The 72089-nt window shown below is 36.5% G+C and overlaps 3 protein-coding genes, 1 non-coding gene and 3 pseudogenes across 4 annotated transcripts; all 7 read left to right on the top strand.

The window, feature by feature from the left end:
* Positions 1-10456: 10456 nt before the first annotated feature.
* Positions 10457-11190, top strand: LOC126079491 (olfactory receptor 8J2-like; annotated as a pseudogene).
* Positions 11191-20660: 9470 nt separating this feature from the next.
* Positions 20661-21650, top strand: LOC126080452 (olfactory receptor 5T2-like). The gene has a single exon (XM_049891669.1). It carries the CDS (start codon positions 20667-20669, stop codon positions 21648-21650), a length of 984 nt encoding a protein of 327 aa, XP_049747626.1. The 5' UTR covers positions 20661-20666.
* Positions 21651-37810: 16160 nt separating this feature from the next.
* On the top strand, positions 37811-38833 carry LOC126079574 (olfactory receptor 5T2-like). Its single transcript, XM_049890667.1, has one exon. It carries the CDS (start codon positions 37904-37906, stop codon positions 38831-38833), a length of 930 nt encoding a protein of 309 aa, XP_049746624.1. The 5' UTR covers positions 37811-37903.
* A 6986-nt stretch (positions 38834-45819) lies between these two features.
* Positions 45820-46767, top strand: LOC126079042 (olfactory receptor 8J2-like). The gene has a single exon (XM_049889938.1). It carries the CDS (start codon positions 45820-45822, stop codon positions 46765-46767), a length of 948 nt encoding a protein of 315 aa, XP_049745895.1.
* A 9324-nt stretch (positions 46768-56091) lies between these two features.
* LOC126081194 (olfactory receptor 8J2-like) lies at positions 56092-57021 on the top strand (annotated as a pseudogene).
* Positions 57022-57242: 221 nt separating this feature from the next.
* Positions 57243-57349, top strand: LOC126081311 (U6 spliceosomal RNA). Its single transcript, XR_007518357.1, has one exon. It is a non-coding gene; the product is annotated as a U6 spliceosomal RNA (small nuclear RNA).
* Positions 57350-68953: 11604 nt separating this feature from the next.
* On the top strand, positions 68954-69900 carry LOC126080451 (olfactory receptor 8J2-like; annotated as a pseudogene).
* Positions 69901-72089: the final 2189 nt, after the last annotated feature.

Raw genomic sequence — 72089 nt, 5'->3', positions numbered from 1 at the left:
TTCTTTCTTGGTGGTATGAGGTCCCCAAAATTTGCTTGCTCCTCTTTCCTTTTATCTCCTGAGAGATAAACAGTGGTGCAGGCCACACTCCAGGGAAATTCCCTTTACTTGAATCAGGCAGGTGACCTGAGTAAGGGTGGTATTACAATCCTACCCTAATCCTCTCAACATAAAATTACAACCACAAAGTGGAGGTCAACCACATGATACCGGAAACCATGGCCTAACCAAGTTGATATACACATTTTGGGGAAGACATAATTCAATCCATGACATTCCACCCTTTGGCTGCCAAAAATCACATCTTTGAAACATGCAAAACATATTTACTCTTAACTCTAAATCCAAAATTGAAAAATCTTCTTAACCTCTGAAATCTGGAATACAAGTTACCTACTTCCAAGGGTAAAAATGGCAGAACAGTTACAAGCTAGACATTTCCATTACAAACGGGAGAAATTGGAGAGAAAGAAGGCATAACAGGCACCAAGCAAATCAGCAGAAAACATTACATTAGCCCTCGAAGCTTTGAAAAGAATCCTCTGTTCTCTGAGACAATCCACCTGATTGAAGGTTCATGTTATGTTCACTACTGATTCACTGAGAATTTAACTTTGTTTTGAAGGCCTATGATCATGTATCTCAGTATTTTACATACATCCCAAGTCTCTCTGGTTTTAAACACTTTTCTGCCACATCCATAACTAAAAAAGAGGGAGATAGATGTGAACATGATTCAACATTATTTTAATTCAAAAGGAAAATCAAGGAATTGTAAGGTTTCATCATTTCTATTCAGCACGAAATAGAGATATTCTTGTCATCTTGAGGTCTAGAGAAGCTTGACAAAGATCATCCCAGATAGCCGCATTGTCTTAGGCAATGATACAACAACATTAACAACTTTTTTAAAAACTACTCTAACCACAAAAGCAGCTAGCACAATAATGGCCAACTTCTTAATGATTAAAAATAATACATTATAATACATATATTACAAAGATCTAGTATAATTTTTTACTGAATGATAGGTTATTAATGTTTACCCAACCATAGATGTTATTGATTTAAGAGACAAACTCATGAGATTATACACATAAATTAAAACCCTTATGACTTAGATAAGTAAGGTAACTTCGATGCAAACATGCTGTTGTTAGGCACCTTCAAGTTCATTCAGACTCATAGCAACCCTATATACAACAGAAAGAAACACTGCCCTGTCCTGCGCCATCGTCACAGCAATTGTTATGCTTGATTCCGTTGTTGCAACCATTGTGTCAATCCATCTCTTTGAAGGTCTTCCTCTTCTTCGCTGACTCTCTGCTTTATCAAACATGATACCCTTAGCCAGGGACTGGTCCCCCCTGACAACATGTCCAAAATATGTGAGATGGAGTCTAGATACACTTGCTTCTAAGGAGCTTTCAGGTTGTACTTCTTTGAACACAGAGGTGTTCATTCTTTTGTCAGTTCATGGTATATTCAATATTCTTCCCCAACGCCACAACACAAAGGCATCAATTCTTCAGTCTTCCTTGTTCATCATCCAGCATTTGCGTGCATATGAGGCGATTGGAAGCACCACGCATATGACGCTAAAATAGGTTTCCTTAAAATATCACTTCTTGGTCACCAAATAATCAATATGGCTTCAAACAGGCAGTTCCTTCTTTGCTGTAATATTTTGTATTTTAATCACTTTTCTCATTGTTTGCTTCCTCTCTCAGAATTTTTCAACATTTTATCATCATTTTATTGTTCTACCATAGTTGAGTGAGAATCATCTGTATCAAAGTGACATATATAACATCTATATGCACAAGAAGACATTATTGAATTTACTTTTTAAGGATGCATGTCTTTATATACATATATGTAACATTTAACGATTTATATACAAATTGTTCCCTGACATTGGTTACATATTTCACAATATGTCAACATTTTCATTATTTCCATTCTGTTTGTTCTGTTTCCATTGATCTAGGTTCCCTGTGCCTTCTTGCTTTCACATTTTTGCTTTTAAGTAAATGTTGACCTTTGGTCACATAAAAAACCCCAGTGCCATCGAGTTGGTCTCATATAGTTTATAATTTAAGGAAGCACATTACTCACAGGTGACATTGTTTATTTAATAAGCCCATCTATTATTTGGCAGTAAGGTGACTCTTATAGTGGCTTCAGTTCCTAGTTAAAAGGGTTTCTTAAGTGCGATGATTTTGAGAGTTACTCTACTCTCTATTGGTCCAGCAAGATGGACTTTTTTAGAAGTTTGAATTTTGTCCTACATTTTTCTTCCATTCTACAAGGGAACATTTACTGTGTCCTTAGTCAGAACAATTGGTTGCTACCTGGGTGCCATTTAGTTATTCTGTCTCAGGCTAGAAGAGGCCATGTTTTCTGTGTGTTATTTGTCCTGTGGACTAGTTTATTATTTGAATCTTCGGTTTCCATCATTCTCTTTTGCTCCAGAGAGTAGAGAGCAATAGTTATATCTTAGATGGAAACTCTCAATCTTTTAAGGCCCCAGGAATGCATGCCTTTTAAATGACATGTATTAACTTTTTTGAAGAGCTACTTATGTAGGGAAGGGGATTAAAATGGAAATGGGCACGAGGTCTGTTGATGGTCATGGGATATAGTATTAGAGTAGAAGTAAATCTGAAAAGCACTGTGGAAAACCATTCAGACAAGCACACAATGACAGCGTGCTGTGATTCTGATGCTGTGATCCCACACATGAATTAATCTAGAATTCCCTCGCTTTACCACACTAACTTCAAGGGAGGATGAGAAATAGTCTAGCCAAGTGGCCAGGAAGAAAAGAAAAACAGATTTGGTAATCACCCAGCCAGTCTCTGTTACAGGGCATGTTTCAGTTTTGTCTGACTTCAGTGACCATTTTACCAACATTATCCAAAAATTGTCACTATTATAAACACTGAAATATTAAAACTACATTAAAATTAGGTGTTTATATGTGTCTATTACAATCTCCGAAGCCCTGGTGGCACAGCAATTAAGAACTTTTCTGCTAACTAAAAGGTCAGTAGTTGGAATATGACAACTGATCCCTGGAAGCCCTATAGGGCAGTTCAACCCTGTCCTATGGAGTCGCTTTGAATCAGAATTGACTCCAGGGCAGTGAGAGTGGGTTTTACGTAGATATGTATGTATACCTATCAAACCATGTATACATATACATACGTATATGGGAGCCCTGGTGGTGAAATGGTTAAGAGTTCAGGCTGCTACCCAGACATGTTTAAACACACTTCGTTTGGAATAAACCCATGCATGTGTGAACTGGGACCCTCGTAGCAACACTTTTTCACTTACCCTCATATCTGCACCTCACTGGTTTTGCCTCTTTTGAGAACCCAGTCCAAGACAACGGGATCCACACTCTTCTATTTTTAAACCAGCCTATTCCTGATAAAGTTTAGTAAAACTGTCCCTAAAATCATCAACATTTTCACCTTAATGAGCTAAGATTAGCTGGATGGAAACCGGTATATTAGGAATACCAAAATTAAGAAGGAAGGCTTGTATCCTGCAGTAAAGTAGTGAATATCTTAGAGAATGAGATACAACTTGTCATGGTTTCCTTATTGAAGTTAAAATAACATTAAAGATTGGGATTACAGCATGGGAAACAAAATTCTGATGTTTAATTTCACATTTTTGGATGAGTATTTCATTCATTCATTCATTCCATCAGTCAGTGAGTTGGTTAACAAATAACTTTTGGACATCTATTTTGTCCTGTGTATTATTTTAAAACCAAAAAAAAAAAAAAAAAAAAAAACACCCCAGTGCCATCGAGTCGATTCCGACTCATAGCGACCCTACAGGACAGAGTAGAATTGCCCCACAGAGTTTCCAAGGAGCTCCTGGCAGATTTGAACTGCTGACCCATTGGTTAGCTGCAGTAGCACTTAACCACTACGCCACCAGGGTTTCCGTGTATTATTTTAGAAGCTGGTAACAAAAAAAAAAAAAAATTTTTTTTTTTTTTTAACAAAAAGGTAAAATAATCAGATATATTCCTTCCTCTTGTAAAAGTTATAGTCTAGAAAATGTCCCAGGAAAAGTAAAAAATAATTGGTAGTGACATTCAATTGCAGTATTTATTCATTATTTGAAAGAAGATTGTAGGCTGGCATGAAAAAAATACATTTTTTACTCAAATTAGTTGAATATAAGAAATGGAAATGATACCAGATATGATTTACACTTTAATGGTTTTAATAAACAGTTGATATTCAGCCTCTTTGCAAATTTCACATCTTGAATTTGGTGTATATCATCTGATTTTTACAGACAATACAACAGAGCTTGACATTGGAAGGGAGGTTTTGTATTAAGTTCTATCCTCAATAAAAATACTCACATTAAAATTGTCCACTGGGTTGAATTCTGTGTTTTCCAAATGTTGCATTTTCTTCATCCATAACCCAGGAGCACTGGCCAAAGAATCTAAGGGCGTATCTATCTATATATATATATATAGATACATATTTTGTGTATATGTATGTATATGTACATGCGTGTGAGTGTGACAGAATTACTGCATGTGTTTTTTTTTTCAATGTATTAATTTAAACAAGTCCCTAGGCTATCTCCCTAGGCTGAAATTTTGATTGCAGCTTTGCTTAATGAGCATTCAATTTGTCTTTCTTTCCTTGGGGAATCAGACCTTTATCTGGGAATTCTAGTCCTTATGTTCAGGCTGGGGCCTAGAAACAAATATATACTATTGTGGAGGTCTTCAGGAACTTCAGACCTTTGTAAAACTTTCTAGCATGCTTCAGGGAGTAAACTTGGAGAGGATCTCAGTAGATCTCGATGCACAGGTAGGATAAACCAAATGTTTTGCCTATGATTAGATCTAGATGGGAAACCCTGATGGTGTAGTGGCTAAGTGCTGCAGCTGCTAACCAAAAGGTCAGCAGTTCGAATCCACCAGGCCCTCCTGGAAAACTATATGGACAGGTGCACTCTGCCCTATAGGGCCGATATGAGTCAAACTCCACAGCAACAGTTTTTCCTTGTTTTTTTTTTTTAGCTCTAGATGTGATGACCAAGTACCTTGAAAGCTCTATCAATTCAAATCAAACTCAGAACTGCAATGGTTTCTTCTCTGTCTCTTTTCCAAGTGACTACAATCCTTGCCCACTGATTGCTAAGTGGAAGTGACACCCCTGTAATGATTTAAGTAAATGTCTTAATAAATTAGTGACAGTCTTAATGACTACCAATAAATGAGACTGAGCATTGTTAAAGGAGATGTGAAAAAAAAATTTAAAAAATCAGTGTTGATTATCTAAGAGAATGGAGAAGATTTAGCATATTGCTTTTTTTTACATATGATGAATTTGATATTTTTAGGGAAGCAATTATTTACCAGATAATCTTAATCTAGGTAGAGTTACTGCAAAAACTTCAGCTGTAATTGTTACCAGAGAGAATGCCCTCGGTTCTTCTCTTCAGTGTAGGAAACAATTTGAACACAGACAAATACTGTCAAGCAAGCAGAGGTTGATTAGCTAGCAGAGGGTTAATAGCGAAAGTACACTTGACCAGGGAGTGTCAAGCGGGCTACTCAGATAGAGAGAGAGTTGAGTGCCCCGATACAGTCTTTTTCTTAGGGCTTTATACTCTTTTCTCCTACTTACCCCTGTTAATGTTCAACTGCCAAGTCAGGGACACCTGTAGAGACCATTTCCTCTTTCTCTCGAGTATAAGCTCTCCCCCATCCCTGTGAATGTTTAACTGCCAAGTCAGGGACCCCCGTAGGGACTATTTCCTCTTTCTCCAGTGCAAGTTCTCCACCTCCCCCTTATATCATCCATTTCCTTTCTTTCTTTCCCTAGTGAAAGCTTTCCACCTTATATAATGAGTTGTGACAGTGTCATGTACCATTTGGAGTACAAACACAGAAAGACATTACACCTTATCTTTTACCAATGAGACTAATGATAAATTGAGAATTTCACGTTTTCTCTGTACAGATGTCAAAGCTGAAGAATTTCTTGACCATTTTTGAAATCCTAATATTTATACCCCTCCCCCCGTGTCTGTCAGTTTGTCGTACTGTGGGGGCTTCTGTCTTGCTGTGATGCTGGAAGCTATGCCAACGGTATTCAGATACCAGCAGGGTCACCCATGGAGGACAGGTTTCAGCTGAGCTTCCAGACTAAGACAGACCAGGAAGAAGGACCTGGCAGTCTACTTCTGAAAAGCATTAGCCAGTGAAAAACTTATGAATAACAGCGCAACATTGTCTGATATAGTGCTGGAAGATGAGCCCCCCAGGTTGGAAGACACTCAAAAGATGACTGGGGAAGACCTGCCTCCTCAAAGTAGAGTCAACCTTAATGACATGGATGGAGTAAAGCTTTCAGGACCTTCATTTGCTGATGTGGCACAACTCAAAAGGAGAAGAAACAGCTGTAAAAATCCATTAATAATTCGAACCTGGAATGTACAAAGTATGAATCTAGGAAAATTGGAAAGAGTCAAAAATGAAATGCAATGCATAAACATCAACATCCTAGGCATTAGTGAGCTGAAATGGACTGGTATTGGCCATTTGGAATCAGACAATCAGATTGTCTACTATGCTGGGAATGACAACTCGAAGAGGAATGGTGTTTCATTCATTGTCAAAAAGAACATTTCAAGATCTATCCTGAAGTACAGTGCTGTCAGTGATAGGATAATACCCATACACCTACAAGGAAGACCAGTTAATGCGACTATTACTCAAATTTATGCACCAACCACTAGGGCCAAAGATGAAGAAATAGAAGATTTTTATCAGCTGCTACAGTCTGAAATTGATTGAACATGCAATCAAGATGTATTGATAATTACTGGCGATTGGAATGCAAAAGTTGGAAACAAAGAAGGATCAGTAGTTGGAAAATACGGCCTTGGTGATAGAAACAATGCCGGAGATCAAGTGATAGAATTTTGCAAGACCAACGACTTCTTCATTGCAAATACCTTCTTTCACCAACATAAATGGCAGCTACCTTGCTAGATGGAACACACAGACATCAAATTGACTACATCTGTGGAAAGAGACAATGGAAAAGCTCAATACCATCAGTCAGAAGAAGGCCAGGGGCCAACTGTGGAACAGACCATCAATTGCTCATATGCAAGTTTGAGCTGAAAATGAAGAAAATCAGAGGAAGTCCACAAGAGCCAAAATATGACCTTGAGTATATACCACCTGAATTTAGAGACCACCTCAAGAATAGATTTGACGCATTGAACACTACTGACCGAAGACCAGACAAGTTGTGGAATGACATCAAGGAGATCATCCATGAAGAAAGCAAGAGGTCACTGAAAAGACAGGAAAGAAAGAAAAGACCAAGGTGGATGTCAGAGGAGACTCTGAAACTTGCTCTTGAGCGTCGAGCAGCTAAAGCAAAAGGAAGAATTGATGAAGTAAAAGAACTGAACAGAAGATTTCAAAGGGCCTCTCGAGAAGACAAAATAATTTTTTTTTTTTTTTTTTGTGCAAAGAGCTAGAGATGGAAAACCAAAAGGGAAGAACACGCTTGGCATTTCTGAAGCTGAAAGAACTGAAGAGAAAATTCAAGCCTCGAGCTGTAATAGTGAAAGATTCCATGGGGAAAATATTAAATGAGGCAGAAAGCATCAAAAGAAGATGGAAGGAATACACAGAGTCATTTTACCAAAACGAATTAGTCTATATTCAACCATTTCAAGAGGTGGCATATGATCAGGAACCGATGGTACTGAAGGAAGAAGTCCAAGATGCTCTGAAGGCATTGGCAAAAAACAAGGCTCCAGGAATTGATGGAATATTAATTGAGATGTTTCAACAAACAGATGCAGCGCTGGAGGTGCTCACTTATCTATGCCAAGAAATATGGAAGACAGCTTCTTGGCCAACTGACTGGAAGAGATCCATATTTCTGCCTATTCCCAAGAAAGGTGATCCAAACGAATGTGGAAATTATAGAACAATATCTGCTGATGATCAGTTAATTACGTCTGTGACAGTATATCGACAGGAAACTGCCAGAAATTCAGGCCGGTTTCAGAAGAGGATGTGGAACCAGGGATATCATTGCTGATGTCAGGTGGATCATGGCTGAAAGCAGAGAATACCAGAAGGATGTTTACCTGTGTTTTATTGATTATGCAAAGGCATTTGACTGTTTGCATCATAACAAACTATGCATAACACTGGGAAGAAAGGAAATTCCAGAACACTTAATTGTGCTCATGAGGAACCTTTACATAAATCAAGAGGCAGTTGTTCGGAGAGAACAAGGGGCTACTGATTGGTTTAAAGTCAGGAAAGGTGTGTGTCAGGGTTGTATTCTTTCACCATACCTATTTAATCTGTATACTGAAAAATAATACGAGAAGCTGGACTATATGAAGAAGAACGGGGCATCCGGATTGGAGGAAGGCTCATTAGAACCTCCATTATGCAGATGACACAATCTTGCTTGCTGAAAGTGAAGAGGACATGAACCATTTACTAATGAAGATCAAAGACCACAGCCTTCAGTATGGATTACACCTCAACATAAAGAAAACAAAAATTCTCACAACTGGGGCAATGAGCAACATCATGATAAATGGAGAAAAGATTGAAGTCATCAAGGATTTCATCTTACTTGGATCCACAATCAATAGGCTTGGAAGCAGCAGTCAAGAAATCAATATGCATTGAATTGGGCAAATCTGCTGCAAAGGACCTCTTCAAAGTGTTGAAGAGCAAAGATGTCACCGTGAAGACTAAGGTGCGCCTGACCCAAGCCATGGTATTTTCAATCACCTCATAGGTATGTGAAAGCTGGACAATGAATAAGGAAGATCAAAGAAGAGTTGACGCCTTTGAATTGTGGTGTTGTCGAAGAATATTGAGTATACCATGGACTGCCAAAAGAACCAACAAATCTGTCTTAGAAGAAGTATAACCAGAATGCTCCTTAGAAGCAAGGATGGCAAGACTGTGTCTTACATACTTTGGACATGTAGTCAGGAGGGATCAGTCCCTGGAGAAGGACATCATGCTTGGCAGAGTACAGGGTCAGTGGAAAAGAGGAAGGCCCTCAACGAGGTGGATTGACACAGTGGCTGGAACAATGAGCTCAAGCATAACACAAATTGTAAGGATGGCTCAGGACCAGGTAGTGTTTCATTCTGTTGTGCATAGGGTCGCTATGAGGCAGGACAAACTGGATGGCATCTAACAACAATATTTATACCTTACAGTAACCACATTCTTATACTTCTATTATTAGCAGTTAGGTGTATAAAGGATGAAAGTAATTATGTGCCCTTATTTCTTCTATTGTGGATGAAAGCCAGTGTGACCCCAATACCACCCAGCATGTTTTCTCCTTTTTCAAAGTGGGCAACTGAGAGCTTAACATAACTAACCAAGGCCATGATAAACCTGTAAGTTGTTCTTCCTCTGCCTGCCTCCTCACATGCCTCTGTTAATGACTTTGTTTTGACCAAATGTTAATGACTTTGCTCTTTGTTTTAAACTGATGCAAAAAACCTTTCGTTCTGGCAGGACTTACCTGTGGCATACAACCCCCACAGGAAAGTTGGGGCCCAGGTATCAGATATGTATGTCTTTAGCCTAATAAAGAAATGTCTGTCAGGGGACTACAAAGACACTTGTAACCCTTGTAAGATTCTATATAAGCTCTAATGTAAAACTGCTCTTTGCAACTCCATAGAGACAGCCTGTGTTGCTGCTGGGTCCCCAGTGATGTATGCATCTCCTTAATAAACTTTCTCACTCTTTCTGACTTGGAGTATGTTTCATTGGCTCGACTGCTCCAGGGCACTGACCCTAATCAGGTTACACCAGGGAGATTTGATGATATGGTAAAAAGAAAAATCATAAACTTGATTCTGTTCACAATCTAAAACATTGAATATGATGCTAATTGATAACACAATGATAACTTTTTGAAATTAAACATATATATGCATATATATATGTGAAATTCAATATTTAAACTATGTTTAACAATGAATAAATAGATAGTTAAGGCAAACAGTTCAAAGAACCAACCTCAGTCCTCAGTTGTTCTCTGGTGACTTCGTATTTCTGAAATTTGTGAAAAAGCAGGGAGAAAAACAATTAAGATCTGGCACTCCTACGTTTTTGTGAACGAAAGTAAAATTATTTTAAATAAAACTTTGACAAGGAATAATCTTCTAAGAGTAAAATTTATTTTACCATCTACCAACCTCTTTCCATTTATCCCATTTAAAGACAAAAGCAACACAGTAAATGGCCCCAGGAAATCTCACATGGGTGACTGACTTCATTCTCATGGGAGTCTCAGACCGTCCGGAGCTCCAGGTCCCCCTTTTCTTTGGCTTCCTGGTGATCTATGGGCTGACCGTGGCAGGCAACCATCATTGCCCTAAAATGCTGGTCAACTTCTTGTTTAAGATGAAAACTATCTCTTACTACTGTTGTGGAGCTCAATTTGGTAGATTTATAGTTTTTGTTGTGGCAGAGATTTTCATACTGGCCACAATGGCCTATGACCGCTATGTGGCCATTTGTAACCCCCTTCTCTACATGGTGGTGGTATTTCGGCAAAGCAGGCTCCTGCTAGTATCTCTCATATACCTCTACAGTCTGACCATGGCACTGACTGTCTCTTCCTGTGTATTTCCTGTATCATATTGCTCCTCCAAGGTAATCAACCATTTTTACTGTGATAATGTCCCTTTTTTTTTTTTTTTTTTAATGTCCCTTTGTGAGCCTTGTCCTTTTCCGATACTTACATTCCAGAAATAGCAGTGTTTACCTTTTCAGGGATCAATTTGTTTTTCTCCATGATCATTGTTCTAATATCCTACTTTAACATTACGCTTGCCATTTTGAGGATACGGTCCTCAAAGGGGAGACAAAAACCTTTTTCCACCTGTGCTTCTCACATGATGGCGGTTACTGTGTTCTATGGGACTCTCTTTTTCATGCATTTGCAACCCAGGTCCAACCACTCATTAGATACTGATAAAATGGCCTCAGTCTTTTACACCCTAGAGATACCAATGCTGAATCCCCTCATTTACAGCCTAAGGAACAAGGACGTGAAGGATGCACTGAAGACATTCCTGAATAACCCATGCCAATCGCTCAAACTACTGTAAATATATAACTATGACTATCTTCTATTAAAAATCTTATTTTGCTCCTGAAAAATCTGCTGTTAAGTGAAGAGGCATTAAATAGCTAAAAAAAAAAAAAAAAAAAAAAAACTCTTACTTTCAATGGGAAAATTATTGATGAATTTTATCCCAATTAAAAATACCCACTATTCCTACCTAGAAAAATGCTTCGATTATACAATGAAAATAAACTTACATTTGTAGTAAACAACAATTTGAAAGTAAATAAATATACATTATAAATAGAATGGACGTTATTAAAAGATTTGTTTTATATACTCTTTAAATAAGGTATCTAGGTGATCTAAACACTGCGCTAACTTAAACTTTGGTGGCTTGAACCCACTCCGTAGTACCAAGGAAGAAACAGCCTGGTGATATTTTTTCTTTAAGTTTTCAGCCACAAACAGCCTTTTGAAAAGTTCTACTCTGTACATCTTGGGTTGTCAAGCGTTAGAATAAATGTGACCTCAACTAACAACAGCATCATACTCTATAAACTAGGATGGAAAAGTCTGAAGTAGGTGATGGAGAGATATGAAAATCACTCCTTTTAAGATGATGGAAAGTTAGATCGTTCTCCTTGGTATACACACATTTTTTCCAAAGACTAGATATTTTATTACAATTTTACTTTTTCTTTTTTCTTGTACCATATTATCTGTTCATAACCCTTTGCACCATTTTCTCCATCAATCACCATTTTTTCAATCAGTTTTTCTCTTGCACTTGAAATAAATTTATAACCCAGAAAAGTAAACATGCAGGGGGAAATAAACACTAAGCCTAGACTGCTTTGGAAAAGAACATGTGTCACAGCAGACTGAAATAAACATAACAGCATTCTACCTTTTTCCTCCTCTCTCTTAACACATGTACACAAAGCAAAAATGTATGTTCAGCTAATCATGACAAAAAATTAAAAGTTTTCCATAGGATATTCTCATACTAAATACTATTATGTAGAGTTTATTATCTTTGTAATAAACCATAACATTAAACATAACACTTTAGCGTATTTTATTTAGTGTGTTTCTGGGTGAAAATATTATCAGACCAAAAAAGTCATCTCTTAAAAGGTAACAATTCTCAAGAAAATTTTCTCAAAAAAAAAAAAAATTAACACTCATAGGAGCTATATCTATATATGTACAGTGCTAGTAAGATGTGAAGGAGTGAGGCAGAGTGGATAAGATATTAGAAGTAAAGACAGTGTCAGGAAATAAAGTTATGAAATTTTCAGGAAGGTCAGACATAATCCAAAACTAGGAACTGTGAGACTCACATAAGTGAATCAGTTTCAAAAGTTGGACGTAAATCAGTAGAATAGCTGAAGGTGTAACCTGACCCTAAGAATGCCAGTAAGTTTCCATTAGTCCTTAAACTAGCCAAAGTCAGGTTTGGCTCACAGCTGCATGCCCAGAAAGGCCAGATGTGACTATTAATTGAACTCAACAGAGGACTCAGTAACAACTGGAATGAATCAGAAGGAAAATCATCACCTGGACCTTTTTCTGAAGTGAGAGGTCTAAAGAGAACCACATCACCTTCTGTTTCCTGACTGCCTTCTGGTATTTTCCCTCCCCAGTACACCTGTGTGGCAGACATCTTGCTGCCCAAATCACATATAAGCCCTACTTCTGCGTAGCTTAGGGAGTCACATCTGAAGAGTTTCCTCCCAGCTCCTTGCTCTGTGCGTTATAATAAACCTATTTTCTCTTTCTCAAAGACTGGTGTCCAGATCATTGGCAAATCTGAGTGCACTGGACAAGGATTCACCTTGCTGGGTTCATAACAAAGTGACAAAAATCAATATATTTGATGGGTATTTCTGGTCTCAAGAGACAAAATCAGCTATAATCTGATCCCAATAGTCTTTAAGATTTTTATGTTACTTGCTTATGTGTTTGTTTTTACTTTATAATGGGTATGTTTGGCTTTACCAGCTTGGAACTAAAGACTTTTGTTTCCCAGTAGAAAACTATTCTCTTTGGGTCTGGCTAGAATAATAGAATTGGAGCAAAGGGGTGAAATCATATTACAATATTTTCAATGCAACTAAAAATAAATGAATGAATAACTAACTAAATAAACAATCAAAACAGTTGTCCTCAAGTGAATTCTGACTCAATGTGATCCCAGAGGTGTCAAAGTAGATTTTCCTCATAGGGTTTTCAATAGTCCCTCAGAAGTAGAGTACTAAGTTTTTCTTCTAACCGTTAAACTTTCACTTAGCTGTCGAGTGATTAACCATTTGCACCACCCAAGGACTCTTTCCAGTGTAATACACTGGAATATGCTAAACAGTTTTGTTCAATGCTAAATATTTTGTTAAATTAAGGTCAAAATGAGAATGTAGTATCTTCTACCTTTAAATTTGGTTTACATATACATATTTTCTAAAAATAATTATGTTGTCTCTTATATTAATTTCCTATTGCTATAACAAATTTTCACACATTTAATGGCCAGAAGCAAAGCAAATGCGGTATCTCACAGTCATGGCAATTAGGAGTCCAAAATGAGTCTCACCGAGTTAAAAGTAAGGAGTCAGCTAATTGTATTCCTTCTGGATACCCTAAAGGAGAATGTTTTCTGCCATTTTCAGCCTCTAGATTCTGCAAATATTCCTTGGTTACCAGCCCCTTACAGTCATCTATTGTATGACTCTCACCTCTGATTCCACGTCCTTCTTGGATTCTCCTGAATGCCTTTTTGCCTTCTAACTCTTGTGATTACATTGGGCCCTCCTGTGCAATCCTTGAACACATTATATCAGAAAAGCGCCTTTTGCCATGTACAAAATCTATTCAGTTTCTGGGAATTAGGATTTGGACATCTTTTGGTGTTCATGACATGGTCTTCCACATCTCATTTGGAATATTTTGTGAACTTAGACAATGTAAAATCTTGTACCTCTCTTATTTGTTAGAGATCAATACAATAGTCCTATTAAAACATACACACTATATACATATTATACATTATTTAGCTAAGAAATTTGTTCAATACAAGGTATACAGAGACCTCTTTGAATTAAGGATGAATGAAAATATATTTAGCTCAAAGATTGCAGAAAGTGTGTACCCAGATAAACATATACTAACATATCATTTGTTACAATTCTATTTTGAAATTCTGAATCAAGTCAATTAACTAGCTAGGCATCTCTGTCAAGCACACATTTTACATGAAGAAAGATATGAAAAACAACTTGCCTCTGAACTCCTGTCTTCTATGCTCAAAGTTTACCCCATAGGGCATTAATTCCTCCAAACTTCCAGGTAATGCCCTCTCTGTGCCAAGGTGGTGCCATGCTGTCTTGTGCCTGAGCAGCCATAGCAACACCGTGGAGGGGATCAGGGGAGACAGGAGATACCTGGCAGTCATGAAGCAAGTCACTATCTGGGTAAAGGAGTGAAAGTTAGGAAAGGCTATGAAAGGCTTTAAACAGCTGCCACAGGAAGCCCACAGTCTGTACTGCAGGACAGGGTAGAGCTCTCACTCAACTCTATCAAGGCAGGGCTATCCTGGTCAAACAGCATGGTCTGTGTGTAAATCTTGGGTAGAACACACATTGAATTCCTCCAAGAGCCTGAGAATAAGAAAAATCAATAAACTTGCCCATATTCAGAACAATAGTAAGCACATTACACAAACTTACATCCTAAATCTATCTCATTGAAAGTCCATGTTTTGTTCACCAATTTGATTCCTTGAGAAATTAATTTTGTTTTGAAGGATTATGATCATGTATCTCATTATTTTCCATAATCCCCATTCTCACTGGTTTTAAGGACTTTTCTGCTGCATCAATAACTAAAAAAGAGGGAGAAATCAGTGAACATGATTCAGCATTATTTTAATTCATATGCAAAATCAAGGAATTGGAAAGCCTCATAATTTCTGTCTAGAACATAATAGAGGTGCTCTTGTCCATTAATGTCTACATGAGCTTGAGGAACTTCATGTCAGACATCTGCACATTCATAGGCAACAAAAAAACTGCATTATTGTGGAGAGCAGGCTCGATGAAAGCAAACGTAGAAGTAAACAACATGCAAAGAAAGGAGATAAAGAAGATGATGCAACCTAGAGAAGAAAAACAACCTCATTAACAGAAGATACTGAGACCAACTAAGTCATAAATAAGGACTTATCAATAGCAACCAAAAGGGCTCAAAGAGCTCCAACATGTATAACAGAAGAGATACTAAGACTCAGCTTTGCTGGGAGTCATAACCAGAGCCAACTCGGTCTAACGATGCAAACTGGGAAGCAGTGGGCTGCAGCAGCTCACCCAGGCTTACTCCCAAGTCCTAGAGATGTTGCCTATCTCTGTCATATGTTGAGGACTAGGGCCCAGGATGTCAGGAAACAGTGGGCTGCTGCAGGTGGCCCGGGCTTACTGTCGACCTTCCTTCTAGTCTAAAACACATTTCTTGCTGCTCTGCTGTCTCGGTCATACGTTAAGAATCAAGACTCAGGGAGCTAGGAAGCAGTGTGCTGTGGCAGCTCGCCCGGGCTTACTCTTAGTTTAATGCCAACCCAATACACGTTGCTTTGGCCATACGTTGAGAGCTAAGGGATAATAAGCCCTTGTGCTCAAGAGACGTGATAGAGTTCCAGGAGAATTCTCAAGTATCAAGGCCAATTTGACATCCAAGCCATCGATGACGGCGTGGTCACGAGTTGGTCTGTACCAGAGAACAATGACGCTCAAACACCACCTTCATTTGCTATAAGCTGGCTTGCTTTCCCTCTTTTTTCCCCTGGTGAATTGAGATCTATGGTGTCCAGGGTAGCCAAGAACCTGCATGCCTATAATATTAATAACTAATAAAGATATTGCAGAAAGACACTAATCATTTGGAGTAGTCGTGGCAACCCCTCCTCAAGGCAATTAACAATTTCTTAAAAAGTTATTCTAATCATAAAAGCAGTTCGAGCAAAATGCTCAAATTCTTAATGATTAAAAACAACACACTTTCTAATACATATGTATTTCAAAGATCTAATAGAATTTTTTACTGAATAATAATGGTTACTAATGTTTACCCAATCATAGATATTATTCATTTAAGACCTGGACTCATGAGATTTTATATGCAAATTAAAACCCTTATGAATTAGTTAAGTAAGATATTTTGATGTTAAAACTGAGATGTTTAAAATATTACTTCTTGGTAACTAAATAATCAATACAGCTACAATCAGTTCTTTTTGCTGTGGTATTTTCTATTCTAATCATTTTTCTCATCACTTGATTCCCTCTCATGATTATTCAACTTTATATTATGTCCTCTTCTCTATATAGCTAGAGTATTTTCACGTTTCTTATCACTTGAAAGATATGACTTTTAATAAACTCAAAATCTATGCCGTATTTACTTCAAACACACTTTAATTTGAACAATGTAGAAACATTACAAATATGGATACCTATAAGCCCTTGTGCTGTATTCTGGAAATGATATATCACAGTTTCACTTCTCATATTTTACTATACACATTATTTTTCACAATATAAAATGGGCTATATTGCCAGTATGAGGACACTAGGTCTCAGAGAAGCTAAGTGTTAACCCAGTGTCAGAGCTATGATATAGGATTACATCTAATACCTTAAAATTAAGAATATTTTTCCCAAAGGTATCATTTTAAATCACACTCCAAAGAACTGTATTCAGTCAACAAATGTCAAGATTTGGTATATTATTCAAGAACAATTTATTTTTTATCATTGAGTAAATCATTATGTTGCTATTTTGAACCAGAAGATAATTGGGGAATATTCCCCTCTGTTCATCTCCTATGGGTTTCATTAACAGCCAAGCAAGTGCATATAAAAGATCTAAATAAAACATTTTCCCAGTGTATCTAGACCTGTATATGCTATTCTACAGGTAAGAGAATACAACAGACCATTTGCAAAATATTTAGGAGATAGAACCTAGAATATCCAGGTGGATTATACCCTGAAGTCCCCAGTCCTGAAAAATTTATTTCTTCCTTATTGCATTGGTAGTTATTATATATCCATCAAAATCTGATTTATTCAGATTTCTACCCAATAATTTAAAACCCTTACTTCCTAGAAAAGAACAAAGAATATATGAAATATACGCTTAGAGAGGTATATAAGAGACTCCAAATTGAATGTATGCTTTAATTTTCCTGATGGAAGAAAATAGTCCAGTTCAAATAAGAACAATGGGAAGAAAGGTCTAAATTTAATATGTCAATAGAAACCAAGAATATTTGAACTATTCAACAATCTGTAGGCATATATTTGGATATAAACAATGAGGGGAAAATAAATAATTGACATTTATTTTGCTAGCTAATAAATCTAGAAATCGGATCAGATTATTACTTCATTCATAATATTTCTCTGGCACTGATGACTTGAAAGATACCCAAACACTGCAAGAATGGTGTTTGGTTTTATTTATCATGGAGGGGGAAGAGGCAGTTGCAGAATTAAGACACAGGGTATTAGGAGGCAGTAGAAAACCAAAACCAAATCCATTGTCATTGAGTAACTTCAGACTCATAGGGACCCTATAGGACAAAGTAGAATTGCCCCATGGGGTCTCCAAAGAGTGGCTGGTGGATTCAAATTGCTGACCTTTTGATTAGCAGCCAAGATCTTTAACCACTTCCCCACCAGAGTTCCAAGAGGCAGCATAGAAGGATGGAAAGTACATACACTTTGGGATCAGAGAGAGCCGGGACTGAATCTTGGTTCTGGTACTTATTAGTTGTGAGGATTGCTATAAACACACTATAAATTAATACACAGGAAATTCTATTCTCACATCAAGTGCCCAACAAATGATAGTTGTTATTATTTCCCTCCTTTGCATTATAAGTGTTTCAACATTGGGCCCAAGATATGTAGCGATATTTAAAATGATATTTATGGAAGTGACTTTACATTCATTTCTTAAAATGTAGCCTATTAAATTCTTCAATAATTGTAATCACTTTTCCTTTACCACTTTGACTCCTTTTCAGATGTGCTAACATAGACTTAGTCATACTCAGTATAAGTATTGTTTTGACATATAGCAGAACTAGTTTCCAGAGAAGTTTAACTCAAGTGCTTAATATTCCTTTTTTTTTTTTTTTACCTTTGTCTTTACAGAAAGCCAAGTTAAGCCCACTGTTATGTGACTAATCTGGTTGTTGTAATCTGTGTCAATTTTTTCCTCACCACTGGACCACATAAGTCACAAAATTCCTGCTCTTTATAGAATAAGCTTATTTCATATTTATAAATCTTTACTAATAAAAATTGTACTTTTTGATATGAAAAGGCAGAAGAACATGACTAAATCCACCTTTAGAGCCCTTTTTAATCAAAGTACGATTCATTTGGTGTGATCCTGACAAAATAATATTTGAATTCATGTTGATATTATATGTACTTAAATCTCTGGGTACATACATTTGTCAACATTTTCATTAAAATGTGAATTTTGTGACCCAAATTTAATTTTTAAAATAAATACATCTGATGACAAAATTTCAATTATATTTATCTGTTTCATTTATAAACAAAACTCGAAATATTTAAAGGAAATTGATCTGCATGTGTGCATGTGTGTGTATACACATCAAAATTTTGACTGAATGGCTTGGTCATTAAGCTTTTTTGCCAATTTAAAGAAGAGTAAACTTTAGAGAGAAAATCTAACATCACACACAGCTTCTAATCATAGAACTGAGTGATGAGCGTATATTTTCAGATTCTTTTTGTTATAGTCATTAAAAAATATCAAGAAAATTAAAATAAATGGCTTATGACTTCTAGTCCGTTATGTGTTAAATTTTTATTTCCAGTAAAGATAATTCAAACTAAAATATATTATCTTCTCTGTCAAATTCTTTGAGAATTTTTTCCTCTGACTTTATTCTTTTTAAAATTCTTTATAAAATTTATTCTTTATAAAATTCCAAAGGAAATACTGACAATTTTTCTAGATAATTCTGACATTATTTTTCGAATGATACAATAGATACTTGAGTTTGTTCTCCTTTAATTACTCTAATCTAAATGTTCTATCTCTTACTTAGAGATCATTATCAATGTGCTAAAAGTGGAGCTTGATTTAGATTATTAATTTAAATAGTTGACAGACTATTATTTGTAGCGGATTATGTGCCCACAAGTCCGAGTCAAAATTCCTAATCAGTAAATACAGTAACTTAAGATAAAGTGTGGAGAGAATATGTAAAAATAAAAATTGCAATAAAATAGTTTTATAATATATGTCCTCCAACCAGGTAACTCTTTGACTTCTTATTTGTTTAGCCATGAGACCTTTCAGAAAATAGTTAATTTATTCTTTCTACAATTTATCACTTTCTTTCTTTTTAATCTTAAATATTGTCTTATATCTACATGAAAGATTTTTTAAATATTTTTATGAACTACTTTAAACCTAGATAATAGTTACTTAACGTACTTAGCTGTTATTTCACTGAGTCTGCAATCAACACATAAACAATTATAAGAGCTTGAAAGAAATTTCCTCAAAAGAAAATAATTTGAAACCATGAATGTCATGATTTCTTTTTTTTTTTTTCTTAGTATTTCCAGTAATTTCTTACATTTTCACCAGAAATTCTTGAGGGAGTAGAAAAACATATAGATGGTGTAGCCAAAATGGGACAACACAATATATTGAATTTAAGAAAGATGTTTCAATGAAACATAAGCTGTCATACACTTTTTTAATTCAGTCATAGTGAATCTTTCCCTAAAAAGCATCTTGACAAAGCCTGTTTTGCAAAACCCAAGAACGACTAATGGAACTGGAGAATATTCAGAGAGTAGCTCACTAAATATTTCAATACCAGTTAGTGCTACTCTATAGTACCAACTCGATTCAAACATTTTTTGTTTTAAATTATTTAAAAGATTAAATTTCATTATTTTTCTCTTTCAATGTTTATCCCAATCTTGGGAGATAAACATTAATTTCCTTATTTTACAGGTGAGAAAATCTTAGCAAATAATTTTCCACAATTACCGAAAGCTAGAACGTTCTACTCTAATGCTCTGTGCATTGATACACTATCTCAAGTGTCTGATGTGAGAAGGAAATTTCTTTGTAAAATAACTGTCTTTAATAAATAACCTAGTTTACCCACTTGTTTAGGAAATGACATGATTTTAAAAAAGTCTTTTAATAAATAACAGATTTAATAAATAAAATAGCCCAATTAATTTGGGAATGACATGATTTTAACCAATAACTAAAAGTCTTTATCTTCCATTTGATTCTGCAGAGAGTGCTACTGACTCTTTATTCATTGTCTTGTCATTGTCTTAGGCGTCACTGCTGAGAAATCGTGCATTTCTGAAAAATCAGTATAAACATGGACTTAACATTCCTTCGAGTCACAATATTGTGCGTCCCTGTCTTAGAAAAACAAATTGTGATTTCATGAATATTTTCAAGTTTATTCCACGAAGTGTTAACATGAAAAATGACACAGAAGTCACCACATTTGTATTGAAGGGCTTCACAGACATTCTTGAGCTGCAGGTCATCTTTTTTCTATTTCTAGCAATCTACCTCTTTACTGTGACAGGAAATTTAGGACTGGTTATATTGGTCATTGGGGATTCCCGGCTCCACAACCCCATGTACTATTTTCTGAGTGTGTTATCATTCTTGGATGCTTGCTATTCCTCAGTGATTACCCCAAATATGTTAATAGATTTTATGTCAAAGAATAAAGCCATTTCATTCCTTGGATGTGCGACACAAATGTTTCTCTCCGTTACTTTTGGGACTGCAGAATGCTTTCTCTTGGCGGCCATGGCTTATGACCGCTATGTAGCAATCTACAACCCACTTCTCTATTCAGTTAACATGTCACCCAGAGTCTATGTGCCACTCATCACTGCTTCATATGTTGGTGGTATTTCACATGCTACTTTACACACGGTAGCAACTTTTAGCCTCTCCTTCTGTGCATCCAATGAAATCAGACATGTCTTTTGTGATATCCCTCCACTCCTTGCTATCTCCTGTTCTGACACTCACTTCAACCAGCTTCTACTCATCTACGTTGTGGGTTCTGTTGAGATATTCACCATCCTGATTGTCCTGATCTCCTATGGTTTCATTTTCTTGGCCATTCTGAGAATGCATTCTGCTGAAGGGAGAAGAAAAGTATTTTCCACTTGTGGCTCTCCCCTAACTGGAGTGTCAATTTACCATGGAACAATCCTCTGCACGTATGTCAGACCAAGTTTTGGCTATGCTTTTGATCATAACATGATACCGTCTATATTCTACACCGTTGTGATTCCCATGCTGAATCCCATTAACTACAGTTTGAGGAACAAAGATGTAAAAGAAGCAATGAAAAAAGTGTTTGGAAGAAATCAGTTTATCTGTACAGTATATTTTTATCACTAAAAATGAAATAAATTAGGAGTCATGGCCTATGCCTTCATAGGAGGATGATGTGAAAAAGAATGAAATTTTTTGTTTCAGGTCATTAGTGTCTTTCTATTCTTCAAAATTTTGAAATAAATGTCATAGTCAACCCTCAACCTATTTTAAAACATACAGAGAAACCGTGCCATCAATTTGCTTCTGACGTGTTTGTGCTGATACACGTGCATATGTGCAGGTGCTCGTGGGCATATATACATATATATACACATACGACTAATGCTTCTGATATATATATGCACACACACACACACAAATATGTGTATAAAATCTTTTTTTTTAATGTATATTTTGTTCTCTTGCTTATAAATATCTATTGGGATATGGAAAAAATAAAACATACTTATTTAGTATGTTGTCACTGTCATTAGGTGCCATCGAGTCAGATCCCACTCATAGTGACCATATGTACAACGGAATGAAACACTGCCTGATGGTGCACCATTCCCACAATCGATGTTATGCTTGAACCCGTTGTTGCAGTGCTGTGGCAATCCATCTCGTTGACAGTCTTTCTCTTTTTCACTGACCCTCTGCTAAGCATGATGCCCTTCTCAGGGACTGATCCCTCTTGATAGCATGTACTACTCATGTTATTTGAAGACTGTTCATGCTGGTCATAATGGCCTAGGATAGTGAGGATATTTGCAACGTCCTGCTTTGCTTGGTGGTGGTGTCTCCACAGATCTGTCTTCTGCTTGTTGGTGTTGTTGTTAGATGCCATCAAGACTTACAGCAACCCTGTGTGCAAGAAGCACTAACCTTCTACTTTACCAAGCATGGTGTCTTCTCCAGGGAACAATCCCTCCTGATAATATGTCCAAATTAGCCTCAGCATTCTTGCTTCTAAGGAGCATTCTGGTTGTACTTTTCCAAGACAGATTTGCTCATTCTTTTGGCAACAGCAAAATTCAAAGACTTCAATTCTTTTATCTACCTAATTCGTCGTGCATCTTTTGCTTGCATAAGAGGCTATTGAAAACGCGATGGCTTTCATCAGGTGCACCTTGGTCTTCGAGGCGACATCTTTGCTTTTTAACACTTCAAAGAGGTCTTTCCCAGCAGATTTGCTCAATGCAATGGGTCTTTTGATTTCTTCATAAGCGTTGATAGTGAATCCAAGCAAAATGAAATTTTTGACAACTTTATTCTTTTCTCCCTTTATCATGATATTGCTTATTGGTCCAGATATAAAAATTTTTGTCTTCTTTATGTTGAAGCGCAATTCATACTAAAGGCTGTGGTCTTTCATTTTCATCAGTAAGTGCTTAAGTTTCTCTTCAATTTCAGCAAAAGGCTGTGTCATCTGCATAATGTAGGTTGTTAATGAATCTTCCTCCTATCCTGATGCTGTGTTTTTTTTTTCTTATAATCCAGGTTCTCAGATTATTTGTTCAGCATACAGACTGAATAAGTATGGTGAAAGGATACAACCCTGAAGCATACCTTTCCTGACTTGAAACCATGCCCCTTATTCTGTCCAAACAATTGCCTCTTGTTCTGTGCACAGATTCCTCACGAGCACAATAAAGGCTCTGGAATTCCAATTCTTCCTAAAGTTATCCATAATTTGTTATGGTCCACTCAGTAGAAGGCCTTTGCATACTCAATAAAGCACAGGTAAACATCTTTCGGGTATTCTCTGCTTTCAGTCAGGGTCCGTCTGACATCAGCAATGATATCCCTGGTTCCATGTCCATTTCTGAATACGACTTGAATTTCTGGCAGTTCTGTTTCAATGTATTACTGCAGCTGCTTTTGAATGATATTCTGCAAGGTTTTACTTGAGTTTTATATTAATGATAATGTTTGATAATTTCCACATTTGTTGTTATCACCTTTCTTTGGAATAGGCATAACAATGGATCTCTTCCAGTCAGTTGGCCAGGTAGCTGTCTTCTAAATTTCTTGTCGGAGAAGTGTGACATCTCAATTGGTATTCCATCGTTTCCTGATGACTTGTTTTTTGCCAATGACTTCAGTGCAGCTTGGACCTCTTCCTTCAATACCATCGGTTCTTGATCGTATGCTACCTCCTGAAATGGTTGGACATTGACCAATTGTATTTGGTATAGTGACTCTGCATATTCCTTCCACCTTCTTTTGATACTTACTATGTCGTTTAATATTTTCTCCATAGAATCCTTCAATATTGCAACTGGAAGATTGATTTTTTTTTCAGTTATTTTAACTTGATAAATGCCAAGCATATTCTTCTTTTTTGGTTTTCTAACACCAGATCTTTGGACATGTCATAAAAATACTTACTCTTCTGGAGACACCCTTTGAAATCTTTTGTTCAAATCTTTTGGAAGCATTTGCTTTAGCTGCTAGAAGTTCAAGAGCAAGTTTCAGAGTCTCTTCTGACATCCATTTAGGTCCTTCCTCTCTCTCTTGTCTTTTTAATGAACTGTTGCTTTCTTCATGTATGATGTCCCTGACATCATTCCATAAATCTTAGGTCATTAGTGTTCAATGCGTCAAATCTAATCTTAGGATGGTCTCTAAACTCTGATGCGATATACTCAACATTCTGCTTCGGCTTTCATGGACTTTCAATTTTCTTCAGCTTTAACTTGAACTTGCATGTGAACAATTGATGGTCTGTTCTGAAGTCTGTCCCTGGCCTTGTTCTGACTGATGATATTGAGCTTCCCCATCGTCATTTTCCAAAGATGTAGTTGATTTGATTCCTGTGTATTTCTTCTTGGGAGGTCCCTGTGCACAGTCATTGTTTTTGTTGTTCCTTGAAGAGGTCGCTGGTCTTGCATAATTCTATCATGTGATCTCCGGCATCCTTTTTATCCCCAAGGTCATATTTGCCAACTACCAATCTTTCTTCTTTGTTTCCAACATTAGAATTCCAATCACCAATAATTTCCATTGCATCCTGGTTGTATGTTCCATCAATTTCAGAGTACAGAAGTTGGTTAAAACGTTTAACTTCTTCATCTTTGGCCTTAGTGGTTGGTGTGTAAATTTGAATAATAGACATATTAACTTGTCTTCCTTGTTTTTTTCCTTGTAGCCATACGGATATTATCCTATCACTGACAGTGTTGTACTTCAGGCTAGATCTTGAAATATTCTTTTTGACGATGAACGCAACACCATTCCTCTTCATGTTGTCATTCTGGGCATGGTAGACAATATGATTGTCTGGTTCAAAATGACAAACACCAGTACCATTCAGCTCACTAATGCCTAGGATTTTGATCTTTATGGGTTCCATTTCATTTTTGATGGTTTCCAATTTTTCTAGTTTCACACTTCCTACATTCTAGGTTCTGATTATTAATGGATGTTTGCAGTTTTTCTTCTCCTTTTGAGTCTTGCTGCATCAGCAAATGAAGGTTCCAAAAGCTTGACTCCAACCATGTCATTAAGGTTGACTCTACTTTGAGGGGGCAACTCTTCTCCAGTCGTATTCTGAGTGTCTTCCATCCTGAGGGGCTCATCTTCTGGCACTATACCAGACAATGTTCCGCTGATATTCAGAAGGTTTTCATCCTCTAATTATTTTCAGTAGTTGCCTGGGTCCTTTTTCTTAGTCTGTCTTAGCCTGGAAGCTCAGCTGAAACACATCCACCATGAGTGACCCTGTTGGTATTTGAGTACTGGGGGCATAGCTTCCATCATCACAGAAACACACAAGCCCCCACAATTCTTCAAAGTGACTTACATGTGGGGGAATATCTCAATAGAACCCATGGAGTAGAAGAGTAGAAGTTGGTTGATGTGAGTGTCAGAACAGGAGATAGCAAGGATTGAGGGATATCACAAAAGATATGTCCGATTTCATTGGATGCACAGAAAGACAGGCTACAAGTCACTACTATGTGTAAAGTAGCATGGAAAATACCACCAACATATGAAGCAGTCATGAGTGACACAGTCTGTGGGTGACATATTAACTGAGTACAGAAGTATGTTGGAGATTCCTACATATTGGTCATATGCCAATGTCACCAAGACAAGCATTTTTGTGGTTCCAAAAGTGACAACCAGCAGTAGCTTTGTTGCACATCCAAGGAATGAAATGGCTTTATCTTCTGACAGAAAATTAACCAACATTTTTGGGGTAAAAACTGAAAAATAACAGGCATCCCAGAATGATATCTCACTGAGACATAGTGCATGGGATTGTGGAGTTGAGAACCCATCATGAGTAATGAATTCCATCCCATATTTCCCACCAGAATAAAAATATAGATTGCAAGAAATAGTAAAAAGAGATAAACTTGTACCTCAAAATTATCTGTGAAGACCAGCAATGTAAACACAGTGAATTTTAGTGATGTTCTCCAAATGAATCTTGTATGAATCCTGTCATGATGACGGCACTGTCATTTTAGCAGATATTTATAGGTTCTAAATACTCTGTCGTATAGGGCCGCTATGAAGACAGCACTGGGTTTTTTTTGTTTTGTTTTTTTTTTTTTTGCATTTTAAATGCAATTGAATTCGCTTGTTGGTGCAAAGAATTAACATATTTGCTGCTAACTGAAAGTCCGGTGGTTCAATTCTACCCAGAGGCAACTCAGAAGAGAGAACTGACAATCTACTATAAAGAAATTGGCCTTTGAAAGCCTCAGGGAGCACAGCTCTACTCTGACACACTTGGGATAGCCTTGAGTTGGAATCTACTAGACAGCTAGATGGCAACTGGTAACTGGTGATATTCTGTGAAACAGAGTGCATCCGATTACATCTTCATGTTTGTTCCTGAGAGGGGCATATTAATATCCTGGGAAATGATGGGATTAAAAAGCAAAATCCAAAACCAATGCTGTCTGTTGATTTCAACCCCTAACGACCCTGTAGGACAGGGTAGAACAGACCCATAGGACCTCCATCTTTGTCATTGCATTCTGCCTTTGGGCTTGTCCATAAAATAATAGTGTCTTTTGCTTAAATTCTCTGGATATTCTTGGTGATGTAATTTTCAGGCAACCCTTGATGATCTGCTCTTGTCTGTAGAGCAAGAATGTGATTTAATGAATGAAATTATATTTTATACCAAATCTGGTCCTGTGAGAGCAATGATCTTTTTCACTATAGAGAAATGGAGAATTGATAGAGGAGCAGATCTTCTTCAAACAGGCATTTCTGTTAGCTAATTTTTAAGCAAATCAGAACTCTTAGTGTTTATGACACAGTCCATGAGTGACACAAATGGTTAAAACACTCGGCTGCTAATCGAAAGTTGAGAGGATGAAATCCACCCAGAGGTGTCTCAGAAGAAAGGCCTGGTTATCTGCTTCTGAAAAATCACCCATTGAAACCTTATGGAACACAGCTCTGCTCTGACAGACGTGGCGTCACCATGAGTCAGAGTCGGCTAGATGACAAATGTTTGGTTGTGTTTATGACTTGTTGATTTCACTTTAAGAGGCTATAGAGACTAAGCCAAAAAATAAATCAGTAAAAAAATGTTGCCTTCTATCAATTCCGACTCATAGCAACCCTATAAGATAGAGTAGAAATGCTCTACAGGGTTTCCAAGGAGCTGTTGGTGGATTTGAACTGCTGACTTTTAGCAGCCAAGCTCTTAACCACTGTGCCGTTAGGGCTCCCTATAGAGGCTAAAACTAAAGTATTAAACCCATTGCCATTGAGTCATTTCTAACTCATAGAGATGCTACAGAACAGAGTGGAACTGTCCCATATAGTTTCTAAGAAAGACTGGTGGGTTTGAAATGCCAACTTTTTCGTTAACAGCTGAGCTCTTAACCACTGTGCCACCAGAGCTCCCTATAGAGGGTAGGAACACGAAAACATGGATTCTAATTCTTTTTCTTTTTTTTTAGTGAACAAGTTCCATCAGTAAGACTAAAAATATATTAATTCCTCAACTCATATAGTCACAAAGTCAGAAAACATAAACAACCAGGTGTCCATCAGAACAGTACTACAAACACTAGGCTTCAGAGGAAAGAAAGCCATGATAGCAGCTACCACATATTATTAAGTGGATTCAAGGGGCTAGGAATTTTGTATGCGTTATTGTGCTCTGTTACTTATCTAGTGCTGCTATAAGAGAAATACTACAAGTAGATGACATTATCAAAGAGAATTTTATTTTCTGACAGTAGGCTAGAAGTCCAAATTTAGGGCATCAGCTCCATGGGGAAGCTTTCTCTCTCTTTCAGCTCTGGAGGAAGGTCCTTCTTGTCAGTCTTCCCCTGGACTAGAAGGTTATCTGCACAGAAACCCCCAGTCCAAAGAATGCACTCTGCTCCTGGTGCTTCTTTCTTAGTGGTATAAGCAGCTCAGCTTCCTGTGTCCCTTAGCCTCTCAATCCTCGGGCCTCACACCCACGTCTGACCTGCTGGGGCAAGTGTTCCAAAGCTCAGTAACTTCACCAATAAATACTTGGAGGCACCCCACTCCACCAGGAAGCCTCCTGCACACAGGCAGTCAGCTCTCTTGATCTGTGGGTCAGCTCCAACACTGGCTGGAACTGGTCTCCTGGTTCTGTTGCTGCCAATTTACTGTTGCTGTTGGTTCTCTGCTGCTCTTTATCACCATCTGCAACTTCTCCAGTGTTCACAGTTCTCCTCACTTCCTTCTAAATCTTCTATTCATTCACAGTTTCAAAATCTGTTCCACATTTTAGGTATCTGTTACAGCCGCACCCCACTCTCACAGTCCCAAATTCTGTCTTAGTTAGATAGTGCTGGTATTACAGAAATACCACAAGTAAATGGCTTTAACACAGAAAAATTTATTTTCTCACAATCTAGTAGGCTAGAAATTAAATTCAGGGTATCAGCTCCAGGGAAAATCTTTCTCTCACTGTTGGCTCTGTAAGAAGTTCCTTCTTGTCAGTCTTCCCCTGGGCTAGGAATTTCTGTGCACAGAAATCTGCACCCAAAGGACTCCCTCTGCTCCTGGTGCTTCTTTGTTGGTGGTGTAAGGTCCCCCCTCTCTGCTTGCTTCCCTTTCCTTTTACCTCTTATAAGATAAAAGGTGGTTCAGGCCACACTCCAGGGAAACTCCTTTTACATTGAATCAGGGATGTGACCCTAGTAAGGGTGTTACAATCACACCCTACTCCTCTTTAACATAAAATTGCAATCACAAAATGGAGAACAATCATACAATACTGGGAATCATGTCCAAACCAATTTGGCACATATTCTGGGAGGACACAATTCAATCCATGACATGTATATAATCTACATAGCACCCTGAAAACTAAATAAATTAGTGTTGTTTTATAGAAGAGAGAAAAAAGCGAAGCCTAGCTAGACATAAAAGTTGGCCAATGTCACACAGATAGTTACTAGTCAAGCAAGGATTTACCTCACATTTCTCTGATTCTACTTGACCATATTGCAATCCCATGGTGCCAAGTCATTATTCTGGAAACGTCAGCCCCTAAAGTAATACAAAAATGACATTCTCACATTTTTGAATTATTTGTTAAAGTCATCCACCTTAAACAGACATAAAATTGGAAAATGTATATACATTAAAAATGACCTCTAGGGAAAAATAAGTTTTAAAATAATTTGAACCCCTCCATGAGGGAAAAAAAAAATTGTAATCACAAATTAAGCATATAACTAATTGCTGGTTGAAATTTCATTTTCTTTCTTTTTAATAATTTCCAAGACTTTTTAATTTGTTTCTGTTTTTAGGTGCCTTAGAATCACTTTTCAACACATAGTCACCCTATGTACAATAGAATGAAACACTGTACAGTCCTGGACCCTCCTCACCATCGGGTTTTAATTTTTAAATATAGCTTCTTAATTCTACTACTCCTATTTTGATTATCATCCATAAGGAAAAGCAAAACAAATTTCTCATTTCCACCTTTATTGAGTTACATATGTAGGGGGTGCTTTCTGTTTTCTATGTTCTCAGGAAACATTCAGTTTTTAATACAAGTTGGAATTATCTAGGATCACCTAATTCACATTTAAACATCAAGGCATATACTCTTGTTGGAGATTGAAGACTCAAATTTCTTAAAATATTTTGTATGTGATGAAATTTTTTTTCCTCCTACCTGTGGAACTGAACTGCTCACTCAATTAAAGTATGCTATGATTGTGTTTGGATTCTTAAACCTGCTTCTTGAGCTTTTCTTGTAGTTCAAAGGGGATACACTGAGGAGAAGTATTGCTAATTCTCTTTTGGAACAGAAAATTAACAACAACAACAAAAAATATAGAGAGGTGGATGGATGGATGGATGGATGGATGGATGGATGGATGGATGGATGGATGGATGGATGGATGGATGGATGGATGGATGGATGGATGGATGGATGGATGGATGGATGGATGGATGGATGGATGGATGGATGGATGGATGGATGGATGGATGGATGGATGGATGGATGGATGGATGGATGGATGGGTGGGTGGGTGGGTGGGTGGGTGGGTGGGTGGGTGGATGGATGGATGGATGGATGGATGGATGGATGGATGGATGGATGGATGGATGGATGGGTGGGTGGATGGAGGGATGGAGGGATGGATGGAGGGATGGAGGGATGGATGGAGGGAGGGAGGGAGGGATGAGGGAGGGATGAAGGGATGAAGGGATGGATATATAGATGATAGATTGATAGATAATATCCCACAATAACAAGAGAATGGTTCTGAAACAATGAACTACTTGATAAAAATGATTAAATGAATCACTTTGGCCTCTGGAAAACTGATGCCTCAGTGGAAAAGATTATGGTGTAGAACTGGAAAATAAATCTAACAATAGAGAACACATTCCTAGCTCTGATGTTAATTAGTTATGTGCCATTGGTTAATAAATTAAATCCCCTGATATTCAGTTTCCTCCTTCTGGAAATCTAACCTGCTCAATTATCTCCAAATCCTGTGAACATGTATATTAGTAAATAATGTGAAAGCAAAACATATGTCAGAATTTGTAACTGTTTAATAAAAATAACTCTGTTTCTCATCTTAATTATAAGGTCCTAGATTTCTAAGTTCTATGGGTTTTAGATGTAAGCACACTGAAAGTTTAATATAAGAGACAAGATATTAATACACATAATTATACTATAAACAGGTAGATAAGAAGTTATAAGAGTAGAGACAATGTTTCATAGAGATAACTATTAATATTCTATGTGATAGAACATTAGAATATCAGAGATCTGGCAGAATAAACGATCAAACTTTTCAAGTTCTAGAGAGTCTTTCTTGTCTTTGTAATCTTATATAATAACTTATAGATCAGAAGCAATGCTGCGTGGAGCCTAATCATAGTAGAGTCAGGCATTCTTTTAGTTCCATGGATACTAGTTTTTGCAGAAGCACTGTGTATAGGAAAAGCAAATCCATAATAACCAAAGGAAATGTCTAGCCCAATAATAACAACATTGTCTTTTTCCAGGATAGAAGTTGTCCAACATAATCATTCCACTATCAGGTAGCTAGCTGGTTGATCACTCAGGGTGATGGCATCATACTGGGTACTCAGTGTTGACCTCTGCTGCTTGTAGATTGTGCCCTCAGCTGTAGCCATAGCCAGGTTGTCTTTGGTGAGTAGAAATTCATGTTGCTGAACTCATACATAACCTCCATGAATTCAAACATGACCACTCTGTCCATGAACCCATTGGGTAATGACAGGAGTGGCCAGGCAAAGAAGCTAACTGGTATACACAGAACAGATCATCCTATTAAGTTGACTATTAAAACTTTCCTTTGCTGAGGTCACTTATTGGTCAGTATTCACATGGGACACAAATATCTTCATATGTTTTGCCCATTCAGAAAGGACAATTCACATACCTCCTCCCCAGACAGCCCTTTCACCTATTTTCCAATTACATTCCTTCAAAGTTCCCGACCATTCGACCAAACTATTGGCCATAATCACAACTTTGTCCATTTTCTTTATAAGCAAAGTAAACCAACTGGTCCATATATCTGGTGGATTTTCTGCGTTTATATTAAAAATCTATAGCCTTGAATTTAAACAGTAGCTGTTAAATAAATTAATCTTTTCTTCAGAGCAGGTGTTACTTTTACAGAGGAGATATTGACAAGAAGAAAGCATGAGAGAGGCTTCTGGGTTACTGAATTCCGTAGATCTACAAGATGGATTGACACAGTGGCTGCATCATTGGGCACAAGCATAGGAACAATTGTGAATACGCCACAGGACTGAGCAGTGTTTCGTTCTGTTGTCCATAGGGTACTTATGTGTCGGAATCAACTCAATGGTACCTAACAACAAGAACTACAGTGGATCTACAGGTCTTGGCTTCTAAGGTGATATTTGGCACTGTAGAAAGTATCTGTTGTTGTCGCCGTCCTTTGAGAACACCCCCTCTCTTATTTGAAAATTTTCTTTCTGTCTTTCCACCCTATTCAATTTAAATTCTCCTCTCAGTAATTTTTTTTTTTTTTCCCCTCACGGTGAAGCCTTGTCCTTTTTGAAAGAATTGTGTGATGCTTACTTCTGAGATCCTCAATGGCCCAGAGCACCAGTTAAGTCTTCCACAATCCTTTTGTGATTCTTTGCTGTGGGTTTGGGTGAGGAGGGAAGAGTGCTCACCTACCTACAGTTCGGAGGCTGAAGGCTTTTCCCACTTTTTCTGGTTGATATTGCTGAGATCCCCACTCAGTAAATTGCTCTCTACTTTCAGAGTCCAGTTATGAAGGTTAATACTAGCTAAAACCCAAACCAAACCTGTTGCTGTCAAGTCAGTTCCACCAGGTCTTATTGATATTTCCCTTTTTGTTTACCCTGTACCTGCTGCTGTCCTTGCCTTAATACCTTAAAATTCTTATTCTGGGGTCTTTTGTGGTTTAGTTTTATCAAAGTCATTTTTTATTTCCTTTCCCTTTCTTTGCTTGTGTTTATTTTTTGTAAAGGATTTTTAAGGAATGTTCTGGAGGAGATTCTGGGTTTATTAATGAGAGATTTCTTTAATTACCTTCTTCTTACTAAAAATTTCCCTTCAGTATTTTAGTTTTTCTTGTTGTTGCTGCTGAGTCATTTTCTAGCGAAGGTTTTACTCAGATGTCATAATCACTACTGTCTGTGAACTTTTTTAAAAGTGAAAGGAATTCTCAATGTCATGTTTCACCGTTTTATTCAGATTTTGGTTCCTGTGTCATCTCATCATAGAGGCTCACACTACATCCTCTTAAAAATATACCTGTTGCCCACAAGACCTCACTCTATCCCTTGTCTTGGCTTTGCTTCTCTTCACGGTGCTTAGACTCTGTCATTGTTTATTTGCTGTGTTTCTCTGCTACTCATTAATCTCTCAAAAAGACATTTTGAATTAACCCATGGGTGGTTATGCAAGTTAGTTCACTACTCCAGACTTCAATTTGCACAGGATTTGCTGCTTCCAACTTGGTTGCCCATCAGAAGCATCTGGAGAATTGTAGAAAGTTAAAGATTCTGTTGGTCCTTGCTGGTCTACCAACGTTAAATTTCTCTTTGTGTGTACATGTGAGTGTATGTGAGTGTGTGTGTGAATATGCATTTAGTGTGTGTGTACCTGTGTTTAGTGCGTGGGCATGAAAGTGTGTGCATGCTAGTAATGGAAGAATTTTTTTTAATGAGACTTTTCTTCTGCTTCCTTTGTCTCAGATTCACCTAATTCTTTTTTTTTTAGTATTTATTTTGTTTGCTCTTTCATAATAGAGTGTTTACTCAAATGTCATAATTTCTACTGTCTGTGCTATTATCATTCAGAAATCACAAAATATATGACTTATGAAGTATTCCAGATCATTAAATATTTGATGTCTCTTCTATGTAACTATTAAATGTTTATATTTTTTAATCACTTGAGTTGTATGCCTTTTAATAAACTCAAAATCTATTCTTTATTTACTTCAAATGCTTTATAATTTGAATAGCATAGAAGTATAATGAATATGGATGACTACAAACCCTTGTGCTACATTCTACAATTGGTAAATCACTGTTTTACCTTATTACATTTTACTATACTTATTTATTTGTTGCAATATAAAATGGGTTACACTGCTTGTATGAGGACACTGGGTCTCAGAAAAGTTAAGTGCTAACCCAGTATCAGAGCTATGATATAAGATTTTGTCTAATATCTTACAATCTATTATCTTACGTTAAAGTGTATTTTTCCCTATGACATCATTTTAAATCAGAATTCAAAGAACTTTATTTATTCTTTCAACAAAGGTCAAGATTTGGTATATTATTCAAAAACTACTTACTTCTCTATCATTGAGTAAATCACTATGTTGCTATTTCAAACCAGAAAATAATTGGGGAGTATTCCCCTCTGGGCACCTCCTATGGGTTTCTTTAACAGCAGAGTAAGTGGATATAAAAGACCTAAATAAAATGTGTTCACAGTGTACCTAACCCTGCATTCACTGTTCTGCAGCTAAGAGAAAATACGAGGTCATTTGCAGAATATTTCGAAGAAAGTATCTAAAGTATTAAGGTAGAATATGCTCTGATATCTCCAGTATTAAAAAAAAAAAATTTTTTTTGGTTCTTCCCTATTGCATTGGTGATTTTTACATAGCCATCAAAATCTGATAAATGCAGATTTGTCCCCAACAATTTAAAACCCATACTTCTTAAAAAGAACAAGGAAATAGAAAATATGAAATATATGCTTGTAGAGGTAGGTAAGAGCCTGCAAATTGAATGTATACTTTAATTTTCCTGATGGAAGAAGAAAGTCCAGTTCAAAGTAAGAACAATGAGATGAAAGGATTAAACTTAGTATAGCAATAGAAAACAAGAATATTTGAACTCTTCAACTGCCTGTGGACTTATATTTGGATATAAATAATGAGGGGACAGTAAACACTTTAGGTTTATTTGGCTAGCTGCTAAATCTAGAAGTCACTTCAAATTATTGCTTCATTCATAATATTTCTCTGGTAGTGGTGACTTGAAAGATAGCCCAACATGGCAAGAATGGTGCTTTGTTTTATTTATCATGGGGGAAGGAGCAGTTTCAGAATGAAGCCATTATATGATAGGAGGCAGTATAGAAGGATGGAAAGAACATACACTTTGAGATCAGGGACCGCTGGGATTGAATCTTTGTCTGGTACTTATAGTTTTGAGGATTGCTATAAAGATATTATAAAGTACAGAAAATTCCATTCGTACAGCAAGAGCTCAACAGAAGATAGCTGTTATTATTTCTCTCCTTTGTATTATTAGTGTTTCAGTGTTGGGCCTAAGATATCTAGAGTTATCTTCTTTCTCTTAAAGTTATATTTATTGAAATGACTTTACATTAATTTCTTAAGATTGATCCTTCTAAATTCTTTAATAATCATAAACACTTTCTCTTTATGACTTTGATGCCTTTCCAGACGTGCTAACATTGACTTAGTCATGCTCAGTATAACTTTTCTTTTGATTCATAGCAGAAAAGCTGTTTTCGAGACAAGTTTAACTCTAGTGCTTAACATTTTTTTTTTTTACCATTTTCTTTGTAGAAAGACAAATTAACCACACTGTAATATGAACAAATGGCAATGTTGTAATCTATGTGATTTTATTGTTAAAAGCAGATCACACAACTCACAAAATTCCTTTACTCTCTAAAGAATAAACTTATTTCATATTGATGAAACTTTACTCAAGAATTATACTATTTCTGTGATATGAAAAGGCAGATGAAAATGACTAAATCTACTTTTATAGCCACCTTTAATGCAATTCATTTGGTTTGATACTGACAAAATAATGTTTGCATATTTATAATCACAAAACAGATATATTAAATGTGCTTAAGTCTCTGGGTACAGACATTTTTTCAATGTTTTGACTAAAATGTTGTTACCCAAATTTGATTTCCAAGAAGAAATACATCTGATGAAAATTATTCAATTATATTTATCTGTTTCATTGGTAACCAAAAAATGAAATATTTCAAAGAAATTGCTCTGCATATTTAATTACTGTGCCTGGCTCTATGTCTGCATGTATGTGTCTGTTTGAGCGAATGTGTGCACATATGTCTGAATTGTGCCTGAATAGCTTCTTCATTAAACTGTTTTGTCAATTTAAAGAGAAGTAAACTTTTGAGAGAAAATCTAACATCACACACAGCTTCTAATCACAGAATTGAATGATGAGCTTATATTTTTGGATTCCAATCCTGTGTTATTTATCTTGTACCATTGTAAATGGAGGTGAATCATTGAATTGATGTCAAAGATTGTACTTAAAAATCATTTTTCTTTAGACTCCTCATAATATTTTTATACAAATATAATGAATTGATTTCATTCACCATTCATCAAAGTTTATGTTTTATTTTCCTTTGACTCCATATTTATCTTATCGACATCACTTTTGTCTCAATATCCCGTCAGTTAATATCCATATTCACCTTTCCCCCTGCCAATGACATTTTTCAAAATATGAAATATATTTAGGAATTTCCCAATCAAGTCAGTAGAACAGTTTTTGTTTTTTTTTTTAATTAAATGATATATTTAAAAGCATTTTATAGTGCTGTAGTCACTCAAAAATATAAGGTTATTAAAGTGGATGGTTTCAGACATCTAACCTGTTCTGTCTTAAATGATGATGTCCAAAAAAGAGAATTCAATATAAAATATATTGTCTTCTCTAACAAATCATTCAAGTATTTTTTCCTCTAACTTTATTCTTTACACAATTCCGATGGAAATAAAATATTTTCTTTAAATATTTAAAAATTTTTTTTTCTAGGTCATTCTGATCTTATCTTTCCCAGGATATTATAGACATTTGGGTTTATTCTCTGTTAAGTCACTCTAAATTATCCTATCCCTTACTGAGGGATCCATATCAATACATTAAAACTGGAGCTTGACTTAGATCATTAATTTAAGTAGTATACAGACTATTATTTGCAGGAGATTATATACCCATAAGACTGACTCAAATTTCCTAATCAGTAAGCTACAGTAATGTAAGACGAAGTGTGAGGATATGAAAAAAATATTTTATTAAAATAGTATTATAACATATATCCTTCAAACAGTGCTATCTTATGTGCTAATAATTTAAATTTTGAATTCAAGAAAAGGTAACTCTTGAACTTCTGATTTGTTTAGCCATGGGACCATCCAGAAAATAATCTATTCTTTCTACAGTCCCTCTCTTTCTTTGTTTTTAACCTTAAATCTTATATCTGCAAAGGTACTTTTTAAAAATGTTTTTTATGTACTACTTTAATACTAAGATAAAAATTACTTAATTGTTATTTCACCGAGTACACCATCAACAACACATAAAGAAGTGTAAAGTCTTGAATGAAAACACCTTGGAAGAAAATACTTTATAATCATGAAAGTCATGATTTTTTGTTTTAACATCTTCAGTAATTTCTTACATTTTCACCAGAAATATTTGAGGGAGTAGAAAAAGATGTAGATTGTCAATAATACCAATGGTGAAGTATATAGCCAAAAAAGGACAAATACAATAGTATGAATTTAAGAAAGATGTTTGAATGAAACCTAAACTGTCATGTATTTTTTGAATTCGGTCATGGTGAATCTTTCCTCCCAAAAAACAATTTGATAAATTATTTTCAGCAAAATCCAAAATTAGTAATGGAACTGGAGAATATTCAGAGGGTAGCTTATTAGATGTAACAATACAGGCAGGTGTTGGTTTATAAAACCAACTCCAATCAGCACATTTTAGATATTAAATTATTTTGAAAATTAAATTACATTAACTTATTTTTCTCTTTTAATGTTTGCCTTAATCTTGTAAGATAACATTAATATCCTCTTTCTGCAGGTGAGAAGATTATGGCAAATAATTGTACATGATAACTGAAAGAGCTAGAACTCTGGCATTATATTCTAATTCTCTGAGCATTGATATATTATCCCAAGTATTAGGATGTGAGAAAGAAATTTATTTGAATAAATAACTGGTTTTAATAAGTAAAGCAGTTAACTCAATTATTTTGGTAATGACCGATTTTAACAAATGAAGAAATGTATTTTCTATTTAATTCTGCGGAGAGTGGTATACAATAAAAAAAAATCTGCAGAGAGTGGTACTGACCTTTATTCAGTATCTGGTTGTTGTTTTATGAGTTGTTGCTGGGAAATCACGAATTTCCAAAAAATCAATATGAGGACATTGTTAACATTCCTTTCAGTCACAATATTACGCATTCCTGCGATAAAAATAAAAATTTTGATTTAATGTGTATTTTCAAGTTTGTTCCATGAAGTGTCAACATGAAAAATGACACAGAAGTCACAACATTTGTGTTGAAGGGTTTCACAGACAATCTTGAACTGCAGGTAGTCTTATATTTTCTATTTTTAGCAACGTACCTCTTTACTCTGACAGGAAATTTAGGACTGGTTGTACTGGTCATTGAGGATTCCCGGCTCCACAACCCCATGTACTATTTTCTGAGTGTGTTATCATTCTTGGATGCCTGCTGTTCCTCATCTGTTACCCCAAATATGCTAGTAGATTTTATGTCAAAGAATAAAGCCATTTCACTCCTGGGATGTGCAACACAAATGTTTTTTGATGTTACTTTTGGGACCACAGAAAGCTTTCTCTTGGCAGCAATGACTTATGATCGCTATGTAGCAATCTATAACCCACTTCTCTATTCAGTTAAAATGTCACCCAGAGTCTTTGTGCCACTCATCACTGCTTCATATGTTGGTGGTATTGCACATGCTACATTACACACAGTAGCAACTTTTAGCCTCTCCTTCTGTGCATCCAATGAAATCAGACATGTCTTTTGTGATATCCCTCCACTCCTTGCTATCTCCTGTTCTGATACTCACATTAACCAGCTTCTACTCTTCTACGCTGTGGGTTCTATTGAGATATTCACTGTCCTGATTGTCTTGATTTCCTATGGTTTAATTTTGTTGGCCATTCTGAAGATACGTTCTGCTAAAGGAAGGCGAAAAGTGTTTTCCACCTGTGGCTCTCACCTAACTGGAGTGTCAATTTACCATGGAACAATCCTCTTCATGTACATGAGACCAAGTTCCAGCTATGCTTTGGACCATGACATGATAGTGTCTATATTCTACACCATTGTGATTCCCATGCTGAATCCCATCATCTACAGTTTGAGGAACAAAGATGTAAAAGAAGCATTAAAAAAAAAGTGGGAGAAATTGGTTTATCAATAAAGTATATTTTTAACACTAAAAATTAAGTTAAAAAACTCAAGAGTCAGTCTGTGTCTCAATATAAAGGAGCTATGAAAAATTGAAAATTTCAGTTTTAGTTTATTAGTGTCTTTCCGTTCTTCTTGAATATTTTGAAATAAAGATAATAGTTAACCTGTAACCTCTGCTATGTTAACACGTACAGAAGAACCATGCCATCAATTTGCTTCTTACTTTGTTCACGCTGATATATGTACGTATGTGCAGGTGTGTATGCGTATATATACATACGTATGTATACACATACATACAATGATTCTGTTATATATACTTGTGCAGATATATATGTATACAATCTGTATTTTTTATATTATAAAAAGTACAATCTGTTCTTCTTATACTTTATTTTATATTATATTTTTATCTCTTGCTTATATTTTTGAAATGAAAAATAATAAAGCAATTATTTAGTACAGTGTACTTTCAGACATTAGAAAATTTGAGAATTAGTATTAATTATTTTTAAAATATGAATCTGGAGCAGATTAAACAGCACATTTTCCTTTTTCTAATGAATTGTATATATCCAGCAATATCAGTGAACAATGTATAGCTAAATGAATCAACTTGGATAATTCTACAAACATTCTTCTGTGTGAAAAAAAATTGCAGAATGAGACACAGTATTATAAAAGTAATTAAAGACATCTTCAAAATTATAATATATAATGAATGAGTGAAAATATAGTTAAATTATAACACAAAGCATGTCAATGAAAAATTGTGGATTAGTGTTACCTCTGGTTAAGAAGACACTGGGTGCATAATGGTAAAAGGTTGGTGGTTTGAATTCAACAAGATGGCCCTCTGAAGATCTTCTGAATGACGACAACCACAGAAAACCACATGGAGGACATTTCTACTCTCATACACATAGGGGCCACCATTAGTCAGAATTGGCTGGATGGAGACTTGTATTAGATATTACCAAAAAACCAAAAGAATAGTTATGTCCTGCCCTAAAGGAGTGGAAATTTTAGAGAATGAGATGAAAGTTGTCATGGTTTCTTTGTCAAAGTTAAAATAACATAAACATTGATTGCAGCACTGGAAATAAAATTCTGATCTTTGATTTCAGATTTTAGGATGGATATTGCATTCATTCATTCATCCCATCAGTCAGTGAGTTGGTTACCAAATATCTTGTGGACATGTACTCTATCCTTTATATTATTTTAGAAGCTTGTAATAAACAGGTAAGATATTTGGACATATCTCTTCCTCTCACAAAGGTTATAGGCTAGAAAATGTCATAGAGAGAATAAGAAAAGATTGTTATTGATATTTAATTTCAAGACTTATACATTATTCGAAAAAGTATTACAGGCTGATGTGAAAAAATACATTTCCACTTAAATCAGTTGAATAAAAAACCTAGAAATGATACAAGGTGTGATCTGTAATTTGATAATTATCATCAAAAGATGATATTCAGTCTCTTCACAAACTTCACATTTTCAATTTGGTGTATATCATCTGTTTTTTACAGTTAACACACCAGGGCTTATTCTTCATTCTACAAGTGAGGCTTTGTGTTAAGCTTTATCATAAGTATTGACATTAAAAATTTTCATTGGGCCAGAATCCTGTGCTTTCCAACTGTACGATTTTCTTAATCCAATTGCCAGGGCACTACCCAGATCATATAAAGGTACATTAAAAGAAAAAATATGAGTGAATCATTCCATGTATTTTTTATTTGGTGTGATCATCTAAGCAAGTGCCTAGGCTATCTCCACATTTTTAATCTTTGAGTGAAATTCTGAGTGGAGACTTGCCCAAGGAGCATTCTATTTGTCTTTCTTTCCCAGGGGAATCAGACTTTTACCTAGGAACCCTAGTTCTCATGCTCAGATTTTGACACCTAGAAACAAACATATTCTAGTGGGAAGGTCTGCAGGGACTTCGGACCTTTTTAAAACTCTCTAGCATGCTTCCTGGAGTAAACTAAGGCTTGGATTTCAGCAGATCTCTCTGCGCAGGTAAGCTAAACCAAATGTTTTACTTATTACTAGGGCTAGTTGTGAGAACTAAGTATCTTGAAAGCTCTATTAATTGAAATCACACTCAGAACTGAAATGATTCCTTCTCTGTCCTCTTTTCCAATTGACTCCAATCCTTGCCCACTGACTGCTAAGTGGCAGTGACATCCATGTAATGCCATAAATAACAGTCAAACAATCCACCTGATAAATGAGATTTAGCATTTTTACAGAAGTTTGAAATGAACATGTGAAAATTAATGATCAGCTCTGAGGCTTAAATAATGGAGATTTAGCATATTGCTTTTGATGTATGATAATTTGTTATTTTTGTAGAAGCAAGTATTTAGCAGGTAGCCTTAATCCAGGCAGAGTTACTGCTAAAAAATATCAGCTGTAATGATTTGTGATATGATTCTGTACCGTCTGGAACAAAAAAATTGAAAGATATTAAACCTCATCTTCTACCAATGAGATTAATGATAACTTGAGAATTTCATATTGTCTCCATGCAGATGTCAATGTTGAAAAATTTTCTTGCGTATTTTGAAATCTTAGTCTTATTATACCCTACGTTTAGCACATTCTTATATTATTAGTTTGGTGTACAAGAATGGAAGTAATTATGTGCCCTAATTTCTTCCATTGTGAACAAAACCATGGAGATGCAATGATATGGGACAAAAGAAGAATAGATTGATTTTATTCACAATCTAAAGAAGTGAATATGATATTGGATAACACAGCAATGACTTCTTGAAATTAAATATATATATATACATATGTATATGTATGCACACACAGATGTGTGTGTGTGTATATATAAATGTTTAAATCTACACACATCTTTATATCTTACACAATAGCATGTAGGAATTTTATTTAAATAGTAATGAAATATTGCCTACTAAAACATTTCGTTCATATAAAAGTAGTTCAAATTAAGGAAATTAAACAAGAAATAAGAAAATGATAGTACTATGAGCATAAAAATATGGCACAAAATGTAAAGGCATTATCTAAAAATTGTAAGTTTGAGAATCCAAGCTCCAGAATAATATAATGAACCCTCATTCCAAGGAGTATATGTTGCCTTAGTATGAAGGGAAATGCTTTCTGCTTTAGAACTGGCAGAACTGATGGATGTTTTAGGCGGCACTCTATATCACATAAGTGACACAGTGGCTAAGTTCTTGGCTGCTAACCGAAAGGTCAACAGTTTGAACCCACCAACCACTCTGCAGGAGAAAGATGTGGCACTCTCCTTCCATAAAGGTCACAGCCTTGGGAACCCTGTGGGACATTTCCACTCTGTCCTATATGGTCTGTGGTTCAAAATCGACTCAGCGGCAATGGTTTTGGTTTAATTTTTTGTCTATGCCAGATAGGAAAGTACTTCGGTGCTCCTGAAATTTAAAAGTCTGCATTTCTGAGAAACAGCTACAATATTACTTAGTCAATAAAAGTGAGATTTTTCCCCCTCTTGATTTTCGCATCGCCCAGGGCGATAAGCCGTAGGATTAAAAGATTCCCTGGTGCCCACAGTTAGTCTCTATGTCCTGGTGGCCGCAGAGATCTCATACTAAGAAGTAATTTTTGTACTTAATGCAGCACAGCTCCAAAGAAAATTGCTGTAGAGTCAGTTCTGACTCACAGAGACCGCATGGGACAGAGTGGAGCTGCCCCACAGGTTTCCAGGAAGTGAGTGGAAACCGTGGTGCCTAGTGGTTAACAGCTAAGGCTGCTTACCAAAAGGCTGGCAATTTGAATCCACCAGGCACTCCTTGGAAGCCCTATGGGACAGTTCTACTCTGTTCTTTAGGGTCACTATGAGTCAGAAACGACTCAAGGGCCATGTTTTTTGTTGTTGCTGTTGTCGTCGTTTTTTCATTATGTGAGTTAAATGTGAGTAGATCTATAAAATATATGTATACAAAAATGATTTAAAATCAAGATTATTTGGTAGAAAACTAAAATAACTCTTTTCAGGGATAAAAGTTAAATCAGACAAGGTGCAGGGGAAAAAAAAAAACCGGAGAAATAGGGGGTTATTCTACAGAAACTTTATTTTTCTGACATGTACTCTTTGAACAACCCTGCCTTGTTCATCAATTGTATTTCAATAGAGGAGGGAATTAACAATAAGGATATATACAAACCCTCTCCCTCCTCAAAGCTAATTGCACTAATGCACAGTAGATAATCCGTAATTGGTATTCTTGTTGCTGATATTCTTGCTCTTGTTAAAGTAAGGATATGTTTATAAAATATATTTCAGAGTGAACAATGCACTGAATAGCATGATGTATAGCAACCTGACAGGAAATATTTTGATTAAATTGAATGTGCTCTGAGGATTTCCAGGGTAAACTTTCCTTGTTATAAAACTTGACATTCTTTTTGGTTTCATGGCAGGAGACAAGAGATATGGGATAGTGGGTGCAACAAAATCAGATCAGCTTATCAGATACATATTTGATGTACTTTTAAATGAAAAAAAAAAAAAAACTTGGAAGAGTTGTATGTGGAAAAGCATGTTTTGTTTTGTGAAAGATATAGCTGAGTATCAGGTGGCCCAGTGTCTGCATATACCAAAACCAAAAAGACGAACCCATTGCAGTTGAGTCGATCCCGACTTCTAGGGACCCTAAAGGACAGTGGAACTACCTCAAAGGGTTTCCGAGGTTGTAAATCTTTAGGAAAGCAGGCTGCCACATCTATCTTCCACAGAGCAGCTGGTGGCTTTGAACGCCCAATATTTCAGTTAGCGGTGGAGAACCTAACCACTGTGCTGCCAGGAGCACTTATTTTGCATACAGAAAATTATAATTTTATTGCTATTTCTTTTTCAACTATAAGACTCTTCAATCAGGTAGAGTGTGACACTGATGTTAAAATTTAAAAAAAGAGAAAAATATTAACATCATTCAAAAGACACAAGAAGCTAATCATAATAGTAATAACTACAGGTAACACCTATTTTGAAATCATTAAGTGCCAAACTTTGTGCTTACTAACCCATATATGTGCATTATGCTAGTTAATTTGCACTACACAAAATATGAATATTTGAGCAAAAGCAAAGAGCTAGTGTTTGGTGGAATAAAACAATATCAACAAGGGCAAACTAAATTAAAAAAAAGAATAAACCCTAAGTTTAGCCCATGCCTTTACCTAGTCAATATCCTGTGTGGCCTGTGAGTAACTTCACTTCACTGAGCCTCAGGTGTCTCATCAGGTATGAAAATATTCACATGCATCCCCTAAAGCTCCAATGCAGAATAAGAGATAATTATTTCAAAACATTTTGCTTAGTTCTCGGCACATAATGAGAGGCCCCGGGTGGCACAAAAGGTTAAGCACTTGGATCCCAGCAGAAGTGATGGCGGTTCAAACCCGCCCAAGGGACACAGGCTGGGTGACTGGCTTCAGGAGGGTCACGGTCTCGTTAGCCCCGTGAAATAGTTCTGGTCTGCACACGTGGGGTCACCGTGAGTCGGAATCTGCTAGATGCCAACCAACAACAGCAACGAGAAGCACATAGTGAACACGACATAAAAGTTAGCATTCTGTCCCGCTCATTTCTCTGCAGAAGTAGAGTAAAATGATTGAACTTTAAAAACCAAAACCATAAGTAATAAAACTTAACTATAAAAACAATGACAAGACAGGCTTCAAACAGTTTAAGGAAAAGGAGGCTAAACTTGAAAAAGAAGGGAAGCCTGCTAAAAAGTGATAATAGAAAGTAATCTAGAAAACAAATCCAGTGACAGCTCTGGTGCATTTGGCAGAAAAAAGAAAATGTGATTAAGAAAGAAGGATGCAGTCTTCCGGCACCTACAAAAGGAACAGTATTAGATGCAGGTCTATCTGTGCGTAGCGGAAGCAGAGGGATGTGGTAAAAATTGTTAAGGAAAAAGCCACAGTTCTGGATGTGTTTCCCACAGAGATCCTGAAATTTGTAAAATATCCAGGGAGATGAAGCAGCATGGGCTGGAGAGGAGGCCTGTGGCAGTTAAGCTGAAAGATAATTAGAGATCCCTCTGGCTCATCAACTCCAACTCTGTAAAGGCAGTTCTTTTTCATCACTTAAAAACCAGTGGTAAAGAAAGTATGTACATCTCACCCAATAAAAAAAAAAAAAAATAGCAATGAAAAATATTCATCCATATGTATTATGATATATATATATATCTCCAAAGCAAATCCAGTGCCGTCGAGTCGATGCCAACTCAGAGCAACCCTATAGGAAAGAATAGAACTGCCCCATAGAGTTTCGAAGGAGTGCCTGGTGGATTTGAACTGCTGACCCTTCGGTTACCAGTCATAGTACTTAACTGCTACGCCACCAGGGTTTCCATATATATATATATATAATTCTATTCTGTTGTTAGGTGCCATTGATTCAGTTTGGAATCATAGCAACCCTATGTACAACATATATATAAATATGTATATGAAATTCATAATATATCATTCAATATTTATCCTTCTATGTACAATATAGAAAAACCTGGTTGTGTAGTGGTTAAGAGGTAAGGTTGCTAACCAAAATTTTGGCCGTTCAAATTCATCAGGCACTCCTTGGAAACCTTATGGGTCAGTTCTACTCTGTCCTATAGGGTCCTATGGGTTGAAATCAACTCGAGGTCAATGGGTTTGTTTTTCTTGGTTTGTTTCATTGTATGTACTATATATATATATATACACACACACACACATACATACAATTCAATATCTGAACTATATCCAACAGTAAAATAAATTGTTTTCTGATGAGTTTTTTTTTTTTTGAAACTTCTGAAAATGTGGGAGAAACAAGATCTGAAACTCCTAAGTATGAACAAAAGTAATCAGATTTTAAATGAAACTGTAACAAAGAATAATCCTCTAACAGCAAAACTAATTTTACCTTTTATTAATTTCTTTCCACTTTCCCTATTTAAAGGCAGAACAACACAGTAAATGGCTCCAGGGAATCTCACATGGGTGACTGAGTTCATTCTCATGGGAATCACAGACCTTCCTGAGCTCCAGGTCCCCCTTTTCTTTGTCTTCCTGGTGATCTATGGGCTGACTGTGGTAGGGAACCTGGGCACCATCATCCTCACCAGTGTGGACTCCAGACTTCAAACCCCCATGTACTTTTTCCTTCGACACTTGGCTATCACTAATCTTGGCAATTCTACCACCATTGCCCCTAAAATGTTGCTCAACTTCTTGGTTAAGAAGAAAACCATCTCATACTACTGTTGTGCAGCTCAACTAGCTGGATTCTTAGTTTTCGTGGTGGCTGAAATTTTCATACTGGCCGCAATGGCCTATGACCGTTATGTGGCCATTTGCAATCCCCTGCTCTACATGGTGGTGGTATCTCGGCAGATCTGCCTTCTGCTAGTATCCCTCACATACCTCTTCAGCCTTAGCACAGCACTGACTGTCTCTTCCTTTGTGTTCTCTGTGTCATACTGTTCTTCCAATGTAATCAACCATTTTTACTGTGATAACGTCCCTTTGCTAGCCTTGTCCTGTTCTGATACTTACATTCCAGAAACAGCAGTGTTTATATTTTCGGGTATCAATCTGTTTTTCTCCTTGATCATTGTTCTAATATCCTACTTCAACATTGTTCTCACCATTTTGAGGATACAGTCCTCAGAAGGGAGACAAAAAGCTTTTTCCACCTGTGCTTCTCACATGATGGCGGTCACTGTGTTCTATGGGACCCTCCTTTTCATGTATTTGCAACCGAGGACCAACCACTCATTAGATACTGATAAAATGGCCTCAGTCTTTTACACCCTCGTGATACCAATGGTGAATCCCCTCATTTACAGCCTAAGGAACAAGGAAGTGAAGGATGCACTGAAGAGATTCCTTAATAACCCATGCAAATCGCTCAAACTAATGTAAATATATAACTACAACTGTCTTCTTTTAACAGTCTTATTTTGCTCCTGACAAAGCTGCTTTTAAGTGAAGAAGTATTCTAAATGGTTTAAAAAAAAAAAAAAAAACTATTAATTTCGGTGAGAAAACTACTGATGCATTTTTTCCCAATTCATAATATCAGTCCCCCAGAGGGATAAAGGTTTCAATTATACAATGAAAACAAACTTACATATGTAATAAACAACAACTTAAAAATAAACAAATACATACTATAAATAAATTACAACTCGTTAAAAGGTATGTGTCTTATACCCTCTAAATATGGTATCTGTTGTTGTTGATATGTGCCATAAAGTTGATTCGTACTCATATTGACATTATGTGCAACAGAAGGAAACACTGCCTGGTCCTGAGCCATCCTCATGATCATTGTTATGCTTGACCCTGTTGTTGCAGCCACTGTGTCAATCCATCTCCTTGAGGGTCTTCAACCTAGGTGCCATATTTGGTTGCAAATGAGAAGGCGTAGCTCCAAACAAAAGGTACCTAGGTGGTACAAATTCTTTTCAGTAATCTAAATTTTGGAGAATCAGACTCACCCAGCAGTAAGAAAAGGCCTTGTGATTCTCTTCCTTTAAGATTGCAGCCAAGAAAACACTTTGGAGAGTTTCTACCTTGTAACACTTGGGGTCTTCATGAATTGAAATTGACTTGCCGGCAACTAACAACAACAATGTAGTCTGTAAACAAGGAAGAGAAAGCCTGATAATGGGTGATGGAAGTATATGAGAGTCATTGCTTGAAAGATGATAGAAAGTCAGATCATTCTACTTGATACACTCACCTTTGCCCAAGGACTAAACATTTTATTATAATTTTACATTTTTGAATACCATATCCTCCATTAATAACCTTTTGCACCTTTTTCTCCATCTATCACATTTGTGAACCCATTATTGTCTTACACTTAAACTTATAACATATGAAAGTAAACATGTAGGGGAAAATAAAAACTAAGCCCAAGAGTGCTTTGAAACACAACTTGTGCCATAGCAGACTGAAATAAATATATAAGCATTCTGCATTTTTCCTCCTCTCTCATAGACATGTGCACAAAGCAAAAAAAATTATGTTGAGCTAGTCATGTTTTATAATTAAATTATTTCCAAATGATATTTTCATACTAAAATCTGTTGTATACTTTATTGTCTTTAATATGAAACTGTCAACATTAAACATCACTTCTTCTCAGATTTTTATTTAGTGTGGTGAAAGTGTTATTAGACCAAAAATGTCATCTCTTAAATGTGGTAACAATTATCAAAAAACTTACTACAAAAAAGAAAAAAAAAGTTAATAGTCATGTGAGTTATTGCTGTGTATGTCAATGCTACTAACATGCAATGGCATGAGGGAGAGTAGGTGTGGCATGTGATGTAAGGACAGTCTTTGAACATAAAATAAGCTTATGACAATTTCAGGAAGGTCAGACATGAGGCACAACCAGGAACTCGGAGATTCACAGAAATGAGTCCATTTCTAACTTTGGTCATAAATAAACAGAATAGCTGAAGGCAGGCAAGATAAAATATGTGATGGACATTTCTGACCTCAAAAGACAAAATCAGCTATAATTTAATCCCATTAGTCTGTAAACTTTTCATGTTAATTGCTAATGTGTTTCTTTGCTTTTACTTTATTCAGAGTGTGTTTGGTTTCAGCAGCTTACAATTACAGAACTGTGTTTCCCATTAGAAAACTATTTTCTTTGGGTATGGCTCCATGTGTAGAATTAGAGCAAAAGGCTAAACTCACATTACAACATTTCCAATGCTGTTTAAAATAAATGAATGAATAAATAAATAAACCTGTTGTCTTAGAGTGATTCCTACACATTGCAACCCCATGTGTATCAGAGTCGAACTTTCCCAGAAGGTTTTCAATGACCTTTCAGAAGTAGATTGCCAAGTCTTTCTTCTAAGACACCTCTGGGTGGATTCAAACCACCAAATTTTCAGTTAGCAGTCAAGAACTTAACAAATATACAACATCCAGGGACTCTATCCAATGCCATACACTGAAATACACATACAGTTTGGTTGATTGCTAAACATTTTGCTAAATGAATAAAGATCAAAAATGGGAAATTCACTGTTTTCTACCTTATAATTTGGTTCACAAGTATGTATTTCCTAAAAATAATTATGCTGTTTTTATATTACTTTCTTATTGCTATAACAAATTACCTCAAATTTAATGCCTAAAAACAACACAAATGTATTATCTCACAGTTTTGACAGTAAGAAGTCCATAATGAGTCTAATTGCACTAAAAGCAAGGTGCTAGCTTGGATGCCCTAGAGGAAAATGTTTCCTGCCTTTTTCACCTTGTAGAGGCAGCAAATATTCCTGGGATAGTGACCCCTTCCAGTTATCAATCCTATCCCTCTCACTTCTGCTTCCATTACCTTCTCGGGATCTCCTGCATACATTTTGTCTTCTAAGAACTCTTTTGATTACATTGGGCTCACCTGGACAACCCTGGGACACATTATATCAATAAAGTCCCTTTTGTCATGTAATATATTCACAGTTTCTGGGAATTAGGATTTGGACATCTTTGAGGGTTCGTGAAACTGTGTTCTACATCACATTGGAATATTTTGTGAAATTAGACAATGTAAAATCTTGCACCTCTCTCAAGTACAAGAGCTCAATAAAATAATCCCACTAAAATGTACACAATATATATCTGTTTTACATTGTTTAGATACAAAATTTGTTCTATACAAACTATACATTGAGACTTCTTGGATTAAGAATGAACAACAACACCAAACATTTTGCTTGAAGATTGCAGAAAGTGTGTACCCAGGTAAACATGCACTCACATATCATTTGTTACACTTCTAGTGAGAAATTCTGAATCAGACAAGTTAACCAACCAGGCATATTGGTCAAGCATGTATTTTTAATGAAGTAAGATATGAAAAACAATTTATCTCTCAACTCCAGTCTTCTACTGTCAAAGTTTACCCCATGGGGGCATTAGCATCTCCAAACTTCCAGGTTATGCCTGTCCGGGTGCCAAGGTGGTTCCCTGGCATCTTGTGCCTGAACAGCTATAGTAAAACCACTGAGGGGATCAGGCAAGATGGGGTGCATGGAAGTTTTGAAGCAAGTCACCACCTGGGCAAAAGTGTGAAAGGTAGGAAAGGCTTCAAACAGCTGCCACAGGAGCCCACAGGCTGTACTGCAGGAGAGGCTAGAGCTCTCACCCAACTCCATAAGGTAGGGCTGTCTGGTCAGACAGCATGGCAAATGTGTAACTCTTGAGTGGAGCACATATTGAATCCCTTCAAGAGCCTGAGAATAAAAAAATAAGATACTGATTTTGTTTTAACACTAAGTGCTTGATCAAATAAAAAATGTTTTTTTATGATATGGAATAAACATCTATTTCGACCTCATCTATAGTTCCAATTACATTATCAGTTAACATGTCACCCAGACTCTATGACCCACCCATCATTTCTTTCTGTGTTGGTGGTATTTTGCTCTGCTACTTTACACACAGTGGGAACTTTTAACCTGTCTTGTGCAATCAATGAAATTAGATGTACTTTGTGTAATATCCCTCTACTCTTTGCTATGTTGTGTTCTGACACTTACATCGACCACCTTCTTTTCTTCTATTTTGTGGGTTCTATAGAGGGTTTTTTTTTTTATAGAGATATTCACCACCCTGATTGTCTTGATACCCTATGGTTTCATTTTCTTGGCCATTCTGAAGATTCCTTCTGCTGATAGGAGGGGAAAAGTGTTTTCCATTTTTGGCTCTCACTTAACTGGAGTGTCAGTTTACCATGAACAATCCTCTTCATATTTGTGAGACCAAGTTCCAGCTACACTTTGGGTCATGGCATGATAGTGTCAGTATTTGGCACTGTTGTGACAGCCATGCTGAATACCATTACCTGCAGTTTGAGGAACAAAGATGTAAAAGAAACAATAAAAAAAATGTGTTAGTATGAAATATACAATAAGGCATATTTTTAGCAATAACAATTAAAAAAATCAAGAGTCAAGATCTATGTCTCAATATGAAAAAGATATACAAAAAAGAAATTTTTGTTTTAGTTTCTTAGTGTCTTTCTATTCTTTCTGAACATTTGAAATAAAGATGTCTTAATGTATGCTATTTTAAAACATGTGCAGAAAAACTATGCCATGAAAAAAAAATAAAAATTTTTTTGCCATGAGTTTGCTTCTTATTATGTTCATACTACCTCATGAAATGGTTGAACATCGACTAATTCTTTTTCGTATAACGACTCTGTGTTCCTTCCATCTTCTTTTGATGCTTCCTACGTCGTTTAGTATTTTCCCCATAGAATCCTTTACTATAGCAACTTGAGGCTTGAATTTTTTCTTCAGTTCTTTCAGCTTGAGAAACACCGAGTATGTTCTTCCTTTTAGTTTTTCTGTCTCCAGCTCTTTGCACATGTCATTATAATACTTTACTATGTCTTCTCCAGCCTCCCTTTGAAATCTTCAGTTCTTTTACTTCATCACTCCTTCTTTTTCTTTAGCTGCTTGACATTCAAGAGCAAGTTTCAGAGTCTCCCCTGACATCCATCTTGCTCTTTTCTTTCTTTTCAATGACCTCTTGCTTTCTTCGTGTATGATGTCCTCGATGTCATTCCACAACTTGCCTGGTCCTCAGTCACTAGTGTTCAACACGTGAAATCTTTTCCTGAAATGGACTCTAAATTCAGGTGGTACTGAAAGATGAAGTCCAAGCTGCTCTGAAGGCATTGGTGAAAAATAAGGCTCCAGGAATTGATGGAATATCAATCGAGATGTTTTAACAAATGGATGCAGAGGTGAAGGTGCTCACTAGCCTATGCCAAGATATATGGAAGACAGCTTCCTGGCCAACTGACTGGAAGAGATCCATATTTATGCCTATTCCCAAGAAAGGTGATCGAACCGAATGGGAAAAATATAGAACAATGTTATTAACATCACACGCAAGCAAAATTTTGCTGAAGATCATTCAAAAACAGCTGCAGTAGCGTATCAATAGGGAACTGCCAGAAACTCAGGCTGGCTTCAGAAGAGGAACCAGGGATATCATTGCTGATGTCAGATGGATCTTGACTGAAAGCAGAGAATACTAGAAGGATGTTTACCTGTGTTTTATTGGCTATCCAAAGACATTCGACTGTGTGGATCATAACAAATTATGGATAACACTGAAAAAATGGAAATGCCAGAACACTTAATTATGCTCATGAGGAACCTTTGTATAGATCAAGTGGCAGTTGTTTCAACAAAACAAGAGGATACTGATTGGTTTAAAGTCAGGAAAGGTATGCATCATGACTGTAGCCTTTCACCATACGTATTCTATCTGTATGCTGAGCAAATAATCAGAGCGGTCAGACTATATGAGAAGAATGGAGCATCAGGATAGGGGGAAGACTCATTAACAACCTGCATTAAGCAGATGACACAACCTTGCTTGCTGAAAGGCACTTACTAATGAAGATCAAAGATCACAGCCTTCAGTATGGATTGCACCTCAACATAAAGTAAAAATCCTCACAACTGGACCAATGAGCAACATCATGATAAAAGGCGATAAGACTGAAGTTGTCAAAGATTTCATTTTACTTGGATCCAAAATCAATAGCCACGGAAGCAGCAGTCAAGAAATCAAAAGACTCATTGCATTGGGTAAATCTCCTGCAAAAGACCTCTTTAAAGTGTTGAAAAGCAAAGATGTCACCTTGAAGACCAAGGTGCACCTGACCCAAGCCATGGTATTTTCAGTGGCATCATATGCATGTGAAAGCTGGACGAAGAATAAGGAAGACTGGGGAAGAATTGATGCCTTTGAACTGTAGTGCTGGCAAAGAATATTGACTATACCATGGACTGCCAAAAAAATGAACAAATCTGTCTTGGAGGAAGTGCAACTAGAATGTTCCTTAGAAGCAAGGATGGCAAGACTGAGTCTTACATACTTTGGACATGTTGTCAGGAGGGATCAGTCCCTGGAGAAGGACATTATGCTTGGCAAAGTACAGGGTCAGCGGAAAAGAGGAAGACCCTCAACGAGGTGGACCGGCTCAGTGGCTGCAACAATGAGTTCAAGCAAACAACTATTGTAAGGATAGTGCAGGACCGGGCAGTGTTTTGTTCTGTTGTACATAGGGTCGCTATGACTCCATGGCACCTAACAACAACAACAAAGTGTTCATACTGGATATGTATATGTGTATTTATGCATATATATGTATATACCTATACACATACACATAATGGCTGTAATATACACATATATACACATGAAGACATATACGTATATGATCTTTATGTAGAATATTGTGTATTTATGTTGTCTTGCTTATACATATATACTTGGAAATGAAAAAATAGTAAAATGTATTTATTTAGTGTGGTGTAATTTAAATAATAAAAATTTAGAAGTAAAGTTTCAATAAATTTTAAAAAAATGATTCAGGAGTTGTTTGAGCAGAACTTGTTTTCTTTTTCTAATGAATTTTTTTACGTACAGCAAAATCAGTGGACAGCATATAGCTAAAGAAATCAACATGGATAAATCTGCAAACATACATTTGAGTGAGCAGAAAATTGCAAAATAAGACACTCAGTACTATGTAAAATAATTAAAGATATCTTCAGATTTATGTTTTGATGGGTACATAAATATATAGTTAATAACAACAAGAATATCATTAAAAGTTGTGGATAAGGGTTACCTCTGGGTAAGGATACTCTGAGCTGGTGGTTTGAATCCAAGCAGAGGCACCTCGAAAGACCTGCTGAAACTTTATAGCCGTTGAAAACGGTATGGAGCACAGTTCTACTCTGACACATATGGAGCCACCTTGAGTCAAAATTGGCTGGAGGGAAACTGGTATTAGGTATTAGGAATACCAAAATCAAGAAGGAAGAGGTGTATCCTGCACTATAGAAGTCAGTATCTTAGAGAATGAGACACAACTTGTCATGGTTTCTTTGTCAAAGTTAAAATAATTTTACAGATTGATTACAGCATGGGATACAAAATCCTGATGTTTAATTTCACATTTCAGGGTGGGTATTTCATTCATTCATTTGTTCATTCATTCATTCATTCCATCAGTCAGTGAGTTGGTTAGCAAGTGTCTTTTGGACATCTACTCTATCCTGGGTATTATTTTAGAAGATGGTAATAAAAAGGAAAACTAATCAGACACATCCTTCCCTCTTATAAAGGTTATAGGCTAGAAAATGCCCCAAGAAAGTAAGAAAGAATTGGTGATGATATTAAATTGCAATATTTACTCATTATTTGAAAGAAGATTGTACCCTGATGTGAAAAAATACATTTTTTTTACTTAAATTAACTGAATATAAAAACTACAAATGATACCAGATATGATTTCTACTTTAATCATTTTAATAAAAAGTTGGTATTTAGCCTCTTTATAAACTTCACATTTCGAATTTGGTGTATATCATCTGGTTTTTACAGCAAATATACCAGAGTTTGATATTGGAAGGGAGGTTTTGTGTTATCCCCAATATTCACATTTAATTTATCCATAGGGGTAGAATTCTGTATTTTCCAGCTGCTGGATTTTCTTCATCCATAACCCAGGAGCACGGGCCAGAGTATTGAAGGGTATATTAAAAAAAATAATAATAATGATACAGAAACGCAGCAGGTGTTTCTTATTCAATTTACTCATTTAAACAAGTCCCTAGGCTATCTCCACATTCTCATTTTTTGGGTGAAATTTTGAGTGGAGCTTCGCTTAAGGAGCTTTCAATTTGTCTTTCTTTCCCTGGGGAATCAGACCTTTATCTGGGAATTCTAGTCCTCATGTTCAGGGACTGGGGCCTAGACACATACATACATTAGTGTTAGGGTCTTAAGGAACTTCAGATCTTTGTAAAACTCTCCAGCATGCTTCGTGGAGTAAACTTAGGAGTGGATCTCGAATCTCTGTGCACAGGTGGGTTAAACCAAATGTTTCCCTATTACTAGGTCTAGATGTGAGGACTAAGTATCTTAAAAACTCTATCAATTCAAGTCAAACTCAGAACTGAAATGGTTTCTTCTGTCTGTTTTCCAGGTGGAAACCCTGGTGGCATAGTGGTTAAGTGCTATAGTAATTAACCGAGAGGTCAGCAGTTCAAATCCACCAGATGCTCCTTGGAAACTCTATGGGGCAGTTCTACTCTGTCCTCTAGGGTCACTATGAGTTGGAATTGCCTCGATGGCAGTGGGTTTGGTTTGGTTTTTGCTCTTTTCCAAGTGACAGCAATCCTTGCCCACTGATAGCTGAGTGGAAGTGATGGCTGTGTAATGACTGAAGTAACTGTCTTTAATGACTTAAGTAAATGTCTTAATAAATTAATAACAGTCTTAATGACTACTGAAAAATGAGACTGAGCATTGTTAAAGGAGATGTGAAAAAAATAACCAAATCAATGGTCAGTGATGATTATCTAAGAGAATGGAGAAGATTTAGCATATTGCTTTTTACATATGATGAACTTGATATTTTTAGGGAAGCAAATATTTACCAGATAGTCTTAACCCAGGTAGAGTTACTGCTAAAAATATCAGCTGTAGTGAGTTGTGACAGGGTCATGGAGCATTTGGAGCACAAAAATGTAAAGATTCTAAACCTTATCATCTTACAGTGAGATTAACAATAAATTGAGAATTTCACATTTTCTCTATGCAGATGTCAAAGTTGAAGAATTTCTTGAGCATTTTTGAAATTCTAGTTATTGATACCCTACGTTAGCCACGGTCTTACATTTCTATTATTAGCAATTAGGGATACAAAGAATGGAAGTAATTATGTGTGCTTACTTTTTCCATTGTGAATGAAAGCCAGGGAAATATGATGATATGATATAGAAAAAAATCATAAACTTGATTCTTATTCACAATCTAAAGCAGTGAATATGATACCAATTGATAATACAGTGATAACTTTTTGAAATTAAATATATATGTAAATATATGTAAAATCTAATATTGAAACTATGTTTAACAGTGAATAAATAAATAGTTTGGGCCGACAATTCAAAGAAACAACCTCAGTCCTCAGTTGTTCTCTGGTGACTTTGTATTTCTGAAATTTGTGAAAAAACAGGGAGAAAACTAAGATCTGGAACTCTTAACTGTTTTTGAATGGAAGTAAAATGACTGTAAATAAAACTTTGACAAGGAATAACCTAAGAGCAAAAATTTTTTTGCCATCCGTTAATGTCTTTCCATTTTTCCCATTTAAAGACAAAATCAACACAATACATGGCTCCAGGAAATCTCACATGGGTGACTGAGTTCATTCTCATGGGTCTCTCAGACCGTCCTGGGCTCCAGGTCCTCCTTTTCTTTGTCTTCCTGGTGATCTATGGGCTGACCGTGGTAGGGAACCTCTGCATCATCACCCTCACCAGTCTCGACTCTCAACTTCAAACCCCGAAGTACTTTTCCCTCCAATACTTGGCTATTATCAATCTCAACAGTTCTACTGTCATTGCCCCCAAAATGCTGGTCAACATCTTGTTTAAGAAGAAAACTATCTCTTACTACTGTTGTGCAGCTCAACTTGGTGGATTTGTAGTTTTCATTGTGGCAGAGATTTTCATGCTGGTCACAATGGCCCATATGCAACCCCCTTCTTTACATGGTGGTGGTATCTTGGTAAATCTGCCTTCTCTTAATATCTTTCATATACCTCCACAGTCTGACCATAGCACTGACTGTCTCTTCCTGTGTGTTCTCTGTATCATATTGTTCTTCCAATGTAATCAACCATTTTTACTGTGATAATGTCCCTTTGCTAGCCTTGTCCTGTTCTGACACTTACAGTCCAGAAATAGCAGCATTTACCTTTTCAGGGATCAATTTGTTTTTCTCTATGATCATTGTTCTAATATCCTACTTTAACATTATCCTTGCTGTTTTGAGAATACAGTCCTCAAAGGGGAGACAAAAAGCTTTTTCCACCTGTGCTTCTCACATGATAGTGGTCACTGTGTTCTATGGGACTCTTCTTTTCGTGTATTTGCAACCAGGACCAACCACTCATTAGGTACTGATAAAATGGCCTCAGTCTTTTATACCCTAGTGATACCAATGCTGAATCCTCTCATTTACAGCCTAAGGAACAAGGATGTGAAGAAGGCAGTGAAGAGATTCCTTAATAACCCATGCAAATCACTCAAACTAATGTAAATATATAAGTACAAATGTCTCCTTTTAAAGTCTTAATTTGGTCCTGAAAAATCTGCTGTTAAGTGAAGAGGCATTAAATAGCTAAAAAAAAAAAAAAAAGAAGAAAAAGAAAAACTATTAATCTCAAAGGGGAAAATATCGATGCATTTTTATCCTAATTAAAAATACCCACTATTCCTAGATAGAAAAATGCTTCAAAAATGCAATGAAAAAAAAAAACAGTGCTCACTTAGGCAACACATACACTAAAATTGGAATGATAGAGAGAATATTAGCATGGCCCCTGGGCAAGGACGACACTCAAATTTGTGAATTGTTCCATATTTTTTTGATTTGTAAACATTCACTTAAAGCACAATAAAAAATTTTTAAAAACTTACATTTGTAATAAACAACAATTTGAAGGTAAAAAAACATGTATTATAAATAGAATACAAGTTATTAAAAGATTTGTTTCTTATTCTGTCTAAATAAGATATCTAGGTGGTACAAAATATTTGCCCTAACCTAAAGCTTTGTATATTGAACTCCCTGTGGTACCAAGGAAGAAAATGCCTGCTGATTTTTTTCCCTTAAGATTACAGCCATTAAAACCACATGAAAAAGTTCTACTATGTACACATGGGGATGTCAAGAGTTAGAATTGACTTGACGTCAATTAACAACAACATCATAGTCTCTAAACAAGAAAGAGAAAGCCTGATAAAGGGTGGTGGAGATATATAAGAACCATTGCTTGCGAGATGAGATGATAGAAAGCCTGATCATTCTCCTTGGTACACCCACCTTTTGTCCAAGGGCTAGACATTTTATTATAAGTTTACTTTTTTTTTTTAATACCATATTCTCCATTCATATAACTTTGGCACCATTTTCTCCATCTATCACATTTTTTGTTCCTCCATTGTTGTCTTGCTCTTAAAATAAATTTATAACCCAGAGAAGTAAACAGGCATTAAGCCTAGGGTGCTTTGAAAGGCCACATGTGCCACAGCAGACTGAAATAAACATAAAAGCATTCTACCTTTTTCCTCCTCTCTCTCAACACCAGTACGCAAAGCAAAAATTGATGTTCAGCGAATCATGACAAAATTCAAAGTTTTCCATAGGATATTCTCATACTAAAAACTATTGTGTAGACTTTGTTATCTTTGCAATAAAGCATAACATTAAACACAACTTCCTAGCACATTTTATTTAGTGTGTTTTGGGTGAAAATATTATTAGATCAAAAATGTCATCTCTTAAAAGGTAACAATTCTCTGGAAACCTATAGCAAAAAAAAAAATTAAAACTCGTAGGAGTCATATCTATACATGTACAATGCTACTAAGATGTGGTGGAGTGAGGCATAGTGGGTAAGACATATGAGGTAAAGACAGGGTCTGGGAATAAAGCCATGACATTTTCAGGAAAGTCAGACATAATTCAAAACCAGGAATTGTGAGGCTTACATAAGTAAATCAATTTGTAACTTTAGCCATACATATTCATAATTTGAATTCCTTCTGCATCTTTAAAAAAACATTATAAGACATGTTTAAAGAGTTCTGCTTTCATCATCAGATATAAAACGGATTAAGCTGCTGTAGAAAATTCTGAATATTACAGTAATTTATGGAAAATTGAAGCATATACTCAACAAATAGTGTACCTCAATCCAGGTTTTTGAGTGTAGGCAATAAAAAAATTACAATGAAAGCTGGGGAATTGCACATCAAAGGTTTCCTCAATAGGGAAATCAAATGTATCCTGGATAATTAACAAACACCCGATGGTATTGCTCCCTGTTCTCAAATACTTTAGAATTAATGAAAATTTATGTTCAAGCTCCATGGGGAGTATCTCAAGGGGAGAATAAAAAAAAAAAAAAACAGTGCCGAAGAGTCAATTCTAAATTCTTCTTATGGTTACAGTAAGATTAGGAAGCACTTGGGGGAACAAGAACTTATTTCTCACCTTAGGTGAGTAGATGGCACTGGTCTGCGTGTTTATCAATGAGCTCCAGTCATTATTCTTGACCCTTGGTTTCAATTTAGATTATATTCATGAGTATAGTCAGCAAAGTCCGACTCAAGATACTATACCGTATCTACTAATAACGTCTTAACTATGTTATCATGTGTTTTTACCACCATTATTATGTTCTTTGAGGAAAGCAAAAAACTTCATTTCTATTTGTTATGATTTCCATATTGATTCTGGAATTTTCTGTGTACGTGTGTTAGTTGCCATCAAATTGGTCCCCACTCATAGAGACTCTATGTAGAACAGAAAGAAACACTGCCCGGTCCTGTACCATCCGCACAATCCTTGCTGTGCTTAAGCCCATCATTGCAGTCACTGTGTCAGTGCATCTCCTTGAGCTTCTTCCTCTCTTTCGTTGACCCTATACTTTACCAAACATGATGTCCTTCTCCAGGGACTGATCTGGTCTGATAATATGTCCAAAGTATGTGAGACAAAGTCTAACCATCTTGCTTCCAAAAATTGAATATTCTGGGGGCGGATAAGCATTGTTTGAAAGCTTCGCCTAGAATGTTGTTTAGACCAAGACTCCATTGGTCAAGTTGAGGATAATGATGCTGAGTGAGTGTTCATGTCTCAAATAGTAATAGTTTTATGATAGGGATTCCTGTTATTCAACAATGCAATAGTATCATCATACCCTGTTTTCATGCATTTACACAATTTCCTTTGTGATGAGAATATTTCATTTGTGGTTGTATCCAAAAATATTACACAAGAGACTGAGATTGTCAGGGTTTAAATGCTCCCATAAGCAGACCCTGGGCTTAAGACTAGATTATATGTTTATTTGGCAGGAGATTCCAGGAATCATAAATGAGGAAATGGAGAATAAGAGACAGAGAAGGGAGAAAATCTAATGGTGTAAAGAGCAGATTGCTGTTGTAAGCAACTGTGTCAATTGCTTGAGATATTTTGTGATGTCCTGCAAAACCTTTCTTGGAATTGTCCTAAGACAGGAAAGCCAGGGATTTGGGGTATTTATTCACTGATTCTTGTAACTTATTAGTTGAGAATTGCTCATCGACATATGAAATGCTGGGAACTTCCACATTGCCTTTCATATGGTCTGAGCAAGCTCCCAAGGCACTGACAAAAGCCCCACAGGCAAAGGAGTAAAACACTTGACGTGGAAAACTGCCAGCAAGCCAGAAAATATCTACAAGGGCTACAGTCAGAGGTAGCCAAGGTGATGGGGGTGAGGAAGTACACATTTTTCTCTGTGGTAACATTTGCCATTGAAAGTTGATGGCAAAGCCAAAATAAAATATTAGACATCTTGACTTGATATACTCATCTTGCTGCAGTAATAGCATGCCTGGCACCTACTGTCTATCTTTGTATGACAGTTCCAGGTTCTTATTCATAAGGCAGTGAGGCTAAGGCTTAGAAGCATCTCCAAATATATTTTTAATTAAGGCTGAGTTTTAAATCAGCACAATTAAAAGCCCAGGGATTGTCAATCCTTGGAAGAACTATAAATCAGATATATGCATTCAACTTTCAGTATTGTTGATCTTCCAACACCCTGTATATCCAGGTTTGGGGGTTTCTTTTCTCCTCTCATTCACTGAGGGGAGTTTTCATCCTGAGCAGTTCTCCATGTCATAAATTTCTCATGTTGAAAGTGAATTGAGAAAGCTATATTTGGAGGATGGGAACAGGTGGATAAGAGACTTTCTCATAACTCCCTTAAGAGTCAGTTATAATGACATGGGCACAATGCAAATCTCAGAGTATAATTTTTTTTTTCCATATATTTGAGAATTGGGCAATTTGTTGTTTGGGTTGTTAGGTGCAATTGAGTCAGTTCTGACTCACAGCAACCACGTGTACAACAGAAGGTTCTGTCGTACATGTGGCCCTGTGCCATCCTCACAATAGTTGTTATGTTTAAGTTCATTGTTCCAGCCACCGTGTCATTCTGTCTTGTTGAGGGTCTTCTTCTTTTTTGCTGACCTTCTACTTTAGCAAGCATCATGTCCTTCACTAGGGGAAGGTCACTGGTGATAATATGTGGAAAGTACATGAGACAACGTCTCAACATCCTTGCTTCCAAGAAGCACTCTGGCTGTATTTCTTCCAAGACAGACTTCTTCTGATATTTAATTTCATGGTGCAGAATGGGTATTTCATTCATTCATTCATTCCATTGGTCAGTGAGTTAGTTACCAAATAATTTCTGGACACCTTCTCTTTCCTGAGTATTATTTTAGAAACTAGTAATAGAAATGTAAACTATCCAGACATGCCCCTTTCTGTTACAAAGCTTATGGACTAGAAAATGCCCCAGAGGGAATAAGAAAAATTTTTATTTATATTTAACAGTAATAACTATACATTATTTGAAAGAAGATTGCAGGCTGATATGAAAATATATTTTTCACTCAAATAAATTGAATAAAAAAACTAGAAGTGATACTAGATATGATTTATACATTGATAACTTTAATAAAATTGATAGTCTCTACAAATTTCACATTTTGAATTTGGCAAATATCATCTGGTTTTCACAATAAATGCACCAGGGCTTGTTCTTGACACTAGAAGGGAGGCTTTGTGTTAAGTTCTATCCCTAATATTCACATTAAATTTGTTCACTGGAGCCAGAATCCTGTGCTTTCCAACTGTTGAATTTTCTTCAGCCGGCGGCCAAGAGTACTGCCCCAAGAATATAAGGGTACATTAAAAAAAAAAAAAAAGGTGGAATTATTGTATGTGTTTGTCATTCAATGTCATCATTTCAACAATTCCCTAAGCTATCTCCACATTTTCACTGGGTGAAATTTTGAGAGGAGCCTTGCCTAATGAGCCTTCAATTTGTCTTTTCTTTCCCTGGGGAATCAGACCTTCATCTGGGAATTCTAGTCCTCATGTTCAGGGATTGGGACCTAGAAACAAACATATTTTAGTGAGAAGGTCTACAGGGACTTCAGACCTTTGTAAAATTCTCCAGCATGCTTCATGGAGTAAACTTAGGCGTGGATCTCAGCAGATCTCTCTGCACAGGTAAGTTAAACCAAATGTTTACCTATTACTAGGTCTAGTTGTAATAACTAAGTATCCTGAAAGCTCTATCCATTCAAATCAAACGCAGACCTGAAATGATTCCTTCTCTGTCCTCTTTTCTAAGTGACTACACTCTCTGCCCACTGCTTGCTAAGTGAAAGTGGCAGTTATGTAATGCCTTAAATAGTAATCAGACATACCTACTGATAAATGAGACTGAGCATTGTTAAAGAAGTTGTGTAAAAAAAAAAAAAAAAGAAGTAAAATCAGTGACCAGCTTTGATTATCTAAAAGATTGGAGAAGAATTGAGCATATTGCTTTTTACATATGTTGAATCTGATATTTTTAGGGAAGCAGGTATTTACCAGATAGTCTTAATCCAGGTAGAGTTACTGCAAAAACATCAGCTGTAATGAGTTGTGACAGGTTCCTATAGCATTTGGAGCACAAAAATGGAAAGATACTAAACCTCATCTTTTAGCAATGAGATTAATGACGAAATGAGAGTTACAAAATTTCTCTATGCAGATGTCAATGTTGAAAATGTTTTTGAGCATTTTTTAAATCCTTGACTAATTATACCTTACCCGGCACGTGTTACATTATGAGCAGTTATGTATACAAAGAACAGAAGTAATTTTGTGCCCTAATTTCTTCCATTGTTTATGAAAGCCAGGAAGATGGGATGATATGGCATAGCAAAAGGCATAGACTTGATTCTTACTCATGGTCTAAAGAAGCGAATATGATGATATTTGATAACACAGCAATAACTTTTTGAAATTAAAAATATGTGTATATATACATAAACATATGTATACATATGGACTCACACATACATGTGTGTTTGCATATATAAAGGTTTAAGCATACACATATTTATAAATTTTACACAGATGGGAAGTAGAAATTTTACTTAAAGTTATAGTGAAACACTGTATTAAAATATATTGTTCATATAAAAGTAGTTCAAATTAATGAAATTAAAGAAAAATAGGTACATGGTAATACTGTGCATATAAAAATATGACAAAGTTTTTAGACATTATATACATATTGAAAATCTGGGAATCCAAGCTCCAGAGCAATACAGAAAATGAATGGTCATTCCAGGGAGTATATATCACCTTGACATGAAGGGAAATATTTTCTGCCTTAGAAATAGCAGAATTGATGGATGTTTTAGAGGGCACACTATACCAGATAAGGAACCTTGGTGACACAGTAGTTAAGTGCTCGGCTGCTAACCAAAGCGTGGGCAGTTCGAACCAACCACCTGCTCCGCAGAAGAAAGACTTGGCGGTCTGCTTCCATAAAGATTACAGCCTTGGGAACCTGATGGGGCAGTTATGCTCAGTCCTATACGGTCACTCACTATGAGTCGAATCAACTGAACAGCACTGGGTTTGGTTAGGTTTTCAGTCTATACCTGATAGGAAACTTCTCAAGTGTTCCTGAAATACAAGGTTGTACGTTTCCAAGAAAGAGCTTCAAAATCTCTTAAAGAAATAAAATTGAAGGTTTTTTTTCCCCCTTCCTGATTTTTGCATTGCCCAGGATGATAAACCCTAGGATGAAAAAATCCCTGATGCCAACAGTCAGTCCCCAGGTAGCTGGTGGCCACTGAGAGCCCATATTGAGAAGCAATTTTTGCCCCTAACACGCTACACCTCCAAATAAGTTAAATGGGGATATACTCTTGAAATCAACTCAGAAGCTCTTTGAGAATTAGCTGACATCATCATTTCTTATCCAAATTATGACACTTTTGACAGTGAGAAGGGACATTAAAACCATTAACATTAGGTGTATTTTCTCAAAAGTGTATTTACTGACAAGCTATTATGTGAGTAGGTCTATAAAATATTTCTGTTCAAAAAATAAGTTGAAAATTAAAATCATCATTAGTACATTAACATAAGTCTTTTCTGGGATGAATGCTAAATCAGACAAGGTGCTGGGGTGGGGGGAACAGGAGAAAATGGGGGCTGTTCTACAGAAGCAATTTTTCTGACATATACTCACTGAAATAGAGCAACTCTAATGTTTCCCTCATTTGTATATTAAAAGAGAAGGGAACTAACAAAAACCAAACACACTAGATACATATGAATATTCTCCCTCCACACAGCTAATCGCACAAATACCTGGTAAATGGTGCACTGAGGAACATGGAGTGTAGAAACCAGGCAGGAAATATTTTCATCAAAGGGAGTGTTGCTATGAGATTTTCCAGGGTGAGCTTACCTTGTTATAAAACTTGTCATTTTGATTTCATGGTACGGCACAAAAGATATGGGCTAGTTGGTGCAACACAATGGGATCAACTTGTCTGGAACATTTGATGTAGGGAATAAAGTGCCTTCAAAAGAAAAAAAAATTGGGGAGGGGGAAGAGCCATGTTTGTGGAAAAACATGATTTGTTCTGTTAAAGATATAGTTAAATATTAGGTGGTCCAGTATTTTGCAGACACCAAAACCAAAAAAACAAACTCTTTGCCATCAAGTTGATTCCAACTACTAGTGACCTTATAGGACAGAGTGGAACAGCCTCATAGGGTTCCTAAGGCTATGTCTTTACAGAAGCGAACTGCCACATGTTTCTCCTACAGACTGGTTGACGGCTTTGAACTGCCAACCTTTCACTTAGCAGTGGAGCACTTACCCACTACACCACCACAAACACCTAATTTACATACAGAAAAGTATACTTCAAATGCTATTTCTTTTTTGGCTATAAGACCCTTCAATCATTTAGATTGTGACCCTGATGTTGAAATCAAAAAAAAAAGAAACAAAAAAAGAATAAAATTACTCAAAGCAATCTAACAATAACAATAATAACAATAAAAACTACACATAACATCTATTTCAAATCATTAAGTGCCAGGCTTTGTGCTCCCTAAACTATATTTGTGCATTATTAATTTAAATTGCACTGTACAAGAACAGAAATCCTGGTGGCGTAGCAGTTAAGAGTTTGGCTGCTATCCAAAATGTTGTCAGTTCAAATCTAGCAGCTGCTCCTTGGAAACCCTACTGGGCAGTTCTACTCTCTCCTATAGGGTCTCTATGAGTCAGAATTGACTGGATGGTAAGGGGTTTATACAACAATATAAATATTTGATAAACTGCACAGAGCTCTTATTTGGTGGACTAAAACAACAACAAGAACAAGAACAGCAAACTAAACAACACAAATTAAAAAGAAAAAAAAATCAAACCATAAGTTTAGTCCGTGTCCAATCAATATTCTACGCAGACTTTGAGTAAGTTAACTTCACTGGGCCTCAGTTATCTCATCGGACATGGAAATACTTACATCCATCTCCCAAAACTCTAATGCTGAACATGAGATAATTATTTCAAAATATTTAGCATACTTCTAGGCACATAATGGGAGTTCCTGGGTGGCGCAAAAGGGTAAGCACTGGAATGCTAGCAAAAAGTCTGGCGGTTTGAACCCACTCAGAGGAGACACGACTGACAATCAGAAAAACGGACTTAAAATCACTATGGAGCAGTTCTCCTCTGCATGTGTGGGGTCCCCATGAGACCGAGTCTGCTATATGGCAACTAACAAAAGCAAAAAGACGTCCATAATGGACCCCCCAATAAAACATATTCTATCACGCTCATTTTTCTATAGAAGCAGAGTAAAATGATTGAGGTTAACAAATCAAAAATGAAAGTAATAAAAATTAACTACAGCACCACCAACAAAACAGGCTTCAAACGATTTAAGGAAAAGGGGGGAAACTGGAAAGGAAGGAAGGTCTGCCAAAAAAAAAAAAAAAATAGAGAGTTGTCTGGGAAGGAAATCTCAGTGATGGTTCGGGTGTATTTGGCAGAAGAAAGAAAATGTGATTAAGAAAGAAAGATGCAGTCTTCCTGCAACTATAGAAGGAAACGTATTGAGATGCAGGTCTATTTGTACATAGCTGAAGCAGAGTGACGTGGTAAAAAATTGTTAAGGAAAAAGCCACAGTCCTGGAAATGTTTTCCACTACGCACTGAAATACCTAAAATATCCACACATGATAACAAGGTACGGGCTGGAGGGGAGGCATGTGGCAGTTAAGCAGAAAGATAGCTGGAGATCACTCTGGCTCACCAGCTACAACTCCTCAAAGGCAGTTCTTTTTTATCATTACAAAAACAGAGGGAGAAAATATATACATCTCATCTAATATCATTGGAAAATATGCATACATATGTATTATGAATTATGAATACTTTCCAACTACTGTTCCTTCTTCTTTGTTTCCACATTTTACATTCCAAACACCAGTAATTATCAGTGCATGTTGACTGCATATTTGATCAATTTCAGGCTCCAGAAATTGGTAAAAATCTTCAGTTGATTCATATTTGGCCTGTTGGTGGCTGGTATTTGGATGGAATATACAGGAATCAAAATGATTATACCTGTGGAAAGAGATGATGGAGATGCTCTGTGTCATTAGCCCGAAAAAGGATAGAGGCAACAGTGTAAGAGACCATAATTTGCTCATACACAAGTTCAAGTTGAAGATAAAGAAAATTAAAACAAGTCCACAAAAACCAAAGTAAAACCTTGAGTATATCTCACGTGAATTCAGAGACCATCTCAAGAACAGATCTGACGCATTGAGCACTCATGATTGAAGACCAGACTATTTGTGGAATGACATCCAGGACATCATTCATGAAGAAAGCAAAAGATCATTAAAAAAGACAGGAAAGAAAGGAAAGACAAAAATGAATACCAGAATAGACTCTAAAGCTTACTCTGGAAAATAGAATAGCCCACATAAAAGGAAGAAATAAGTAAAAAAGCTGAACAGATTTCAAAAGGTGGCTCAAGAAGACAAAGTAAAGTGTTACAAGGAAATTTGAAAAAAAGATGGAGTTGGAAAGCCGAAAGGGAAAAACTCACTCAGCAATTCTCAAGCTGAAGGTAATGAAGGAGGCGGGGGGGAAACCAAGCCTTAACTTGCAATATTGAAAGGTTTTGTGGTTGAAATATTGAACAACAAAGAAAGCATAAAAATAAAATAGAAGGAATACATAGAGTCACTGCACCAAAAATAATTGGTCAATGTTCAACCATTTCAGAAGGTAGCATTTGATCAAGAACTAATGGTATTAAAGGATGAAGTCTTACCTGCACTGAAGGCTTTGGCAAAAAAACAAGGCTCCAGGAATTGACAGAAAACCAGCTGAGATGTTTCAACAAACAGACGCAGCACTGAAGATGCTCACTCATCCATGCCAAGAAGTTTCGAAGGTAGCTACCTGGCCAACTCACTGGAAAAGATCCATGTTTCTGCTCATTCCAAAGAAAGGTGATCCAACAGAATGCAGAAATTGATGAATAATATTAATATTACACATAAGCAATTTTTGCTGAAGATACTTAAAAAGCAGTTGAAGCAGTACACTGACTGGGAACTGCCAGAAGTTCAAGCCAAATTCAGAAGAGGAAGTGGGACGAGGGATATCATTGCTGATGTTAGATGGATCTTGGCTAAAAGTAGAGACTACTAGAATGACGTTTACCTGTATTTTATTGACTATGCAAAGGCATTCGTCTGTTTTGTTCATAACAAATTTTGGATACTATTGCAAAGATGGTTATTCCGGTACACTGAATTGTGCTCATGAGAAACCTGCACATAGACCGAGAGGCAGTCATTAGAAAAGAACAAGAGAATGTATAGTTTAAAGGAAATGCACACATCAGTGTTGCATCCTTTCACAATATGTATTCGATCTGTATGCTGAGCAAATAAGCCAAGAAGCTGGACTATATGAAGAGTGCAGCATCACGGCTGGAGGAAGACTCATTAACAACATGCGATACACAGATGACAAAACCTTGCTTCTTGAAAGAATGAAGACTTGAAGCACATACTGATAAAGATCAAAGAATATAGTCTTCATCATGGATTACACCTCACATAAACAGAACAGAAATCCTCACAAATGAAGCAATAAATAACATCGTGATAAACGGAGAAAATATTGATGTTGGATCCACAATCAATGCTCATGGTAGTAGCATTCATGACATCAAACCACAGACATTGCAGTGGGCAAATCTGCGGCAAAAGATCTCTTTAAAGGGTTAAAAAATATATACGTCACTTTAGGACTAAGGTGTGCTTGACCCAAGACATTGTATCTTTCAATATTCTCATATGTACATGAGAGCTGGACAATGAATAAGGAAGTACTAAAAAGAATCGGTGTCTTTGAATCTTGATGTTGGCAAAGAATACTGAATATACCGTGATCTGTCAGAAGAACAAAGAAATCAGTCATGGGAGAAGTACAGTCAGAATTCTCCTTAGAAAGGAGGATGGTGAGACTTCCTCTTACATACTTTGGATCAGTTCTGAGGAGGGACCAGTCCCCAGCATCATACTTGGGGGTCAGCATAAAAGAGTAAGTCCCTCAATGAGATGGATTTACACAGTGATTGCAACTATTGGTCAAATGTAGTAAAGACTGTGAAAATGGCACAGGCCTGGGCAGTTGTTTCCTTCTGTTGTAAGTAGGGTCTCTATGAATCAGAACAAACTGGAAGGCACCTAACATCAGCATATGATATATATGACATATATGACATATGTGTATATAATTCAATATTTAAACTATATTTAACACTGAACAAATAGTTTAGAAAAACTACTCTAAGAACAACCAGTTTTTCTCTGATGAGTTTGCATTTCTGAAATTCGTAAAAAGATGGAAAGAATAGCAATCAAGAACTGAAACTCTTTAGTGTTTTGTAAAGAAAAGTAAACTGGTTTTCAATAAAAATTTTACGAGGAATAACCCTCTAAAAGTGAAATTAATTTTATCATCTGTTAATCTCGTTCCATTTTAGAGGTGAAAGCAACACAATTAATGGCTACAGGGAATCTCACCCAGGTGGCTGAGTTCATTCTCATGGGAGTCTCAGATCATCCTGAGCTCCAGGTCCCCCTTTTCTTTGGCTTCCTGGTGATCTATGGGCTGACAGTTACAGGGAACCTGGGCATCATCCCCCTGACCAGTGTGGACTCTCGACTTCAAACCCCCATGTACTTTTTCCTCCAACACTTGGCTATCATCAGTCTTGGCAATTCTACTGTCATTGCACCTAAAATGCTGGTCAGCTTCTTGGTTAAGAAGAAAACTATCTCCTACTATTGCTATGCAGCTCAACTTGGGGGATTCTTAGTTTTCGTAGTGGCTGAAATTTTCATGCTGGCTGCCATGGCCTATGACCGCTATGTGGCCATTTGCAATCCCCTGCTCAACATGGTGGTGGTATTTCGGCAGATTTGCCTTCTGCTAGTATCCCTCACATACCTCTACAGTCTGACCACAGCTGTGACTGTCTCTTCCTGTGTGTTCTCTGTGTCATACTGTTCTTCCAATGCAATCAACCATTTTTACTGCGATAACGTCCCTTTGCTAGCATTGTCCTGTTCTGATACTACATTCCAGAAACAGTAGTGTTTATCTCTTCAGCAACCAATTTGTTTCTTTCCATGATCATTGTTTTAATATCCTACTTCAACATCGTTCTCACCATTTTGAGGATACAGTCCTTAGAGGGGAGAAGAAAAGCTTTTTCCATCTGTGCTTCTCACTCGATGGCAGTCACTGTGTTCTATGGGACTCTCCTTTTCATGTATTTGCAACCGAGGACCAACCACTCACTAGATACTGATAAAATGGACTCAGTCGTTTATACTCTAGTGATACCAGTGCTGAATCCCTTCATTTACAGCCTAAGTAACAAGGAAGTGAAGGATGCACTGAAGACATTCCTGAATAACCCACGCCAATCGCTCAAACTAACATAAATATATGACTACAACTACCTTCTTTTAAAAGTCTTAATTTGCTACTGACTAATCTTCTGTTAAGTGAAGAGACACTAAATGGTTAATTAAAAAAAGTATGAATTTCAATGGAAAAAATACTGATGCATTTTATCTCAATTCAAAATATGAGTCTTCCTAGAGAGAAGAATTCTTCAATTATACAATGAAAATAAACTTATATAAGTAATAGACAACAATTTGAAAGCAAATAAATACACATTATAAGTAAAATGTAACCTACTTAAAACACTAGAAATGAAAATACCATATGATCCAGCAATCCTACTTCCAGTAATATACCCTAGCTGTCACACGAATAGACATATGCACAAATATGTTTATTGCAGCATTATTCGCAGTATCAAAAAGATGGAAACAACCTAAGTGCCCATCAACAGAGGAATGGATAAAAAAATAATGGTACGTACACACAATGGAATAGTACACAAGGATAAAGATCAATGATGAATTTGTGAAATTCATCTCACAACATGGATGAATCTGAAGGGCATTATGCTGTGTGAAATAAGTCAATCAGAAAAAGACAAATATTGTATGAGGCCACTATCATAAAACGTTAAGAAAAAGTATACACATAGGAGAAAAAAAAAATCTTTGATGGTTACAAGGGAGCATAAAGTTGGGGAGGGGAGGGGAAATCACTAACCAAATCATAGACAAGTGCTAACTTTAGTGAAGGAAAGACAGCACACAATACAGGGGAAGTCAGCACAACTTGACAAAGACAAAGTCATAGAGCTTCCTAGACACATGCAAACACCTGAAGGATTGAGTTACTGGGGCTGAGGGCTGGGAATCACAGTCTTGGAGAACATCTAGGCCAAATGACATAAGATAGTTCATAAAGAAAATGTTCTATACCCTGTTTTGGTGAGTAGCATGTGATGTCTTAAAGCTTGCAAGCAACTACGTATGTTACGTCTATTGGTCCTGTCATGTTCAGGGCAAAGGAGAATGAAGAAAACCAAAGACACCAGGAAAGTATTAGAAAGGTCTAATGGACTACATGAACTGCAGCCTCCACTAGCCTGAGCCCAGAAGAACTAGACGGTGCTTGGCTACCACCATTGACTGCTCTGACAGGAATCAGGATAGAGGGTCGGACAGAGAGGGAGAAAAACAGAACAAAACTAATTCACAAAAAAGACCAGATTTACTCGTCTGACAGAGACTGGAGGAACCCCCCATGACTATGGCCCCTGGACACCCCAATAATTAGGAACTGAAGCCACTTCAGAAGTCCACCTTTCACCCAAAGATTAGATAGGAGTATAAAACAAACCATAACACTAGTGCAGAACATGCTTCTTAGTTCAATCAAGTAGACAAGACCAAATGGGCAACACCTGTGCAAAAGCAAAGATGAATAGGCAGGAAGGGACAGGGACACTGAATGAATGGACACAGAGGACCCAGTGTGGAGAGGAAAGGGGAGAGAGTGCTGACATATTGCCAGGATTGCAACTAATGTCACAAAACAATTTAGATATAAATTTTGAGTTAAAAACTAATTTTGGGGGTAAACTTTCACCTAAGACACACACACACACACACATACACACACACAAGAATGTAAGCTATTAAAAGGTTTAATTCTTACAGACTGTAAATATAGTATCTAGTTGTGCAAATAGTTTGAGCTAATCGAACTCTTAGTGGATCTAACCTACCCAGCAGTATCACAGAAGGCCTGGTGATCGTCTTTCTTTAAGGTTACAGCTAAGAAAGCACTATCGGGAAGTTCTATTCTGTAACACATGGAGCCTTCAGGGGTTGGAAGTGACCTGGAGGCAACAAACAACAAAACATAGTCTCTAAACAAGGAAGGAAAAGCCTGATAATGGATAGTGCAGGTACATGAGAGTCATTGCTTGGAAGATGCTAGAAAGCCAGATCTTTCTCCTTGGTATATATACCATTTGTCCAAGGACTTGGCATTTCATTATAATTTTACTTTTGCTTTTCTTTTTTATACCATTTGACAGTTTTTATAGAAATCGTTCTGTGACACTGGTTACAATTTTCACAGTGTGTCAGCATTCTCTTTACTTCTGTTCTGTTTGCTCTTTTACCTTCGATCTAGGTTCCCTGCCCTTCCTTGCCTTCTCAACTTTGCTTTTGGCTAAATGTTGACCTTTGGTCAATAT

The sequence above is a fragment of the Elephas maximus genome, chromosome 7, assembly GCF_024166365.1.
Source record: "Elephas maximus indicus isolate mEleMax1 chromosome 7, mEleMax1 primary haplotype, whole genome shotgun sequence".
Classification (NCBI taxonomy): Eukaryota; Metazoa; Chordata; class Mammalia; order Proboscidea; family Elephantidae; genus Elephas; species Elephas maximus.
Note: the sequence above shows the minus strand (reverse complement) of the source record. Positions and strands in the feature narration are given on the sequence as shown.

Coding starts and splice junctions, on each gene's coding strand:
- LOC126080452 (XM_049891669.1), top strand. CDS start 20,667: ATGAATATTTTCAAGTTTATTCCACGAAGTGTTAACATGAAAAATGAC.
- LOC126079574 (XM_049890667.1), top strand. CDS start 37,904: ATGAAAAATGACACAGAAGTCACAACATTTGTGTTGAAGGGTTTCACA.
- LOC126079042 (XM_049889938.1), top strand. CDS start 45,820: ATGGCTCCAGGGAATCTCACATGGGTGACTGAGTTCATTCTCATGGGA.